This window comes from Cetorhinus maximus, chromosome 4 (genome assembly GCF_964194155.1).
Source record: "Cetorhinus maximus chromosome 4, sCetMax3.hap1.1, whole genome shotgun sequence".
NCBI classification, from domain to species: Eukaryota; Metazoa; Chordata; class Chondrichthyes; order Lamniformes; family Cetorhinidae; genus Cetorhinus; species Cetorhinus maximus.
In genome coordinates, this window is record NC_135882.1 from 12,691,819 (window position 1) to 12,763,907 (window position 72,089).

Here is a 72,089-nt window from a genome sequence, read left to right on the forward strand (position 1 = left end):
TCCATGACGTTTTTGCTGGCAGGTTAGTGAAGGACAATGTCAGCCACTCTCCCTGTACATGACCATTATTCAATCATCTAGAGAGCGCAGGGCAAGAATCAACAGCTCAGAACATTGGTTGGGCATGGGGGGAGGGGGGGAGTTGATGGCTCAGTGGCAATGTCACAGACAAATAATGTAGATGCCCCGTTTTAATGCTCTGGGGACATGGGTTCAAATCCCACTACAGCAGCTGGTGGAATTTAAATTCAATGAATAAAAATCTGAAATTAAAAGCTAGTCTCAGTAATGATGAGCATGAAACTATTATCAATTGTTGTAAAAACCCATCTGGTTCACGAATGTCCTTTAGGGAAGGAAATCTGCCGCCCTTACCTGGTCAGGCATACACGTGACTCCAGACCCATGATAATGTGATTGACTCTTAACTGCCCTCTGAAATAGCCCAGCGAGCCACTCAATTTAAGAGTAATTAGGGATGAGCAACAAATGCTGCCCTTGCTGTGACACTCACATACTATGAAAGAACAAAAGAAAATTGGAGATATGTAAACCAGTACATGGATTCACTTTTCTTTCAGCTCACACAGGAGATCGCTTGTCCACTCTGGCTATCCAGGATGATTGGTATCCCTGGGACACAGGATTGGTGGATGATTAGACATGGGGGGAGGAAAGCGAGGTCTGGAATATAGAAACTTAGAAGCTACAGGAAGAATTTTGAGCAGTCTGGTGCAACAAGCCAAGCAGAGTGGGTGAGGCAGGGTTGGAGAAGGGTTGGGGGAGGAAGATAGAATGGGGTTAAGGGGCAGAGGTTCGTGGTGTTAGAAAAATTAAAATCATCAGTTATGTAGATTTAGTCTATTTTAATTATTTGTTGTTAATTTCATATATCACATATATTCTGTGCATTTATATTGATTAGAGTTAGCTAGGGGGCGGGTCACCACACTAAGAGTTGGGGTTGGCAGGGCAACAGGGCAGGATGTGGTATTGGCGAAGGTGGCCATATTGGGAGCTGGGGTCACAATCATGGACGAAGCAAGGAGCAGGTTTGAGGGGATAGAGAAAAAAGAGAAAATGGCAGAGACGATGTTATGAATATTTCACCTCAGTGTATATATTATCCATATTTCATCGGGTTGATTACACAAGACCGTGTGGGAAAATCACTCTCAGGGCGATGTTTTGGCAGGAGTCGACCACTCGTGGATTATTTCATTTTCTACGCCTGTTAGTTATGCCTCTTCTTCCCCTCTGCAAGAAGGAACATATATCTTCAGCGTCTCACTGTCTCCAGCACCCATCTCAGATATTCCAGGATTGTCCCATAATTCGGCTTTACATCCTGCGTCCCGGGTCAGCACTTCCCGGGAATGGGTTCTGGCGCGGATTTCTTACGTCCCTGCAGGCATTATTTCTGCCCATGCATTGGCTGTGCCAGGTTGATGCATTGTGTTCGGGGCTGTCCAGCGGCTGTCCGGGGGTGGGGATGGGATCAGAGCCAGCATAATCAGACACAGGGCAGGAGCGACAGCAGTCATCTCCTGCACAAGTCAAGGACTGATTCCTCCTCACTCGCCACTCCCAGGGTCTCGCCAGCATTCCCCCCCCTACCCCCGCCCACTGCTCCCAAAGCCTTGCTGCAGCCATTTTGACCCCTGCCAGGGTCCCTTTAAGTAGACATTGACAGGTGGGGGTTGTTATCACGCCCACGATCTGTGATTGGACAGGAAACCCGGAATCAGAATGGCAACGCCAGGACTCAGTTAAACTTTTAACACTTTAACGATCGGGGTTCCTGACCCTTTGCCTGGATTCCCTCCAACTGCAAGTGGTTCTGCTCAAATAAAATTCCATCCTGTCTGTCTAATGGCCCCTTCTCTCTCCCAGTGATCAAAAAAAGGCATCTCCTAGGATTCCTTCAAGCATCTTCCCTCTGATGGATTTCAGGCGGATAGGCCTGTTAGTCCCCTGGCATTTGTCCCCTTTTTATATAATCTGCCTCATGCAGAAATTACTGTTTGCAATATGAACTCCTAACATGTGTGCATGACCTCCTTTTTTTGCCTTATTTTAAAGGGTAGGGTAATCCCATGAACATGCTAAACATTGGTGTTATAATATTCGTGACACTTCTAAGTCTACGTGTAACCTCAGCGGTTGTTGAATTAATTGCTTACGATTTATCTGTATATTTTCTGAATAAATTAGACTGCATTCAGTAAGCAGTTTATTTTCCTTGTTGCTTAAAAGCCTAATAGTTTAATAGATTAGATTTTACTTGTTGATAGTACAAATGCTGCAAATTGAGTTTTTTTTTTTGCAGCCTTCAGCCATTTAATTGCCAAATAATCATATTGAGTTTCATCTAATGTATATTTGGATTTCTGTATTGCTGCGATAAGTGAACAGGAGAGCTGATTCATGCTGCTATGGAGCATAGAAACCAATTACCCCAAACCATGTTTTCATTTTTAAAGTAATTTTTGGTAGAATTGATTTTTTGAAAACGCCATAGATACTGTTCAACATACCTGTAATTGAAAAGACAAGCAAGAATTAAAACATTGCGCGCAATACAAGATACATTTTGCCATTGAAAGGTTTTGTTGGCCTTGCGGATCTAATATTTCCACGCAAAGGCACATTTAGATTCTTAATCACGAGATCAGTGACACAGAACCAAGCGATCTATCCGGTTATCTTCATTGCAATGTGAAAAGAAGGGGAATAGAGACTAATGTTTTTTTGCCCTGATAGCGCCACTGCAAATGGTACACAGCACAGTGGTTATGTTACTGGCTTAGTAAGCTAGAGGCCTGAGTTAATGTTCTGTGCTTATGCATTCAAATCCCATCAGGCCAGGTTTTAAATTTAATTATATAAACCTGGAATAAAAAGCTAACATAAGAACATAAGAAATTGGAGCAGGGCTTGGCCATACAGTCCCTTAAGCCTGTTCTCCCATTCAATACAATCATGGCTGATCTTCTGCCTCAACCCCATTTTCCCACCCTCTCCCCATATCACTTCATTCACTCAGTGACCATCAATCTGTCTGTCTCAGCCTTGAATATACCCAACGATGGAACATTCACAACCCTCTGGGGTAAAGAGTTCCAAAGATTCACAACCCTTTGAAAATTTTCTTCTCATCTCAGCCCTAAATCATCGGTCCTTCAAACTGTGCCCCGATGTTCTAGGTTTGCCAACCAGGGGAAACAGTGTCTCAGTATCTACCCAGTCAAGCCCCTTCAGAATCTATTGTGTTTCAATGAGGTCACCTCTCATTCTTAAAAACTCTGATGAGTATAGACCCAACTTACTCAGCCTTTCATCACAGGACAACCCTTTGCCCCTAAAGCAAGTATATCGTGACTTAAATATGGAGTCCAAAACAGTGCACAGTCCTCCACATGTGGTCTCATCAACACCCTGTACAAGTCTAGCAAGACTTCCTTCTTCCTGTACACCTACCCCTTGCAATAAAGGCCAACATGCTATTTGCCTTCCTAATTGCTTGCTGTGCTAGCATACTAACTTTCTATATACCTTGTACAAGTAAACCAAATTCCCTCTGAACATCAACATTTAAGTTTCAAGCCTTTTAAAAAATATTCTGCTTTTCTATTCTTAGTACCAAAGTGAATAATCTCATACTTCCCCACATTATCCACCATCTGCCACCTTGTTGCCCACTTAACTTAACAATATTTCTTTGCAACCTCTTTGTGTCCTCCTCACAACTTGCCTAGCTTTGTATCACCAGCAAACTTACCCTCTATTTCTATTATCAAGTCATTAATATAACTGAGGCCACGGCACTGATCCTCGCAGCACTCCACTAGGCACAGCCTGCCGATTTGAAAATGCTCTGTTTATCCCTACTATTTGTTTCGTGTCTGTTAACCAATCCTCTATCCATGTTAATATATTACCCACAACTCCATGAGCCCTTATCTTGCATATTATCCTTTTGTGTGGAACTTTATTGAATGCCTTTTGGAAATCCAAGTATACGACATACAGTCTCCCTCCTTTCTTGAGTAGTGGTGTTACATTTGCTAACTTCCAATCTGCTGTGACCATTCTAGAGCCTGGGGAATTTTGGAAAATCCTAATCAGCGCATCCACTATCTCTGCAGCTACTTATCTTAAACCCCTAGGGTGCAGGCAAACAAGACCTGGGGATTTGTTGGCTTTTAGTCCCTATGTTTCTCCAATATCCTTTCCTCACCTGAAATGTTTTGTTCTTACCTGCATGCACAATTCTTTTCCCCTTTGGCGAATAGCAGGGAAATGCTGGAAGGGTTAACAGGCTAATTATCAACCCGTTTGAACCACAGCATGAACATTCTTTCCATGGTTAACAAGTCCTGGAGCGGGACTTGAACCTGAAGCTTCTGGCTCAGAGCCATGAGACCTCCTCAACTGAAATTAATTACCTCACTGTTAGCCCGTAAGTTGCCCTCCATTTGCACTATGTAATTTGTGTCTTCCTCTGTGAAGATAGAAACCAAATATTTGTTCAATGTCTCTGCCATTTTCTTATTCTCATGATAATTTCCCCTGTCCCTGTCTCTTTTCTTTCCAACATTGTAAGCCTCTTCTTTTAATCTAATATTATGCTTAATTTCCCTAGTAAACCAGGGATGGATCTTTCTTTGTTTTCTAATGGAATGCATTTTTGTTGAACATTTCGAATTGTTTCTTTAAATGTTTATTGCCATACCTTTTAATCTGTTTACCCAATCAACCTTAATCAACTGTCCCCTCATACCCATGTAATTGGCTTTGTTTAAATTTAGGATTCATATTTGGGATGGGGGTACATCACTTTCAAACTTAATATGGAATTCAATTGTATTATGATCACTATTTCCAAGTGGATCTTCTACTATGACATTACTAATTAACCCTGTCTTATGACACAATACCAGATCTAAAGTAGTTTTATCTCCACAATGCATTGTTCCAGGAAACTGTCACAAAAGCATTTAACAAACTCAGCTTTCAGACCACCTTTGCCAATTTGATTGGTCCATTCTATATGAGTTAAAGTGCCACCCCGCACCCCCCAATTATTACATTGTCTTTGTTACAAGGTCCAATCATTTCTTGCTTAATGCTCTGTCCAATAGTATAACTACTATTAGGAAGTTTACAAATTTCTACCACCAGCATTTTCTGACCCTTGATATTCCTAATCTCCACCCATGCTGATTCTACTTCCTGATCTTCTGAGCCAAGATCCTTTACTCACTACTGTCCATATGTCCCCCTTTATTATGTTTGTCTTTTCGAAATGTTGCGTACCCTGGAATATTTATTCGCCAAACCTGGTCACTTTGTGACCCTGTCTCTGCAATGATTTAAATCATCCCATGGATGATTTTTTTAAAATATGATGGTAAAACTATTTTTGTCAATTATGCCCATTAAAATCAAATTTCTGTGAAGATCAATGTTTTGAATATTATGATTTAACGACTACCTTGGCAAAGAAAAATGTTTTGTTTTCGATGTCAAGGCTGTGTTTTAACTAGTTACGCCTTATCCTGTTAAACCTTTCTTCCCTGTTTGAAGACTATCACTTTTGTTTGATGTATTCATCTACATTCTCACCTAAGCTTTGTTGTTACAAAGGAACACTAACAACAACAGCAACAACTTGCATTTATGTAGGGCCTTTAAAGTGGTAAAATGCCCCAGGGCTCTATCAAAATTTTAGCTCACGTTTAGGGAGGGTGAGAAGTGGAAGGGCAGCGAGGAGAGCATTGGAATAGTCGGTTCTGGGGGCTACAGTGACACAAATGAGCTGATACAGGGGTGAAGACACACAGCGCTACAGAGATACATGTAGGTGGCTCTGGTGAGGGGGCGGATGTGAGGTCGAAAGCTCTTCTTGGGGTCAAGTGTAGCAGCAAGGTTATATCTTAACTAGCTACGCCTTAACCTGTTAAACCTTTCCTCCATGTTTGAGGACTATCACTTTTGTTTGATGTATTTATCTACGTTCTCACTAAGCTCTGTTGTTAGAGTCAGGTTCAGCCTCAGATAGTTGCCAAAGAGAGGGATTGATTCGGTAGCTACGGAACAAAGTTTGTCACAGGGGCCGGAAGCAATGGCTTCAATTTAGTTGGAGGAAATTTCTGCTCATCCAACACTGGATGACAGACAAGCAGTGTGACAACTGAGAGGTAGCAGAGGGGCTGAAGTGGAGGCAGTCAGGTAGAGCTGGATGGCGCCTGCTTACAGGTGGAACCTGACATGCACTTACAGATGATGATGTCACCAAGGGGCATCATGGAGATAAGTAATGTTACCCTTACTTTCCCTTCAGCTGCCCTGGCCTTTCTCCTATGGTTTATACATTAGGGAGCTCCTCCAGGGTTGGATGAACACTGTAACAACATCATTCATTCTTAGTACAGTTGATATTTCATGGGGCCCACAGAAATGGCAAGGCACTTGCACAGTAAGCACATTAATAGCCACTTCCAGCAGGATAGATGTTACTGAGTTATTTCATTAGAGAGTCACAGAAAGCTTCAGGTTCTTTATGATCCTAACACCAGGAGCTTGCCAAAGGGGAAACTTGCACAAAATAGAAGCATTACGATCACTTAAAGGTGAGCGGCCTGCAAAGGTTGAGGAAAAAGTTAGAGATAATTTTTAACAGACAGAAATTGCCTCCTGTGTATGTTTCAGCCTTTGCAAAGGTTGCTTAGGGTGTAAAAGCTGTCAGGAAAAAACCCAAACCTTTGTAATAAATATGGAAGCAGGGTCTGTGGTCTGTGGAAAAACAATGGAATGTTGCATTACCAAAACTCCCTTCTCCCATCCGCTGGGGAAGGGGGAGATGCTATTGCATGAGGTGAAGACAGGAACTATTGGCCTAATTGGCACTCCAAGCCACTCTGCCAAAATGATAACAGTGCCGTATGCTTGACAGGAGATGATGGCAAAGAATTTGAGGGAGGAGGTGACCTTGGCTGTCACTGGCATGCCGTAACAGTACAGGTTGTCAGGAAGTGTACCTGCAGCAGACGATAAAGAAGGGGAAAAAAAGACTTGCATTCTTATGGCGCCTCTCATGTCCCAAGTTGCTTTCTGGCAAAAAAGTACTTTTGAAGCGTAGTCACTGTTGGGATCTGTCGGCAACAGCAGCCAAATTTCACACAGCAAGCTCCCACAATGTGATAATGACCAGATAATCTGTTTCTTTATGCTAATTGAGGGATAAATATTAGCCAGAACTCCTCCGGTTCAAATAGTGTCATGAGATCTTTCACATCTATCTGAAAGGGCAGACTTAGATTAACATCTCATCTTGAAAGAGGACACCAGCAACAGGTCAGCACTTCCTCAATGTTGCAGTAGAACATTAGCCTAGATTTTCTGCTCAGGTCTGCAGAGTAGAGCTTGAACCCACAACCTTCTGACTCAGAAGCATGAACTCTACCATCTGAGCCACAGGTAACACTCTAAACAGGAGGTGGAGTCTGTTCCACATGGTTATTGGCAAATGTGTGTGCCTGATCTGCAAAAAAGAATGGTGGCACAATGGTAGATAAAGATGATCCGGCTCTGATGACTGCAGATCTCCTTGGCATGCCTCCTTCCATCTTGGATCACTTCAACTTTGTGTATTTACATACATGGATTGTAATCCTGTCTTTGCATTCTCCATAGTCCATCTTAGTCCACTCCTTTCTAATATTTCTCTATAACTGCTCCACACCCTCAGCTTTTGCACCTTAGTCCTCCTTTCTACTTCTAAATGCTGGTGGCTATCCCCCTGACAACTTAGTTTTAACGCTTCCCAAAGTACAGCAAAGAAAATACAAGGATAAAGAGTTTTGGGCACTCATGTATCTTAATGGCCCATTCCAAATGTGCAAAGTACATCCAATTATGACTGAAGTAGATAGAAATTTATGGGTGGTTTTGTTTCGAAACAAATTGATATTAAAACTAAATTGTAGCCAAACTAAAATATCTGCTGTAAAATCGTGTTTTGCAAGAAAATGACGTAGCAGGTCACATAGCAGATTTTCTTCCCCTCCAAGTGTCTATTCTACTCAGGTGCTGCTGGAGTTATGGCCAGAACATCTACCCTACTAAGCAAAAAGGTCTCAGCTATGATAGCTCAATTGATCCAAACCAGAGGAACATTAATATGCAATAATTGGCCTCAGTACCACTGAGCTCATTAATGGGGGAAGTATCCATGGTTCAAGAGCTTGGTCAAAGAGGTAGGCATTATGGAAAGAATTCAGCAAAGGAGAGAGATAGAGAGATGGGGACATTCGGAGAAGGAATGCCAGTGTTTAGGGCCTAGGCCAATACTTATCCCTCAATCAGCATCATAAAACAGATTATCTGGTCATTACCATTTTACTGTTTGTGGGAGTTTGCTGTGTGCAAATTGGTTGCTGCAGTTCCTACATTACAGCAGTGACTACACTGCAAAAATACTTCATTGGCTGCAAAGCACTTTGAGATATCCGGAGGGGTCGTGAAGCTTTTCTTAGTAGGTAGCATCATGAAGCTAAGACAGGATTCTCGAAATGATGGGGCATATGATCAGGCTGCAGGATGTCCTCTCCCTCTCTCCACTGTCTTTAAACCTCTTACATTTCTATCTTTCTTCAGTTCTGATGAAAGGTCATCGACCTGAAACGTCAGCTCTGCTTATCGCCAGGCATGCTGCCTGACCTGCTGATTTATCTTTCCAGTTTTTTCTTTTTGTTCTTGCTTCAGGTTTCCTGCACTTGTGATCACTATGGGAGGGGGAATGGTGTTTCCTTAAGTCAGTGAGTGGGTGCACTTCCAGCTCTGTCCGCTGGCGGCGGTGTCGGTGCACTGAGCCCCTCCCCCTCCCCCCCGGGACCTGGAGGAAGGGGGCGGAGCCTATCCCCAGGCCGCCGGGCCGGGCGGGCCAATCGCGGGCGCCGTTTGATGCCGGTGCGGCGGAAAGCTGCGAGCCAATGGGGAGTGGCGCTCTGTCAAAGCGGAAAGATGGCGGCGGCGCCGCTACTGGAGCTGGAGTCGCTGGAGAAGACGCTGGGGCTGCGGGGACGGAGCAAACTGGAGCACGGCCAGAGCGGCAGCACGGTGAGTGAGTGAGCCCCGGGCAGGCGCCGTGTGTGAGGGGGGAGAGCCGGGCCGTCGGGAAAGCGGCTTAAACCTGGAGGAGGGTGGGGGGGGGGCTCGAGTTCGCCTGGTGGCCGCGGCGAGTGACGGCGGTTAAATCGGGCGGGGTTCACGCCCGCCCGGCGTGAGCCGCAATCTCGCTGCGCACCCGCCTTCAGTTCAAGTACACGTGTCCATGCGGGAAGGGGAGGCCTGAAGGAAACTATTATTGTCATTTGTGAGCTATTTTTTAGGGTAGCCGTTGCCTCCAGTGATTATTTGTGAACCTCACATTGGCTTAAAATGTGAGAGAGAATTGGCATTGAAATTGGGACGTGATAAATCCCCTTAAAATACTTCCTGCCCCCCCCCCCCCAATGGGACAGGCGGCCTAGGATCGAAATCGGTGGAGAAAGATTGTTCACAGTGCGGCCAAAGTCAGATGGAAGACAGACAACGCTCACCCTCACATGCTTTAGTGGTCCAGAAACATGTATTCACCCACCGTGTTCATTCTTTGGCTGTGGGCCTGACTGCCAAGGTCATCATCATCATCATCATTCATTGCTCTTGAAATACCTTGTTAGGGCATTTCAGCCCCCACCCACCCAATTAAAACTCAACTATGTTGTTGCGGGTCTAGGAGACACATATGGGTCAGACCAGGTAAGGATGGCAGATTTCCTTCTCTGAAGGGCATTAGTGAGCCAGATGGGATTTTACATCAATCTGGGAACTTTCATGGTCCCTCATATTAATACTACATTTTTTTTATTTCTGATTTATTTCATTAGCTGAAGTTAAATTCATCTGCTGAGGTGGGATTTGAACTCATCCAGGCCTCTGGATTACTGGTCAAGTAATATAATAACTAGGCTACTTATCACTTGGATGATGTTTGACTAATTAAAATAAATTAATTTTATGCAGCCAAATCATAAATTCTATCAACTGTTCCCTTATCTTTCTGCAGTTCTCACTCATTGGAAACTTTGAAGTTTGTAGCACAGGAGGTCATTCACCCACTGTTTTTGTGCGATGCAATGATCTGTGCCTCAACCAACAAAAAAAGTGAAGCTTGAATTCTGAATTTTTTTTACCCCAAGTCAGCTAGTGTGGAGACCCATCACTGAGTCTCCAACCCAAGCAACTGATCAGTCACAGAAATAAAATTTCTGATAAAAGATTATTGACCTGAAATGTTAACTTGGCTCTCTCTCCACTGATGCTGCCAGACTTGCTGAGTATTTCCAGCATTTTCTGTCTTTTTCAGATTTCCAACATCCACAATGTTTTGCTTTTGTAACATTTGTTTGCCTGCTGCAGAGTGATATTCTTTCTCTGCTTACCCAAGTGCTTAAGTTTCCATTGGCCAAACACAACTTAGGGGTGCCCTGCCCCCCGCTGAAAGTGTATTGCTGGTGTTTAATAAAAATTGAGAAGTGTCAGTGTCTTGAAACAAAAAGGAGCTCTTCTGGACCAATCTTTTGTTTCATTACCTGTCCTGTTAATCATCTCCCGTTGCCTTGTAGCATCATCCTTTTTGTCATTTAATCACTCCTGCCTTCCACTGTGTCACATTCCTTCCCTCATTTTCTGTTTATATTTCAGATTTCCAGCATCTGCAATATTTTGCCTTTTTTTTATTGATGTCTATAGGGATAATTATAGACGTCATACGTCACAGGACACAATGATTCTGTGCTGCTGGGAGTGAGGATGTTTCTTTGAGCAGATCAAATGGGTTAAGTAGGCCACGTAAAAGGAAAAATGCTGCATGGCCGGTGAAGCACTGAGGCTGATGGGCATTGTTCGGTGTTTTTTGTGTGTGGTTAACTCACCACCTCGATGCTACATGTTCATTGTGAATAGAAGCAAGGATACATGTTGTAGACAGAGAGAAGTGGCGTCACTAGACATCATTTGCTAGCAGAAAATCAGTTCCAGGTCACATTACAAATTGCACCCCACCCCCATATATTGTACAGCTGCAAGCGACAGTGTGTTATTTCTTTGTATGGAAAGAGTTGTCAACACTTAAGACTTAAAGAAAAAAAGAACCACTTTTTGAAGATGATTTTAAGGCTGTATTTAATTTGGATATTCTTCAAACGGGAGCAAAGTTTGAGCAGCTCATCATCTGAACTGGCAGACAGTTGTCTTGTAATTTCTAGAAGGGGTTCATTATCCCCTCCGTACTGTTTAAGATGGACTGTGATTGTCCAATAATCTGTAAATGATTCCCACGTGCAGACTATCCACCTTAATAAGAAGTGGGCTGAGAAGTGGTTGGAACCAATCCTGAATGAATGAATCCCCCCCCCCCCCCCCCCCCCACCACCACCCCGGCCAATGGCATTGAAAAAGTTTTTCATCAGAGAAGATTTTTTTATTGTTGTTGAAAGTAACAATCGCATTTGTACCCAGCCGGAGCATGCTTTTCACACCTGGAGTAGTGTGCGTCATTTTGGTCTCCTTACCTAAGGAAAGATGTACTTGCCATAGAGAGAATGCAACAAAGGTTCACTAAATTAATTTCTGGGATGGGAGGGATTGTCCTATGAGGGGCGATTAAATAGACTGGGCCTTTATTCTCTGGATTTGAGAAGAATGAGAGGTGATCTCATTCAAACATACAAAATTCTTACAGGGCTCGACAGGGTAGGCGCAGGAAGGATTTTTCCCCTGGCTGTGGGGGCAGGGGGCTTCAAGAGCCGGGGGACAGTCTCAGAATAAGGGCCAAGTCATTTTGGACTGAGATGAGGAGGAATTTTTTTCACTCGGAGAATGGTGAATCTGAAATTATCTGCCCCAGGGGACTCTGGAGGTTCAGTCATTGAATATGTTCAAGACTGAGATCAATAGATTTCTACATATTAAAAACATCAAGGGATATGGGGATAAGTGCTGGAAAATTGTGATGAAGTAGAAGATCAGCCATGGGTTCATTGAATGGCGGAGCAGGCTCGGAGGGCTGAATGGCCTACTCCTCCTAATTCTTATGTTCAAACCCCCTTCATTAGCCTTCCAGGAGGTGGGCATCACTGCCCACATTACAATCGGTGATCTCATTCTGGAGAGTAACAAAGTATCTTCGTGGCTGTGAAATCACCAAAGTAGCAGCAACGATGGTTTGATGTCGGGTGGGGGGGAGGAGCGGGTAAAGATTTGACAAACTGAACCAAGTATGTCCATATACATAACAGGGCACATTTTGAGTAATGAATTCGCTTCCCCTCCCCCACCCCACATGACTTCCCTTCCCCTTTAGTGCTGCCTCGAAACAGTTAAAATAATGTAAAAGTTCCTGTGTGTGCTCCTTTAATCGACACTTAATTCGAAGTTCCCCGTCTAATGTTTCATCCTTGCAGTGTAATGGTCAGTGAGGTTTTCCAGTGTAATTGAGTTTGGTGTAAATAAATCACGCAGCTTAAGTTTTAGGTGCATAACTTCTGAAAGAATTGTTATTGAAATAAATATAACATCTATAATTAATGAAATATAAAATGCAGGTACAGCAATTCCTCACTGAACATCCTAGTTGTGTTCCTGACAAGTGCAACTTTAAGTGAAACAATGTTAAGCAAATCAGATTTTCCCATAAGAACTAATCTATAAACTAGAGTTAGGTTCTTTTGGACAATTTTAAATGCTTTAATGGTATGTGGGCATTGCTGGCTAGGCCAGCATTTGTTGCTCATCTCTAATTGCCTTTGAGAAGGTGAGCCACCTTCTTAAATGCTGCAGTCCACATGGTGTAGGTACACCCACAGTACTATTAGGGAGGGAGTTCCAGGATTTTGATCCCATGACAGTGAAGGAATGACGACATAGTTCCAAGTCACGATGGTGTGTGACTTGGGGAGGAATTTCAGCTGCTGGTGTTCCCAAGCGTCTGCTAACCTCGTCTTTCCAGGTAGTGGGTTTGGAAGGTGCTGTCGAAGGAACTTTGAGTTGCTGCAGTGCATCTTGTAGATGGTACACACTGCTGCCACTGTGTATTGGTGATGAAGGGAGTGAATGTTTAAGGTGGATAAGAACATAAGAACTAGGAATAGGAGTAGACCATTCAGCCCCCTCGAGCCTGCTCCACCATTCAATAAGATCATGGCTGATCATCTTGTATTTCGATTTCCACATTCCCAACTAACCCCAATGAGCTTTGATTCCCTTAACAAGAATCTATCTAACTCTGCCTTAAACATATTCAATGACCCCGCTTCCAACTACTTCTGAGGCAGAGAGTTCCAAAGCCGCACAACCATCTGAGTGAAAAAAAGTTCTCACCTCTGTCCCAAAAGGGCGACCCCTAATTTTAAAACAGTAGATGGAGTGCTAATCAAGTGAGCTGCATTGTTCAGGATGGCGTTGAGCTTTGTGAGTGTTGTTGGAGCTGCACTCCAGGCAAGTGGAGAGTTTGGGGGAGATGGTGGCATAGTGGTAATGTCACTACATAAACAATCAGACATGCAGGCTGAAACTCTGGGGCCATGGGTTCAAATCCCACCACAGCAGCTGGTGGAATTTCAATTCAATTTCAATCAATTGAATCTGGAATTGAGAGCTAATATCAGTAATGGTGACCATGTAACTATTGTTGATTGTTGTACAAACCCATCTGGATCACTAATGTCCTTTAGGGAAGGAAATCTGCCATCCTTGCCTGGCCTACATGTGACTCCGGATCCACAACAGTGTGGTTGACTTTCTAGAGCAATTGGATATGGGCAACAAATGCTGGCCTTGCCAGTGACACCCACGATCCAGGAAAGAATATCAAAGGATATTCCATCACACTCCTCACTTGTCCCTTGTAGATGGTGGGCAGGGGTCACCAACACATCGATTGTGAGTGACTGGTAGCTTGTCGCCTGCCAATGAGTAGCTCGCATTAAGATTTGCCCATTACAGGATTCAAGTTACATAATTATTTTTCCGCCGCAAACTAACTAGTTTTCCAACTTCTGTAAATGACACTGGTGTAAGTGCGGGTCCGACCGCCGTAAGTAATAAAATGGGTGTAGTTGTGACCTGTGTGGTGGAGGATCGACATAAGTCGAGGACCATCTGTACTAGCACAACTCTGCTAGCTAGCATGCGGCAGGAAAAATAATCAGCTCTTGTTGACATCATGGATGCAGAGGCAACTCCACCCCAAAAAAAAGGCAAAAGACATACTATTTCCATCAAGAGTGGGAGAATGATTATTTTGTTTCAGCATTAAGGACAAGTGTGTCTGTTTAATCTGCAGTGTCAGAGTTGCAGTGGGGAAAAAAGTGTAATGTCGAGGGGCATTTTGGAACAGTGCGCAAACATTTTGAGAGGAATTTTCCCACAAGAAGCAGTCTGCGGTCACAAAAAGTAAGTGAACTAAAAGCTGCAGTGTAGAGACAGCAATTTTTTTTTACAAAATCAATCAAGAAAGCTAATGCGGCAACAGAGATATCTTTCAAAGTTGCTCATTATTTGACCAAAAACAAGGCAACATTTACAGACACAAGGGCGCAATGACTCTGGCCGAGTCCCAATTCAGAGATTTCAAAAACAGCCCTGAAATTGTCTGCCATTTCAGGCGTGTAGTTAGGAGCAAACGCCATGGCAAGAATGGTCTCTGCATTATCAGCCGATGTGCTGGAGCAGCTAGGGATTTAAATACATGTAAGTGGTTTTCTATTCAATGTGATGAATCGGCTGACACAAGCAGTAGTGGCAGTGTTCATTCGAATGGTGTTTGAAGACTTCACCATTAAAGAGGAATTGCCACTGAAATCCACAACCAGGGGAGTTGATATCTACAACGAGGTCAAGAACTATTTCGCAAAGAAGAACGTGCCACTGGAGAAACTAGTGGCAAGAACGACCGATGGCGCGCCAGCAGTGACTGGGCGTCATACCGGGTTCGTTGCAAGTTGTAAAGCAGACCCCGATTTCCCTCGTTTCTTGATTGCATCATCCATCAACAGGCAGTTAGTGCCAAAGTAATGGGGTTTGATCACGTTATGTCTCCTGTTGTTAGCATTATTAATTCGATTTGTGCAAAAGCCAAACTTCAAGTCATTTCTCGATGAACTGTCAGCCGAGTATGACCACCTTTTGCTGCACACAAAACCGGTGGCTTAGCAGGAGGAAAATACTGCGTAGATTTCTTTCACTTTTTGCAAGAAACCAAAGCTTTCATGGACTCAAGAAATGAAGGTACTGCAAAATTATCAAACGTTGCGTGGCTGCTTGATCTGGCATTTCTAACAGATGTGACAGAGAAATTGAACACCCTGAACTGTGAATCGCAAGAGAAAGAAAAGACAATTGCCGACATGATTAGTGCAGTGAAAGCTTTCAAAGTTAAACCTTAACCTTTTGGTACAGCAAGTGCAGAAGAGAAAAATGCAACATTTTCCTTCTGTGCTCCAAACACTGGCAGAAAATGAAGCTGCTGCTGGGCTCCTGGACATGACGAGTACAGTGACCTCCTGACCAGGCTTGGCCCAAGAGTTCAACGACAGATTTAGTGATTTTGAGCAGCTGGAGGCCTGTGTCGTATTTACGTCAAGCCCCTTCACGGAAGTAGATGTTGGTGACATTTCTGAACAAATTAGTGTGCTGTTAACCTTGATTGTGTCACTATGGAAATGGAGATTGGCAGCCTTCAAAATGACATTCAGTTAAAATTAAGGCAACCTACCACTAATCTCTGGAGTCTCGGGGGTACCGAGAAGCACAGTAACATCCGCACTGCAGCAATGAAAGTGGCTTCCCTGTTTGGTCCCACCTATCTTTGTGAATCCACCTTTTCTGGCATGAGCTTCATCAAATCCAAATTTCAAACGCACCTGACCGATGAACATCTGAATGACCCCATCAGATTTGCCCCCTCAGGATACATACCAGATTACACAGCACTGGCGGATGCCATGCAGTGTGAAGTTTCACATTGAAATGAGCGTTAAGAATCAGTTTTCTTCAGTTTAAATATTTTTGTAATTCGACTGTAATAACTTAATACGTACCCTTATCAATCCATATATTTTCAGTATATGTCTTAGTAGCTCGTATTATGACGCAGCGGACGGTAAAGGCTGAATTGTTCAAATCCCAGAGGGAAACTTGAAACAATGTCATAACCCATTTTTGCAATTTGTGTGTTTCGAGATGCAGGCTTTGAATTCAGTAGTAATATGACACCAAGTCTTTTTTATAAAACTAAATTAAACATTTATTAATAAAAGATTGAAAACACATGTCTACAAAATTACTACTATAATAACTACAAATGCCCCCTAATTAATCTCTCTCTCGGTTACACCCCCGTTATGACAATAGTAAAACACATATTTAAACAGACCCCTGGCAAAGCACACCCTGGACAGTCACATTCAAAATGAGTTTCTTTCAGCTCAGGTCCTTGCCTACGACTTGTGGCTTACAGGTTGGAGACTTTAGATCTTGGAATCCCTCCTCTTTTTACCCAATAGCCTTCTCTTGTTTATGTATATTTTCCTTTTTGAATGTAAACTCTCATTGTCACTAGGGTTTTTTTAAACTTTAAATATTCTTACAATAAAACCCTTTCACAATACCCACTGTACTAGTAAGCTTTGAAAACAAAGTAAACACATTGTTTCTGAGCTTCACCTGGTTAGGTGTAATATTTCACCCGCTCTTTTGAATGGTCTATTTAAAAATGCATATTGCCCCCTTTATACCTCACCTATTTCTCTGTTTACCTAATTACCATTTCAAACCTACTTCCCTTCTAAACATAAAAGCCTCTAGACCAGCTGGCTTTAATCCAATTAGACACAGACACCCCTAAATTCTATTAAAATAATATCCAATAATATTATTATATCTTCTTGACGCTCGGGATAGTTTCATTAATCAGAAGTAGTTCTCATTAAAGAAAAGGTTGGCGACCCCTGTTTTAGGGAGTAAGGAGGTGAGTTACTTGCTTCAATTGCCAGCCTCTGACCTTGTAGCATCCTTCTTATTATTTATATAGCTGGCCCAATTCAGTTTCTGGTCAGTGGTAACCGCTAGGATTTGATTCAGCGATTGTAATGCCATTGAATGTCATGGGGAGATGGTTAGATTCTCTCTTGTTGGAGTTGATCATTGCCTGGCACTAGTGTGTTGTGAAAGTTACTTGCTATTTATTAGTCCAAGCCTGAATGTTGTCCAGGTCTTGCTGCTTATGGACATGAGCTGCTTCACTATCTGAGGAGTCGTAAATGGTGCTGAACATTGTGCAATCATCAGCGAACATCCCCACTTCTAACCATATGATTGAGGGAAAGTCATTGATGAAGCGGTGGCAGGTTGGGCCTAGGACACTACCCTGAGGAACTTCTGCAGCCATGTTCTGAAATGGAGATGATTGACCTCTAACAATCACAACCATCTTCTTTTGTGCTAGGTATGACTCCAACCAGTGGAGAGTTTTCCCCCCGGTTCCCATTGGCTTCAATTTTGCTAGGGCTTCTTGGTGCCACACTCGGTCAAATGCTACCTTGATGTCAAGGGCAGTCACTCACCTCACCTCTGGAGTTGAGCTCTTTTGTCCATGTTTGAACCAAGGCTGTGACGAGGTCAGGAACTGAGTGGCCCTGGTGAAACCCAAACTGAGCATCAATGAGTAGGCTTTTGCTGTGTAAATGCCATTTGATAGCACTGTCGACGACCTCTTCCATCACTCTGCTGATGATGATTGAGAGTGGACTGATGGGGCAGGTTGGATTTGCCCTGCCTTTTGTGTACAGGACATACCTGGTCAATTTTCCACATTGCCAGATAGATGCCAGTGTTGCAGCTGTTCTGGAGCAGCTTGGCTAGGGGCGGAGCTAGTTCTGGAGCACAAGTCTTCAGTACTATTGCCGGAATGTTGTCATGGCCCATAAGTCCTTGCAATATTCAGTGCCTTCAACTGTTTCTTGATATCGTGGAGTGAATCAAATTGGCTGAAGACTGGCATCCTTGATGCTGGAGACATCAGGAGGAGACAGAGTTGGATCATTTATTCGGCACTTCTGGCTGAAGATGGTTGCAAATCCTTCGGCCTTGCATTTTGCACTGTGTGCTGGGCTCCCCCATCTTTTGAGGATAGGGATATTTGTGGTGTCTGCTCCTCCAGTGAGTTGTTTAATTGCTCAACACCAATCATGACCAGATGTGGCAGGATTGCAGAGTTTTGATCTGACCCTTTTTGGTTATGCGATAGCTTAGCTCTGTCTATCACAGGCTGCTTCCACTGTTTAGCATGCAAATAGTCCTGTGTTGTAGCTTCACCTGGTTGACACCTCTTTCAGGTATGCCTGTGCAACTTGAGGGATGGAAGGAGCAGGGAGACGGACAGACAGAGATGGAGAGTGCACGAAACAGCGGCATGAAAAATTCACCATGATAAACTGCCAAAGTGTTCAGAACAATATGATAAACTGGGAGAATTGAAGTTATTAGGTTGTGGTCTGTTTGGGTGGGTTTTATTGTTGGACTCCGTCTATGTTTATCCCTGTCAGCTCCTTAGTCTGTTTTGCAGCAAGTCCCTTTTCACTTACAGACTGAATAAATAAAAGTACTAGAATCGATTATTCACTGGTGATTCATGATTTAAATACAATGTTTTAAAATCTCGGTGATGACTGAATTCAATAAAGTGAGGCTGGTTTTGTCAATACGTTTAAATTCTCATTGTGGCCTGCTAGCAAGTGGTGTAATAGTGAACTTCGCGAAGTTTAAGGGATATACGTTGCCTATTGTAGACATTATAATGAAACAACGTTAAGTGAGGAATCCCTGTAATGTGCCTATAGTTATAAGTCCAAATCTTGGCAATTAGTTGATGTTTATGAACAGCTTCAACTCTTTGCTGATGGCTCCTGAGCTGTTCTAAACCCCTCCGATTAGATTACAGCAGTTATCTCTGAAGTACATGCACTTTCAAAAGGCAGTTGATAAAACACCAAACACAAGACTTATTTGGAAAATAGAAGTCTACGGTATTAAAGATTCTGAAGGATTCTGGATGATGTGAATAGTTAGTCTGGAATTGAATCAGAAAGGGGAAGACATGCTAAATGGAACAGTGGGAGAGTACTCATCGGGATTGAAATCCAGCGATTGTAGTGAATAAATTAATTAAACCACCAGAGTACTTGGCCTCATAAGTACTGTGTTGCTTTTGTAAAGGGATAAAATGCAAAGGAAATGAGATGTTGTTAAGGCTTTGGTCAGACCATACACAGGGAGCTGTGTGCAGCCCTGGTTACAAATCATGGCAGCAGTATTACTGCCCTTGGAAAAAGACACAGAGGAGCATCAAACGTTAAGAATGTTGGGCTGCTTTCTTTAGAAAGGAGTAGGTTTAAGTGATCTAATTGTTTTTAAAGCTAATTTATTTTTCCTAATTGTGAAGGGATTAGGTAAAGTTGATCCAAGATGGTATAATTGGGTGAATCAAAGAAATTGCCTCTTATACTAAGAGACAGTTGGATGCATTTCAAAGCAGCTTGAACTTCGGGAGAAGAACAAAAAGAAAGAGGAGATTTATGTCGTCCTGTGCCCGAAAAAAAAATTGTGTACCTGTGCAATCATTGTAATCATTTAGAGTTTAGTTCTAAGTTCCTATTCTAGAACTGGCTGCAGACATTTGAGATATGTGGGTGGAGTTTACTCGAGGCAGCTGTGGTAGAGACAGTGACTTTTTTCCCCACAGAACCTTGTTTTCATGGCTACACAATCTCATTGGTAGAACTGAAAATACAGGTGTATGCCAAATCATAGAAATCTGTACTGTGTCACAATGCACAAGCAGCATCTTGTCTCTTGCTGGTAAATGTTCTTCTTACAAGTTATTTAACTAGGTTTGGAAACAGCAGAGTGCTTTGACTCATGTACTGACTTCATTCATTCCGTGAAGACGAATAAGAGAAGTACATTCCAATAGTTATATTAGCAGTTGCAGAAGACACCTGTTGTACCACAGACGCCTGTGGCTAACCTGGAAATTGAGTTTCTGTGGTGCCTTTTTTCCCCTTTCCCTCCCTTCACCAGAAACTAAACCTGTCTGAACCCCACCCAAGAAAAAATGTGACAACATCCATTCTGTATTAATTATTTCCTACGTTCTGGCACTACTCGAGCAAGAAGAAAAATAAATTGCCTGCTTTACAGTAACCGTCTATGTTTGTCTCTCCCCTCCGTCACATAGGCACACTTACACTAACATTCAAATTTATAATTCTGTCCAATTATATGTGAAGGGCAGATTGTAGCCTTGAAGTGGTTGGTATTTTTAAAGAAATAATGCGTGTATACTGTTCCTATTTTGTGTTTCTCATCCATGAACTGCTATCTTTTAAATGATAATCTGAAACTCATGCAGTACTAAATGCTGTTTAAATATGATTATAATGACTTAATAGTTCTCGAGTAAGCGCTGAAACAATGATTAAGCACTGAAGAATCTCAAGTCATTCATGATATATAGCTTGTTCACTGAATTGGTGCTATCTCTAGGGTTTCAAAAAAACCAATCTTAGCCATGTAAAGTTTCCACTTGAACTATTTTTTTTAAAGCCCAATATTGCAATTACAGTTTTTGTCTTTCTTAGGGTGAAATATTGATGGCATGAGAAATTTGAGGTGATGCATTATTAAACCATTTCATTTCTTCCTTTTTCCACCACACCCCCAGCAAAATATTGCAAATGGTTCCAGAATGTAATAGAAAGAAGTTGTTATCCATTGTTTTAAGTCTAATTTTGTTTTCCCAGTAGTATTTTGATATGAAGGTGATCAATAAACCCTAGTGGCACCAATGAATATATTAAATGCAGCGTCCAATGTGGTTCATCGGGCACCTATTCCTAGAAGATTGGTTTGATCTTTTCACTATGAATTATCCACCTGATTTCTATGTCAGCTGTCATTGTCTTGAGACATTTTGTGGTGATTTACTTGACTCGAAACCTTCCTTTTTACTTTCATTTCTAAATGTTTGTTCTATTATTGCACGGTAGGAAGATCCTTCATTACCTGTTCTTTCTAACTTCACAGGTTCCTGTGTTACAGACAAATAATGGACCTAGTTTAGTGGGGTTGACTACCATAGCATCCCATCTCGTAAAAGTGGCCAAAAAGGAGGCCCTCTTGGGAAGTACGGCAGAGAAGAGCGCTATAGTTCATCAATGGCTCGAATATAGAATCACTCAAATAGATAGGTGTAATAGTCAAGAGGATGCAAGGATGGTTTTAAAGGTAAGGTTAACTTCATTTCTGAAGAGCTGGCTGTAAATGAGATATTTCTAAGGGTTCTGTTTAATTTGTAAGATATTTTGACTGCCTCATTGGACTCGCTGAGCCACAAGTCATTTGTACCCATGAGGTCAAATGATCTAACCAAGATCTGACTGAGTCTGTAGCCACTTGGGAATAATGGCTTGAGTTTGACTATCCCCTCTTCCTCACACTACCTTCCATACTAGCAACCTTTACTCAGTGCTGTCTATGGACCATAATTCGGTAACTGGTACCTGACTCCTAAACTTGGGAGTAAATCAAACAAAATACTGTACTGCTGCTGTGCACTGTACTGTGTTAAACTTAGTATAATATGATTTCCTTTTTCTCTTGGAACCAGCAGACTGTGCACCACAATGCTATATGACTAGTTTTGCAACAAACTTGTTAGAGTAGAGTAAATGTTGGTGAAAAGATAATGTAGCCACTTTTAATAAATACCCAAATAATGGGATGGCTCATCCCGTTGTCTGCATGTTGCGGCTAATTTAATCCATTCCTTTGCAGGAGAAAAGCAGTGTTTTATTTTGCTAATTGTTATGGGTCGAACATTGCACTGATGACTCAGTTTCTAAACCACTCTTTGCTCTGTAGTTTCTTTGAGAAAGCGACAGATAACTCGTGCCTTTGCTGTGAGACTAGCTAAATCCTAACTAAGGATCTTGCATTTAGCTGCCGTCCGACCAAAATGTTTACTGCTTTTTGCGGATGAGCTTTCACTTGTTTTAAGGCACTTTGTTCTTGACTATACAGAGTTCATTGTGGGGGTGCGGGAGAGGTTGGGGACGTAATTCTGATGCTGGAATTTGACAAGAGTTGTTCTAGATAATAAATCTGTGCCTGTGTGTGTTACTGAGGTGACCTCAACCTACCAGCTATAACTGGTAATATAACCAGGATTACTGTTATCATTAAATGATTTAGCAGAACTGTTCTAATTTTTTATTTTATTTAATGTATCTTTTTCAAAAAGGGGGTGGGGGAGGAGTTCAACTTTTCCTAATTTGTTATAAATAAAGCATACCACTTTAGGCTAAGACCAAAAAGGGAGAACTTGCACTTACAATAGGGCTTTTCACAACATTGCGACATCCAAAAACTCTAAGTACCATGTCCATACTGAGCGTTGTTCTCAAATTATCAAGAATGGGCTGTATTTGAATGATAGACAATGCAATCAATGTGCACAAAAGTCTAGCACATGTAGCCTGCTGTGCGGCGTTTCCTAAATTATCCAGCAGCAACACGAACAGACCCGAAACTGAATAAAAACAAACATTTTTGTCATCTGATTCATTTCATAACTGCTAATTAAAGTCGCCAATCCATATTCTGAGTAACTTCCCTGAAGGTATTGACCTGAATGATTTTTTAAAAAATAAAATAACTAAGAATGTGGATTATTCTCTCTTCATCCATAACAATTCTTCAGTATTTAAGTTGATCTAAGGCCTATGCAGCTATTATATTTTGCAATATTTGCACAGTCCAGCTGCTGCTGATGTGAATGCCATGGTTGTTATACTGTTAAGGCCCTGTTGGGGGAACTGCAGTGCTATATCGTGGTCATAATTCTAAGCAGCAGCAGCACCACCACCACCAGCACAAACTTGGTGGTATTGCAGACTGGGATTCCAAATTTTTAGATGCTTTTACATTGCAACCAGAGCAATTTTTAACCCTAGTTTTATTGGATCCGTCCCTTAGAACAGTTCTTAATTTTGTCAACATGGTGTTGCAAGGCCAGGCCACACCGGCGAGGAGCTACTGTAAGCTTTCTCTGGCTTGGGTGACTAAGTGAAGTTCAAAAGGGATAACTGCTAACTGTTGGTGATTGTCATGTACATAGAATCACGGAATTGTTACGGTATAAAAGGAAGCCATTCAGCCCATCGTGTCTGCACCAGCTCTGAGCATTTTAACTTAGTGCCAATCTCCTGCCTTTTCCCCATGACCCAGCACATTGTTTCTATTTAAATAATCACCCAATGCTCTGTTGAATGTCTCAATTGAACCTGCCTCCATCACATCAATCATACCTCACTACACTCCAATTTCTTTTTGTTTATCTAGGAACTCAATTGCTACCTTGAAGATAAAGTATACCTGGCTGGAAACAGCTTGACGTTAGCAGACATCATGGTGTACAATGGTCTTCATCATATTGTGGTGAGTGATTTGTAGAACCTTAGAAACTTGACTCTTAGAATCATAGAATGGTTACACACAAGAAGGCAATTCAGCCCATCGAGTCTGTGCTGGCTCTCTAGAAGAGTAATTCACTTAATGTCATTCCCCTGCCTTCTCCTTATAGCCCTGTATATTATTCCTTTTCAGAGAGCACCCAATTTCCTCATGAATGCCTCAATTGAACCTGCCTCCACCACACTCTCAGGCAATGCATTCAGCCCCTAACCACTCACTGGGTAAAAAAGTTTTTCCTCGTTTCGTTATTGCCTTTTTTTCTTTCTCTTGTACTAAACTCCCTGAGTAAAAGATTATAAGGATTCTGTTTAACTATTGTAGAATATTGAATTATTCTAACAAAATACAGCCATTTTTTAAAAATCCACATGGGATCATAAGAAATAGGAGCAGGAGGAGGCCATTGAGCCTGCTCAGCCATTCAATAAGATTAGGGTTGATCTGATTGTGACTATAACTCCACTTTTCTGCCTGCCCGCATAACCCTTGACTCCCTTATTGTGCACTCCTGTTTTTGCACTGTAAATGGTAAGTATTTACACAACTTCAAGCATTTTAATGCACTAAAAACATCCTGGAGCCCTTATCTCAGCCCAGTTAAAATGGTGGAATATGACTGGACGTGATCAGTGGCCTCCATTTCACATTTTGAATGCTTTCTGCTGTCACTTGATTTGGAATCAAGCATTGTTATCGAACTGTGGTTTTAAAAAATCTCCAGGCAAACTCGCTGTGAATATTAACATTCCTAGGGCCCAGTGTTCTAACTTCAAACGGCAGTGTCACTGCAGGAAAAGCCTCAGCATGTCACAACTAAAGTAGCGCACTATGAATTAAAGAAACCTGATGTTGCAATAATCTTTCTACAACCCCTCCAGTTAAACCATTTAGCTGACTACGCCCTTGTTTTAACCATTTGTAGACCCACCCTTGCAGGTACAGCTGATAATATATCCATAATATGGACTGCAGTGGATCAAGAAGGCAGCTCACCCCACCTCCTCCTCGAGGGCAATTAGGGATGGGTGATAAATGCTTACCTAGCCAGTGACACCTCCATCCCTTGAGAGAATAAATAAAAATATGCTCTACGGGTTAATTATACCATCGATTGTGTTCGCTAGAGGAATGTGGAACAGTTCATCCAAAGCATAGCTGAATGTGAAAGTGTCATTTAGCTGAAAGTTTTCAAATTATATTGAGGCTACCTTGTACAGCAAACTATATCAGGTTCAATATGCCGTATTAACAACAAGACAAAATTGGAAGATTTTTTTTTTATATACTCAAAGTTGGGTTCTCTCCCCCCCGCCCCCCCGGTAAATTTACCTCGAGACATTATTAGAGAATCTGTGCATAAAATGAATATCCATACATCATAAGTGGAGGTTACACCTTTAGATAGTATTGGTATAACATGGAGGCAGCTTGTAGCCTACAGTGCTGGAATGTCTCAAATTTTTAATACATTGCAGTATTTTATATGCTTTATCAAGTATTTTGAAGCTTGAAGTATGAGCAGCGCTTAATTTTATTAATGACACACCTCTTTGTTCTAAATATTATACAGTAGAATTAAAATACCTGTGCAGAACCATGAAATGCTTAATTTACAGGATTCCTGGCATTAAAAATATGTCATCCTGTTCAAATTTTGATTTTTCTCAGGTAGAATTAGGGCACTTCCCATTTTCCACACTGGGGCTATCCTAGAGATCCAATTGGGATTGACAATTTAGTGGCAGTTAGCTTTGAGTTATGGGGCAGCTGTGCTTCTGTGCACCTTTAACCACAAGGGATGAGGGACTTCAGTTACGTGGATAAATTGGAGAAGTGGGCTGGTTCTTTTAGGCAATTGGCAAAAAAACCAAAGACGTGGAGGGAAAATAACTTTTATGCAGCAAATGGTTAGGATCTGGATTGCACTGGCTCAGAGGGCGGTGGCGGTAGATTCAATTGTGGTTTGCAAAAGAGAATTGGATAATTATCTGAAGAGAGAGAACTTGCAGGGCTATAGGGAAAGGGCCAGTGTGTGGGACTAGCAAAATTGCTCTCGCAGTTTAGATTGGCGGGATGATGACCGTCTGTGCTGTAGCCACACTCAAATTCTAAGAGCCTGATAGTTACACTCAGCTGGTAGAAACAGGAGTTGTTCAAACGCCTGCTTGATAGTACACTCTAGAGCCTGGGAGCAGTGGTTAGTCAAGTAGCAGCAGCCACACCCATAAATGTTGGTGGCATGAGAAAATAGCTATGACACAAGTGGTTTTTATTTAACAATCGTTAAATTTAGTTTTCATCGCCAATTTTAAAATTCTTTTTGGGGGGTTTCTTCTGTTTAAAAATGATGAAGAAATGGGGTGGGTAAATTCAGAGAAAAGCACTGTTTAATTTGGAGCTTAACTCAAGGAAACAAAAAGGGACTAAAAAGACAAGCCAAGTGACAGCCCATCGTAGGTTGTGTAGTTAACATACCCTCTCTTTCTGGGCCACAAACACAGTTCAGAAAGTTCTAGAAGCATCAGTGAGGTTAACCATTTACCAAGATATGTTTGTCTAGAATGCTGAGCACAGCTGAGTCAGTTTTCTTGGCATCAGTTGGGACTTCGACAATGTGCGAAATTGTCTCTCGAGTCCCTTTTTCCAAAACTTAATAGATGTTTTATTGTCTGGAGCCGACATGGCCAGATGTGCGTGCAATTCACCTTCTAATTTTGCTGTGGCTTCATCTTAAAAGACAAAATCACACAAATACTCGGTGAATTCAGCAGATGGGGCCAGAATGTTTCCAATGGGAATCAAACACCTTCCACAATTGAGTATTTCAATGTTGAGCACAGTTTCATTCCACTTTTGATTTCTAAGAATCAGGCTGCAATTCTCATTTTTCTCTCTCACAGCAAATGACAATTCCAACTTGAAAAATGTTCATTCTGGGATTAGTGCAGTTCTGCAATGGTGTCTTGAGTTCAGCCGAGCCTTTGATAGAATGCAATAAATGTGTTTGTGAGCATTGTGCCTACAGAGGAAGGAGGGGATTCCAGTACCTAATGCATCACGAGCCCAGGCTTCCAGTCACCTGCCTTTTTAATTCTCTGCTCCACTCCCCCTCTAACCCCACCATCCTCACTCGAGGCACAGCACCTCATTTTTCTTTTGGGCGCTTTAGAACCTTCTGGATCAAACACTGAGTTCAACTTCAGATCACAGCCCCTGCCAATATATTTCAGATGGTAGCTGCTTGTGATGATTCTGCTGTTCCTACTAACGTCTCTAGAGTCATCTTTTGTTTCTTTTACTTGTCCTTTATTTACCATCTCCTTTTGCCATGCACCATCATCCCCTTTGTCGTTTATAGAGTGGTAGAGTTTTACAGCATGGGAAAAGGCCCTTCGGCCCATCGTGTCTGTACCAGTCATCAAGCCCCTATCTGCCCTAATCCCATTTTCCAGCACTTGGCCCGAGGCTCGTATGCAGTGGCGTTTCAAGTGTTCATCTGAATACTCCTTAACTGTTGAGGGTTCCCAGCCTCTAGGTGAAAAAAAATTTTCTCAAATCCTCTCTAAACCTCCTGCCCCTTTCCTTAAATCTATGCCGCCTAGTTATTGACCCCTCCACTAAGGGGAAAAGTTTCTTCCTACCTACCCTATCGATTCCCCTCAATTTTGTGTACCTCAATCAGGTCCCCCCTCAGCCTTCTCTGCTCTAAGGAAAACACCCCAGCCTATCCAGTCTCTCTTCATAGCTGAAACGCTCCAGCCCAGGCAACGTCCTGGTGAATCTCCTCTGGACCCTCTCCAGTGCAGTCACATCCTTCCTATAGTGTGGCGACCAGAACTGCACACAGTCCTCCAGCTGTGGCCTAACTAATGCTTTATACAGCTCTATCATAACCTTACTTTTGTGTTCAATGTCTCGACTAATAAAGGCAAGTATCCCATATGCCGCCTTAACCTATCTACTTGTCCTGCTGCCTTCAAGGATCTATGGACATGCACACCAAGGCCCCTCTGATCCTCTGTACTTCCTAGGGTCCTACCATTCATTATGTACTCCCTTGTCTTGTTAGTCCTCCCAAAATGCATCACCTCACATATTTCAGGATTAACTTCCATTTGCCACTGTTTTGCCCATCTGACCAGCCTGTCTATATCGTCCTGTAGTCTAAGGCTTTCCTCCCCTCTATTTACCACATCACCAATTTTCGTGTCAGCTGCAAACTTACTGATCGTACCTCCTACATTCATGTCTGGATCATTAATGTACATCTCAAACAGCAAGGGACCCAGCACCAAACCCTGCGGTACTTTACTGGACAGAGGCTTCCAGTCACAATAACAACCTTCAACCATCACCCTCTGCCTCCTGCCACTAAGCCAATTTTGGATCCAGTTTACCAAATTGCCCTGGATCCCATGGGCTCATACCTCCTTGACCAGTCTCCCATGCAAGCCCATGTAGACTACATCAACTGCATTACCCTCATCTACACACCTAGTTACCTCCTCGAAAAATTCAGTCAAATTTGTTAGACATGATCTCCCTCTGACAAAGCCATGCTGACTATCTTTGATTAATCCTTGCCTCTCCAAATGGAGATTAATTCTGTCCCTCAGAACTTTTTCCAAAAGTTTCCTACCACTGATGTTAAACGCACTGGCCTTTAATTACCCTTTTGTTCTTACCACCACTTTCCCTGCCTTTGTACTTAAAACCTGTTAAATCTGTAACATTTTCCAGTTCTGAAAGGTCAGTACGTGATTTTTTTGAAGGATGAAGGTCTACCAATGAGACAAGGTCAGCACTCCAAGAACATACTCAACGGTCTCCAACAGGGCAGTGTCCTGGCACCCACACTTTTTAACATCTATGTTAGCGACATGACCACCACATTATCACAAAAATTTATTTACAAGTCAGGCAAAATCTTTCCGGGATATGGAAGCCACACTAAATTCTGACCTGTCAAAAATGGCTGAATATTTCCAAACGTAGAGTCTGCAGCCAAGTCCATCGTATCTACATTCCACTTTGAAAACTGCAAGGCACACAACACCCTAAATGTCACCTTCCGTGGAGAAAAAATGCAGTATGACCTATCTCCCACCTATCTTCCAGTGACTTGCCTGCTCCTTAACCTACCATCACCACCTCCAAAAGACTGCCAAAAAGACCAAAACACAAGAGAATATCATCCACAAGCTCGCCAGCACAAGCTGGGTTGCAAAAACTTCCAATCATCACACTCCTCCTATAGCTGAGTACTGTGCATCAGTATGGGCCTCAAGTCATCACACCAAACTCATTGACACACTACCTCACTCAGTAATAGGATAATCTCTGGAACTCTGAGTGCAATTGCAACTCAGTGGTTGCCAGTCCTCAAAAGTATCACCCCTCCCTCCATTTGATGGAATGCAGGAACACGCAGAGAACATATTAGCAGGAATTTGGACCTCCCTGTGCACAGAGACCTTCAAGACCCTCCCAACTGGCCACTTGGCTCTGCAAAACCCCCTCTGGATGTGAATTGAACATCTCCAACTCCATAAGGATCTGAAGGCAATAGGTGCTGCAAAGGTTATGGGCCCTGACAACATTCCGGCAGTAGTACTGAAGACTTATGCTCCAGAACTAGCCGTGCTCCTAGCCAAGTTGCAGTTGCAACACTGGCATCTACCCAGCAATGTGGAAAGTTGCCCATGTATGTCCTGTCCACAAAAAAGCAAGACAAGTCCAAAACGGCCAATTACCACTTTCTACTTTTGATAATCAGTAAAGTGATGGAAAGTGTCATCGACAGTGTTTTCAAGCAGTATTTACTCAGCAATAACCTGCTCAGTTTGGATTCTGCCAGGGTCACTCAGTTCCTGACCTCATTACAGCCTTGGTTCAAACATGGACAAAAAGAGCTGCATGCAAGAATGACAGCCCTCAACATCAAGGCAGTATTTGAGTGAGTATGGCAAGAAGGAGCCCTAATAAAACTGGAGTCAATGGGAATAAGAGGAAAAGCTTTCCACTGGTTAGAGTCATAGCTAGCACAAAGGAAGATGGTTGTGGCTGTTGGAGGTCTCAGTCCTAGGACATCACTGCAGGAGTTCTCAGGGTAGTGCCCTAGGCCCAATCATCAGCTGCTTCATCAATGACCTTCCCTCCATCATAAGGTCAGAAGTGGGGATGTTTGCTGATTGTGCAGTGTTCAGCACCATTCTTGACTCCTCAGATACCGAAGCAGTCCATTACCATGTGCAGCAAAACCTGGACAACATTCAAGCTTGGGCTGATAAGTGGCAAGCAACATTCGTGCCACACAAGTGCCAGGCAATGACCATCTCTAACAAGAATCTGGTTGGACTTGTCCTGCTTTTTGTGGACAGGACACACCTGGGCAATTTTCCCATTGCTGGGTAGATGCCTGTGTGGTGACTGTATTGAAACAACTTGGCTAAGAGCACAGTTAGTTCTGGAGCACAAGTCAGCACTATTGTCGGGATGTTATCAGGGTCCATAACCTTGATATTCAATGGCATTACCATCACTGAATCCCTCAGTATCAACATTCTGGGGGTTACCATTGACCAGAAACTGAACTGGATCCAGCCATATAAATACTGTGGCTACAAGAGCAGGTCAGAGGCTAGGAATTTTGCGGAGAGTAACTCAAGTCCTGACTCCTCAAAGCCTGCCACTATCTACAAGGCACAAGTCAGGAGCATGATGGAATATTCTTCATTTGCAAAGATGAGTGCAGCTCCAACAACATTCAAGAAGCTCGATAGTATTTCAGGACAAAGCAGCCCGCTGGATTGGCACCACATCCATCACCTTCCACATCTAGACCCTCCACCACCGACACACAGTAGCAGTAGTGTGTACCATCTACAAGATAAATTGCAGAAACTCACCAAAGCTCTTCTGACAGCACCTTCCAAACCAAACTTGCAACCTCTACCACCTAGAAGGACAAGGGCAACTGATGCATGGAACACCACCACCTACAAGTTCTCCTCCAAGCCACACATCATCCCGACTTGGAAATATATCACCGTTCTTTCAATGTTGCTGGGTCAAAATGCTGGAACTCCCTTCCTAACAGCACTGTGGGTGTACCTGCACCATGTAAACTGCAGTGGTTCAAGGCAGCAGCTTACCACCACCACCTCAAGGGCAATTAGGGATGGGCATTAAATGTTGGCCTAGCTAGCAATGCCTAAATCTCATGAAAAGAATGTAAAGAAAAAACACAAATCTGGAGGAAGACTTGGGAAGAAAACACCCTTCCAAATACACACATTGACTTCGACCCAACATCTCAACAACCAGGCTTCGGTCCCCCCTGGAGCATTTGGACAATCCTCAATAGAATACAGACTGGACATGTCCAATGTGGCCACTGTGGCCTGACTGTGACTGTGGTAACCCTGACCAAACCATGGAGCACATAATAACACCTGGCCCCAACTCAAGTTTGAGGCTGACATACTGGGGTTACACTTGCACTCCAGTAGGGCATTGGACTGGTTAGGGAACTTGACATTAAAACTCTAACAACAGCTTCTGCTCCTAAAACCGTACAAAAGATCGACCTGAAATATTAACTCTCTTTCTCTCTTCACAGATGGTTGCTTGACCTGCTGAGTATGCCCTGCATTTTTTTTTTAAATTTCAAATTAAGACGCACTACGTCTTTCGAACAATCTCTGCAGCGAAATACAATCCGAACCATCTTGTGGATACCACCGCTTTTAGCTGGCCTCATGCTATGTGGGTCTCTTTGCAACCAACATAAAGCACTTTTCCCAATCTGTCCACATACTTGAGCTAGTAATGATGAACGGCTTCATAGTCAGCATTTCAGAACTGCCTTGCATGAGACTCTGGTCTGCAGAAGCTGAGCTGGACATAAAACAGATGTGGATCATCATTTAGCTGCACACTACAAGCAAACCAAGTCTCATTTCACAGTTGTTTGTTCATGCCAAGCAAGACTGCCATAACTACACATCTGGCAACCGTGTGCAGCAGTGATGAAACCCAGACCAGCCAACACAAGTGCAGGCTTCTTCACAACCAGATCATAAAAGACAAATGATATCACTGGACGGTCAAGAATATCAAGTAATTCATCAAAAATTAAGGAACTTGCAATATTTCTGACCAACCATAATTTGTCAGTGTCATCATTCATTGTCCCCTAAATATTTTCTGCTGAGGTTGGTGGATTTGAGCATGGATTTTGCTGTTGGGCAAAATGTCCTGAGAAAATTAGCCAACAGACTTTCTGCAAGGCTCACTAGTTGACCTGAATTCCCTGTTTTTCTGCTCATCTCGATTTTTGTTCTGATGAATATGTAGAAGTGCTGCATTCAGCATTTTTGCCCCTGCTGTTCTACTTATCTCTAATACTTCCACGCCCCTTGTTATCCCAGTGCTCCCTTATGTAGCTGTCCAAGCATCTTCTGTATTTGCACCTGATGATCCTCTGCCTTTAGCATTTTGCTCACCTCAGCTCATAATCTGTCGAATATCCTTTATCTGTAAATCCAAAAACCGCACTTTTTTTTAACCTCATTGACTTTTAGTGCAGGAAGTCTAGTTGTTTGCACTGTTGACCTTGTGATTTTTGTGGTGAACAGGTCAAAAGAAACTTATTACAGGTACACTGTATTTAGTATTCAGTACATCTTACTTTTCTGGCCATTTTATTTGCTTCAGATTATAGGTAGCCTAGGCTTCGGCTATTGTGATGTAAGTTTATAGGCAGTATCCGTAAACTGAAATCAGAAATCCAAATGCAATCGGTCCCAAGGGTTTTGGATAAAGGATACTTGACCTGTACTAATTCAATTTTTCTGTTTTGTTATTGAGCAGCACAATATAATCGTACTTAGCATTTCTCCCACCTCCCACGTGCAATTTACAGCTTGAACCACAATTCAGAAAGTTGCTTGGACAGAAAATACAGGTCCCCTTTTTTTTAAAATAATAAAATACAATAAATACCAGTTGCAAGCTTCCTTTTCTCCATTCAGAACATCAGACCCAGTGATGCATGCTGACATCATGGACACAATGCATGCACCTTGCTGGAAACGGCTTTTAGTAACTTGCCCAACTAATGAGAAGTTGAGGGTGGAGAGGTGCAGTTAACGGGTTAGGAAGAAAAAATATATAGTGAAGAAACTAATTTAAATCTTATTTATTGTTTTTAATGAATAGCACTGTAATGCCCACATATATTTAAAGCATTATGATCCTAGTAGAGACTGATGATCTTTTTTTTTAAAAACTCAAGCTTTCAAGTGAATGACTGAAAGAATCACATGATTTCAAGTGTTAAGACATTTATTGTAACAGACTAAAATCAATATTGACTGAACACTAGTAGGCAACCTGTACTCTAAACTACAAAAAAGTTTCCTATTCATTTTAATTACTGAAAACCCTCTGCCACCATTTTATACTTGACTCTGTCCTTTAAATGGACAAATCATTCTCTCAGAACCAAAATGATTCTTAGCTCCTGAAGGCTTGCTTCCTTTCTCTTCATTCTCAGCTTGGCAATTCCTAATCCTAAAACTGACTTTCACAGTGAGGGACAAATTGGAGATTCTCCCCTCTACTCAAAGCTAGGTGAATCTTCATTTAAACCCTCATGAACTTGGTCTCTTCAATCTGAGAGTGAGCTCCCACCAGCATCCTGCCTGGTGAGCAATAGAGACTTGCTGGCTATATCTCTCACTCTCATTCTTTCAGACTGATTGTGTCTGAGGTTCAGGGATCTTTTAGGAAAACCTGCAACCCAATCCTACAATAGATTCCTATGGACCTCTCTTCCCCTCCTAAAGCCATGTCCATGGCAACATGATTAACAAACAGGAAATGACCAGCTGGTCCTTCAAGCCTGCCCCACACTCATGGTGCCAGGTGCATCATGTGGACACTCCCTCCTCTGTAGTTCAGGGTGAAGAATTAATGCCTCCTACATTTTAGTGATGGCTGGAGGGGATAAACACACCAGTGCCAATGATCCCTTCAATTTTTCTTTGTTGAGTGTAGCTTGTTTATAGCTTTGTTGCATTAGGCAGTCCATTTAAGTTTGCTGCATGGCCCACTTGTACTGTGCATTACCTTCCAGATTACTGCGTGGCCCACATGCCTGTGCAGCTTAGCGGGAACATTAACCAGTGCTACCTGCTTTTTTAAGACATGCAGTTAATTTTAATGTGCCTTACAATTTGCGCTATGGACATGAAAATGATGGGAGTACGGATCACTTGTGCACAGTATGTCTGTATTCATAGGTTGCCTTCACATTTGGCCATCCTTAAGCATAAATCATAAACTCAGCTTTTTGTACTATACCTACTTCACTATACATACCTGAACCTTTTTATTGATAAAAGCTTTCCTTTGCATATAAACACACACTCCAGCTTTTGCTGATTTACTTCCATCTCATCTTCCCACTGGTTATTTTTGATCTTTCCTTCTGAATGTGCCCAGCCACCTTGCAACTCATCCAAAGACTTTTGTAAGCACTCAGACAGTAAATATTACCCTTACAGTTCAACTGTGAGTGCATCACAAGTGAACACAATTCCATGTTCTCTTGATGAGTTTTTAAAATCACGAGGTAATTAGGAGCCAAAACCCTAGCTGTTATCTTCCTTGCCACCCCCTTCTTCCTCACTCCCCAAGGATTGAAATAGTTTAAGCTGATTTGTGAGCGCATAACTAATTCTAGCATACACGGGAGCATCCTGTGTCACATCCTCAACTGGTCAGTTAATTCAGCACTGAGCATGTATCATCAAACTTGGACATTTTCTAGTCTGAGAGATTCTGTCTTGCACCACATTCATTTGACTATTGACCCAATTTGGTTAAAAGATGTCTCATTATGTAAAGCTGCTTCTCTTCTTCTTAACTACTTTTGACATGTTTATTTCTAGGCCGAACTAACCCATGAAGAGAGAGAGAAATACATGAATGTGTCTCGGTGGTTCAATCATATCCAACACTATCCAGGAGTCCGACAACACTCTGCTGCTGTCATCTTCATGAAGAATAGACTCTATCCTACCGTCCACTAGGAAAGCTGCATACAGTCTTCATGAGTCATGCTGAATCTGAACATCTGCTTGTCAGCATTGAAATAGTGAGGGTTGACATGGGCACGTTTGCTGATTCTAGCATACAGAGGAATGGGCCTCTTGTTCTTTTGTCTGCCTGTTGTGTTTGCTTTCGGTAAAAATGTAATGCACAGCAAATTCTTTTTTAAACTCCTTTTTTTTTCTTCTTTAACTCCAAAATCAGGTAGCGTGTCAATGTTACAGGCTTTGTCTGCTTTCTGTACTAACTCATGTTAAAATGGTTATGCAAAGTTAACATGAGTCTTATTTCTGAGCAGAACCTTCCACTTCGGATGGTGCAGTGAGCTAGAATTGTCAAGCTTATTCATTTTACAAAGGGCGTTTTTAGTGTAATTCAATCACTAAAGGAGTCTAGCGGTTCACATTGCGAAAGTGAAATGGCTGGAAGTAGATTGGACTCTTATTTTAATAAATAAATGCCACTTGCTGGTGGTTAACAACGTGGTCTCACACTGTGCATGTCATTGAGGAAAGATTAAAACATTCTTTAACTACTCTACCTAATGCTGGTGATGAATTGGGCCGTGATATTACACTAACCCTTTGCTCTGGAGCATTATATCTAACTGCTTTAAATGAAAGGGTGCTGTTGAACTTGCTTTCCTAAATATTTCAACCAGCTAACAGCTTGCTTTCTTGTTAATTGCGGCTCAGAAATTCCATAACCAACCTATCTTGTGTAGTTTTGCATTATTAAATTGTATATTGTTTACATCATTTTTAATTTGAGATTGGTGAAGAAATGCCAATTCGGAAGGACTTGTCAAAGGGAGCAACCTTAGCTCAACTGTGAAGATCCTTAACTTCTGATTGCACCATTTGACGCAGTTTTACAATGGTAATTTCAAAGTAAGTGTATGCAGTGATCATTTTACAGTAAATGATCAATATTTATTGGTGGGTGTCTGGAATGCATACTAATGTACATGAAAATAAATCATAAATTTGAACAAATTTGGTGCATTATGTATGAGAAAGATATGAATGTCTCAATACTCACCACAACCCTGAGACTATTTATTTTAATACTGAATACCATGTTTGATGCTTTGTCCTGTGAATGAACTGATGCTAAGTAAGCTTTGAATTTAAAAATCTAACTAGCCATTATCCACATACTTACAGTTCTTTCATGGATGGTGTTATCAGTTGAGAGCAACCATTCAAGTGTTGACAGTCTGAGACAAAGAGCAGAACAACTTTTAAACAGCCATTGCCGAAGCTTGTTACTTCATAGCTATGATGGAGAAGGGCTTTTTTGAGGCTTACTGTTTTGGGGAGGCCAGAACAAGCATTCATTTCTGTTCTCTCTTTTCTTTCCCCCACCCCCCAACAACCATTACTAGCCAGTAAAAGAAAGCCAAATAGGATTATATAGTGATAAAAGCAAAATACTGTGGATGCTGGAAATCTGCAACAAAAATAGTTGGAAAAACTCAGCAGGTCTGACAGCACCTGCGGAGATGAATACAGTTAACGTTTTGAGTCCGTATGACTCTTCATCAGTTCTGATTATATAGGATTATATAGTGTATACACGAAAACAGAAGCAGGCCATTTGTCCTAACTGTTCTATGCCAGTGTTTTATCTTACAAACATACGAAATAGGAGCAGAAGTAGGCCATTTGGCCCCTCCAGCCTGCTCAGCCATTTGATAAGACCATGGCTGATCTGTTTGTGTTTCGAATTCTGCATTCCCACCTACCCCTGATGACCTTTGATTCCCTTGCTTAACAAGAATCTAAAAGGGTGACCCTAATTTTAAAACAGTGCCCCCTTGTTCTGGACTCACCCACAAGAGGACACATCTTTTTCACATCCACCTTGTCAATACCATTCAGGATCTTGTAATACTTCAAAGCACCCCTCACACTTCTAAACTCCAGTGGAAATAAGCCCAGTCTGTCTAACCATTCCTCACAAGACAACCCATCCATTCCAGGTATCAGTCCAGTAAACCTCTTCTGAACTGCCTCCAATGCATTTACATCCTTAAATAAGAAGACAAAAACTGCACACAATATTCGTGATGTGGTCTCACCAATGCCCTGCATAATAGAAGCATAACATCCTGACTGTTATGTTCAATTCCTCCCATAATAAAGGATAGCATTCCATTAGCCTTCTTAATTACTTGCTGCACCTGCATACTAACTTTTTGTGACTCATGCACAAGAACACCTAGATCCTGCTGTACCTTGGAATTCTGCAGCCGTTCTCCATTTAATTAGCACACTGCTTTTTAACTCCTGCCAATGTGAACAACTTCACATTTTCCCACATTATACCATCTGCCAGATTTTTGCCCACTCACTCAACTTATGTCCACCTGCAACCTCCTTGTGTCCTCTTCACAAATACTTTCCTATATATCTTTGTGTCGTCTGCAAACTTAGCTACCATGCCTTCACTTCCTTCAACTAAGTCATTGATATAAATTGTAAAAGATTGAGGGCCCAGCACAGACCCCTGGGGAAATCCACTCTTCACATCCTGCCAATCAGAAAAATACCCATTTATGCATACTCTGTTTTCTGCTGTTATCCTGTACACAATGAGCTTTTATTTTCCACAATAACATTTGATGTGACACCTTATCAAATGCCTTCTGGAAGTCCAAGTACAGCACGTCTACATGCTCCCCTTTATCCACAGCGCATGTTACGCCTTCAAGGAACTCCAATAAATTGATTAAACATGATTTCCCTTTCACAAAACCATGCTGACCCTTCCCAATTACCTTCAGTTTCTCTAAGTGCCCAGCCATAACCTCCTTAATGATCAATTCTAACACCTTCCCCACTTTAGACATCAAGCTAACTGGCCTATATTTTCCTGTTTTCTGATTCCCCTTCTTGAATAAGAGGGGTTATATTTGCTACTTTCCAGTCTGATGGAATCTTTCAAGAATCTAACAAATTTCACCTACGCATCTACTAGCTCATTTGCCATCTTTTATAACCCTAGGTTGAAGTCCATCAGGACCTGGAAATCTGTCAGTCCACAGCTCCATCAGTTTGCTCAGTGCTGCTACCCTAGTGATTGTAATTTCACCAAGTTCCCCTCTCCCTTCCACCACCTGATTTACAGCTATTATTGGAATGTTTTTGTATCCTCTATAGTGAAGATGGAAGCAAAATATTTGTTCATTTCATCCACCATCTCCTTATTATCTACTATTAACTCCCCATTGTCACTCTCTAGAGGACTAACACTACTTTTCCTTTTTAAACACTGGTAGAAACACTTGCTATCCATTTTCACATTTCCAGCTAGATTCATCTCATTCTAATTACTTTCTCCTGATTAACCTTTTAGTCATTCTCTGCCATTCTTTATTTCCTGACCAATTATCTGACCTGCCACTCATCTTTGCAAAATTATATGCTTTTTCCTTAAGTTTGATGCTTTCCTTAACTTCTTAGTCAACCACTGGGTCCTCCCCTTAGAATTTTTCTTTACAGCAGGAATATACTTTTCCTGAGTATTCTGAAATATCCCCTTAAATGTCTGCCACAGCTCCTCTATTGACCTGTATTCTAGCCTAGTATCCCCGTTCACTTCAGCTGGCTCAGCTCTCATGCCCACATGATTGCCCTTATTTTTAAGTTTTAAAGTACTAGTCTTAGACCCACTCTTCTCCCTTTCAAACTGGGTGTAAAATTCAATCATATCGTGCTCACTGCTACCTAGGGGTGCCTTCCCTCTGAGGTCATTAATTAATCCTGTCACATTGCACAATACCAAGTCTAATATTACCTGCTCTCTGATTGGTTCCAGAATGTGCTGCTGTAAAAAAAAACTATCTTGAAAACATTCTATGAACTCATCCAGGCTACTACTGCCAATCTGATTTTTCCAGTTTACATGTAGATTAAAATCACCCATGATTATTACTGTCCCCTTATCACACACACCTAATATATTTTCTTGTATACTTTGTCCTCCATTGTGGTTACTGTTAGGGGTTCTGTGGACCACTCCCACTAGTGACTTCTCTCCCCTACTATTCCTCATTTCCACCTAAACTGATATTATATCCTTATCTCCTGAAACAAGGGGCAGAATTTTCTGCCTGTCGGGCGGGCAGAGCAGGAGTGGGCGTGGACCCAATAGGTGCCCGCGATTGGGGCTGTGCTGTCATTTTGCGCGGGCGAGCCAATTAAGGCCCGCCCAGCGCATTTCCGACTCCCATGAATAGCGGGAGTGTGTGGGCTGCGGTAGGCGTACACAGACTGCCGGGTCTAATAGCGACCCAGTAGTCTGTTTAAAGGAAAGCCTGGCAGCCTCCTGTAGGCTGCTCACATTGGCCAAGTCAAGGTCACACCACAAGGGGTCTACTGAGCAGGGCACGCTGGAGGGAAGGGCAGAGGAGCAGGGCAGGCCAGCTGGGGGCCCAATGTGCTCCTTGCTATTCTGATGACTGCCTTGCTGCCCTCCTCAAGGAGATGGTAGCACAGCGGGAGGTTTTGGTCCCCTAGGATGGAAGGAGGAGGCCCCCCCCCCCTCCCCCCGCAATGGCCAAACATACACTGGAGGAGGTGGTGAGCTCCCGCAATTGGTGCGGCACACCTGGATCCAGTGCCGTAAGCACTTCAACAATTTGTGGCGCTCTGGAAGGGTAAGTACCATGTTGGCATTGGGCATTTAACCCAGCAGGTAGCCTTAGCCTTTGAGGGCCCCCCTCCCCCCAAAGTCTTACTGTCGTGACTGCATTGAATCATGTTGGGCATTTCTCGTACACTGGGTGGACAAGCAGATAGTGCCCATGCTTGTATCAGCCTGAGTAGTTCATGAGGAGATGAGTTCTCCCCCATACCATGTGTTGCTCTTAGTCGCACATGATTAGTCTGGGAGCAACCTGCAGGAGATGCAGCTAGGCGCAAACTCAGAACTCCAACACATGTCCTATTCACAGTGATGAGATTGTGGAAGGGGAGCCTCGAGGTCTCGTTGCCAAGAGCCATCTGCTGCCCTCGACGCTGCACGTAGTTACGCCTCCTTGCTATGGGAGCTAAGACCGTGTTTCCTAAAGTGATGGATGCAGAATGTGTGGCCGTTGGGAGCAGGCGTACTATCTTTGTGTGACTGATCAGCAGTAGTGTGGAGAGGAGGTACTGGAGGCCTGAGATGGGCCACTGTGGTTGGGGTGTGGCGTGCACGTGCAGAGACCATGTGCGATTAGCCGGAACGAATGGTCTCTGTTTTTCAGAAGAATTCTCACAATGCGTCTGAGCATTCGAGGACTGGAGGCGGCCAGGCCCAGCTCGTGATTTTAAGCTGTTTCGAGCAGGAGGCCCTGGAGCTTGAGAGGCGCCATGTGCCCAGGTCCACTGGTGTCAGTGACGCTGGGGTGGAACAGCCAGGTATTTGAGGTCAACAGTGACATCTGCTCTGTCTTCCCACCAACCATAGCACTGATGATTGTTTGATTTGTTGTTGTTGCAACATTGCTCATTCACAGACAGATAGAGTCAGACGTGTGGGTCATAGACAAAGGTCCCTCGGCCCTTCGAAGATGCGCGTGACAAGCACCTCCCAAAGTCGCCTTATCCCATTTCAAACCACAATCCCCATGGCCTTGTATGCCATGGCATTGCAAGTGCACATCCAAATACTTATTACATCTTAGGAGGGTTTCTGTGTCCACTACCCTCTCGGGCAGTGCATTCCACATTCCCAACACACTGTGTGCAAAAGTTGCTCATCACATCACCTGTCAACCTCAAGCCCCTTACCTTAAATCAATGCCACCAGGTTACTCATCCCTCCGCCAAGGGGAAAAGTTCCTTTCTGTCAACTGTATCTATGCCCCTCATAATGTTATAAACCTCAATAATGTCACCCCTCAATCTCCTCTGCTCCAGCGGAAATAACCCCAATCTACGCTACGTCTCCTCATAAGTCAAACTCTCCAACCCAGCAGCATCCTGGTCAATGACCTCTGCGTTCTCTCCGCTCCAATCACATCCCTCCCGTGAAGCGCATTTCACAACTGCACGCAGAACTATAGTGGTGGCCTAGGCAGTGTTTTCTGCACTTGCAACATGATCTCCCTGTTCCTATATTCTATTCCTCGGCTAATAAAGGCAAGTATGGCTTTTACCTTCTTAAACACCTTATGTACCTGGCCCGCTACCTTAACGGGCCTGTCGACATGCCCAGCAAGGTCCCTCTGATCCTCCTTACATTCCAGGGTCCTACCATTCCTTGTGTATTCCCATGCCTTGTTTCTGCTGCCCAAGTGCATCGCCTCACACTTACCCACATAACATTCCATTTGGCATTCCTTAGGCCATCTGACCCATCTATTTCCACCTGTAATGTTAGGGTCTCCTCCTGACTATTTGCCACCCCACCAATATTAGTGTGCATAGGTTCTGGAAGGTTGAGCGCATAATGAGCCAGGAGGAAAGGGATGAAGTGTGTCACTGTGTGCACGCTAACTGACCCACTGTCCTTGTTGTTAATTTCAGCATCATCAGAGCCTGTCCACCAGGAGCAATTCCAGAAGCCCCCTCTCGCACCTGAGGGCCCTCAACTGTCACCTGTGTCACACCATTTCTGCGAGGCAGGCATCAGCGCAGATACTAGCACCTTGGTGGGCATTGCAACATCGGCTAATGTCCCGGGTCACAATGGAGAGGGCACTTCACAATCGCCGGAGGAGCTGGCAGAGACAGAGAATGCCCATGGTGCCAGCGGTTGGAGGACTGCAGGGGACCAGGCACATGCTCAGTCGGTGCCTGATGATGTGCCTCTGGAGTCGTCCGCAACACTGCAGCTGCAGGAAATGCGGCCGGGTGTGCAGAAGCATCAGGGAGTGTTGCTTCGCTTGGTGTCCGTGGTGGAGGAGTCCACTCGGAGCATCAGTGATGCAATGAGCCTCATGGCAGACCGTCATGCTTCCTCCATGGAGAGGGGCTTCCAGGAGAACAAGCAGCTTCTCCTGGTGTTACACTCAGACCTGCAAGCCCTCACAGCACCAGTGGCCACAGCTGGTCAGTGCCAATGTGGGAGATGGTGTGGGCTTCAAGCTTCCCAGCTCGTTGCCCATCCATCGACGGTGAGCAGGGTGGTCCGGGGCGACCTCACGTCAGTGGAGCAGCTGCCTGTCGTCTCTGCGGGCTCCTCTCACAGCGCTCCAGATGAGGGCAACAGCTGCTCCGCCCCTCTCCCAGTGACCGCTTCATCGGGTGAGGCTGTGACAAATGGGCTGTGGAACTGGCAGCTCTCTCCCAGGCGGGGCCAGCACAGGCTCCACGGGCCAGAGGACAGCCACCAAGGTCATCGAGGCCAACAGGACAGCAGAGTCAGCAGGCTGTCTCAGGTGCCACTCCGAGCGATGGGGCAGCACCAAGACGTAGCACCTGTAAACATAAGCATAAGGCACCTTAGGCACACCACGGGTTTTTCACTGGTGCTTTTGTGTTGGCCCGAGATTAGGGAATTATTATTTATGCTTGAAAAACATTTTGGTTTGACTTTCTGTGACCTAATGATGGTGAAAATTAAAACCAGATGTGTTACCATGGCTGAGGGTGGCTCCTTTGTTCTGCATTTGTACGTTTTACATACATGTCATGAGTGTTTGAGTGGACATTGAAGTTTATGTCCAAAGCCTTTAGTTGCAGCTGATGAAGTGGCAGATTTAGCATTTAAGTGCTGAGTATGGAAGCACCAGGCAAGGCTGGTCCTCCTGATCCATTTGTGTGGAGCTAGCTGAAGGTTCATTCGATTAAAGTCTCCCGGGTGTCCTTGGCGTAGTCCCGGGTCAGCGTTTAGTCCCTCATCATTCCCCTGTGCTTCCCCATCCTCAGAATCAGCATTGGACTCATCGTGTGCAGCCACATCCACTGCGTCAATGTCTTCATCGTCCACTGTGTCCCCCCTTTCCAGCACAAGATTGTGGAGAGTGCAGCATGCAACCACTATCACCGACACACGATCTGGGGGGTACTGGAGTACGCCCCCTGAGTGGTCCAAGCATTGGAAGCGCATCTTGAGAAGACCGATGGCTCTCTCCACCACAGCCCTTGTGGAGCCGTGGCTCCTATTGTACCGCTGCTCAGCTTCTGTTCTTGGATGGCGGAGAGCCACATCACATCATGAGCCACCTTCTGAGGGAATAGCCCTTGTCACCCAGCAGCCATCCATGCAGCCGGGCTGGAGCACTGAAGATCCCCGGCACCTGTAGGCGTCGTGGGAGCTGCCTGGGTACCTTGCACAGACTTGTAGAATCTGTATCTTGTGATCACACACTATCTGCATGTTCATGGAGTGGAAGCCCTTCCTGTTGACGAAGGCACAGGGCTCACCTGCTGGCACCTTGATGGCCACATGTGTACAGTCTATAGCACCCCGGACACGGGGGAAGCCAGCAATGGCCACAAAGCCTCTGGCTCACTGTGTCTGGCTGGCCTGGTCCCAGCGGAAGGGGATGAAGGTCAATGCATGTCTGAACAGAGCATCTGTGACCTGCTTGACACAAATGTGGACAGCTGATTGGGAAACACCGCAAAGATCACCCACCGAGCCCTAGAAGGAGCCAGAGGCATAGAAGTTGAGAGCAACTGTGACCTTCAGAGCCGCTGGCATGGGGTGTGCACCCATACAATTAGGAGAGATCTCAGGGCCAATCATCTGACAGATATAGGTGACTGTCTCCCTTGAGAGTCGGAGCCTCCTTCGGCACTGCACCTCAGTCATATTGAGGTAGCTGTTTTGCCGCCTGTATACCCTGGCAGCAGGATTGTGGCATCTTCTGCTGCCCCTTTCACCTTGGGCAACCTCTTGGCCCTGCACCCCTTGTGCCTGTGCCTGTCCTCCCAAAGGTGACTCCCCTGGAGGCTGAATGTGCACTCCTGGCGTCCTCCTTATTCTAGCCTTCCCTTCCACCTCAAAGGAGCTGCCTCCAGTGGACATGTCAGAACCCACACCCAGGCTAAAGGGAGGCCTCTGGAAAGCTGCAGGCCCGATAAAGATTACTGACTGCAGAGTGCTGACCTGGAGGTTCAAAGTGCACAGAAAGTTGCTGGAATTCGTTCTGAACTGCTGCAGATCACACGGGCAAGTTTAAAAAACCCCACTGAGCCCTCTTACCTGCCCGTGGATGAGTTTCATTAAAAAGTCTCTTATCCGCCTGCCCGTTGCGCCCGTGCTCCGATCTGAAGGTCGCATGGGGGCCTGAAAATCGGTGTCGATTGACGATTTAAGGGCCTTAACTAGCCCGTTAATTAATGGCAGGCGCGCTTCGAACTTCATCGTGCGAAATATCCCGATGGTGCACGGTGACGTCGGGACGCTCGCCCAACGTCACCACATGTCATTTTACGCACTGACATGGGCCCCCCACCCCCCGCACGTCAAGCAGAAAATTCTGCTCAAGGTCATCTCTAACTATTACACCAATGCCACCATTGATCAAGAGTGCTACTGCTCCACCTTTACCTAGCTTTCTATTCTTCTTGGATGTCATATACCTCTCAATATTCAGGACCCAATCCTTGTCATCCTGCAGCCACATTTCCATAATCGCTATCAGATCATGTTTATATACTTCAGTGGACGCTATCAATTCATTTACCTTGTTATGAATGCTACGTGCATTCAGATACAGGGGCTTTAGTTTTGTCTTTTTGTTATCTTTGTAACATGTCATCTTCACTATTGGTTGTACCTCTCTGTCACTTCCTGCTATTCTATGATCCCCATTTCCTATATTACTATTATGGTCTCCTGACTTGACTTGCTACATGTACCCGAGCTTGATCCCTCCCCCACCCCCTCCCGTTAGTTTAAAGCCCTCTCAACTTCCCTAGTTATACAATTCACAAGAACACTCATCCCAGCATGGTTCAGGTGTAGACCGTCCCAACAATACAGCCCTCACTTTCCTCAGTACTGGTGCCAGTGCCACACGAACTGGAACCCAACTCTCCCATACCAATGTCTGAGCTACGCATTTATCTCTCTAATCTTATTTGCCCTTTGCCGATTTGCATATGGCTCAGGTAATAATTCAGACATTATTACCTTTGAGGTTCTGCTTCTTAATTTGGTACCTAGCTTCTCATACTGACTATGCAGAACCTCTTTCCTTGTCCTGCCTACGTTGTTGGTGCCTACATGGACCATGACAACTGTATCCTCTCCCTTCCACTGCAAGTTCCTCTCCAGCCCTGAGCAGATGTCCCAACTCCTGGCACCGAGCAGGTAACACAGCCTTCTGGACTCTCGCTCATTGCTGCAGAGAACAGTGTCAATCCCTCTCACCATAGAGTCCCCCTAGTACCACTACTTTCCTGTTTGCAACCCCCACTTGAACGGCTTCCTGCTTCCCATGGTGCTATGGGGCCAGCCTGCTCATCCACCTTGCAAGCTTCACTTTCATCCATGCAAGTTGTGAGCACCTCAAACCTGTTTGACAATTGCAAAGTCTGAGGCTCCTTCACTACTGTTCCCTCAGTCCTTTTCTGTGCCTCACTCACGGTCACATCCTCTTGCCCCTCACTGCTGACCAAAACTGGTGACCCTATTCTAAGAGATGTGACTGTCTTCTGAAACAAAGTGTCCAGGTATTTCTCCCCTCCCTAATGTTGCGCAGTGCCTGCAGTTCAGCTTCCAGATCAATAATCCTGATCTGGAATTCCTCTAGCTGCTTTACACTTTCTGTAGACATGTTTGTCATGGATTGCCTTGGAGTCCAAAAGTTCCCACATTCCACAGCTGTGACATAACACCTGTCTTGCCATTGTTACTTATATTATTTAGTTAATTTAATTACTTAATTAACTTAGAATAATTTCTATGTATACTACGCCTTTTTCCTCTGAATTCCCACATGAACCTAATTCGCTACTGACTCAGTCTCCGCCTCACTCCAGTACAGTCACCTATCTCCTCTTGCGCCCTTTCCTGATCATGCAATCTGGAAAGCCAGTCTCTTTTATGGACCCTCTGATGAGTCACTAGCTAGTTTAGTTTCCTGCTACAATAATTAACACCACTTGAACCATCTGCTTTCAGGTGATTGACAGATAACTGCCACTCCATGCGGTTCTCTACTTAACAAGCAAGCCTGACTTACTTGAAGGTCGGTACTATGTCAGATCTTGATTCTTAATCTAAAGTTAAACCTGAAAAGGACTTACCAGAACTTAACCACGTGAACCTAATTCACTACTCACTCGGTCTCTGTCTCACTCGCATGCCCCTTACTGATCCCACTCCCATACCTCTTCATCCAACCCTACCATATCCTTCCATTCCTTTCCCTCACATACTTAACTTCCCTTTAAATATGCTGTTATGCTCTTCAATAATATTAGGAAGCAAAGCTATCATAACATTCATCAACAAAGAGAAGGCTAGAGGAGTAGATACTGCTTACCTCAGGGACAGTGTCACCTTCAATAAGCATATGCCAAATTTGAAATCGGGAGCTCTTGTGTATGGGGAACTTCAGGTGTGACATGTCGAAGCATTCCAAGAGCAAAATATTTCCTTGGGATAGTGGTCATTGGCAGACATTTAGTGAAGAATATTGATTTAAAACAATAGTATTTCCTTCAGTGCTAGAGTATAGGAATGTCTTTCCACGCATAAGTGATGAGGAGTAGTTACACCTTTAAGAAGCTGTTCTGTTTGCAGCACTTGATGGAATCTATACTGCCTACATTCCCTGCTAATTATTCATTATTTCTCATTAAATTTAACAATCACAGTTGCCAATCCCTGAGTCTGACTGTTGCATTGCATTAATGTCAGAGCCCCCTGGTCAGTGCAATGGGGAGGTGATGATGTAGTGGTATTGTTGCTAGATTAGTAATCCAGAGACCCAGGGTAATGCTCTGGGGACCTGGGTTCAAATCCTACCATGGCAGATGGTGAAATTTGAATTCAATAAAAAATCTGGAATTATGATAACTGTGAAACCATTGTCAATTGTTGTAAAAACCCATCTGGTTCACTAATGCCCTTTAGGGAAGGAAATCTGCTGTCCTTACCTGGTCTGCCTATATGTGACTCCAGACCACAGCAATGTGGTTGGCTCTTAAATGCTCTTGTTCCCTCTGAACAAGGGCAATGAGTGATGGGTAATAAATGCTGGCCTAGCCAGTGATGCCCACATTCCATGAATGAATTTTTTTAAAAATGATTATAAACTGAATGAAGCTTCAGTGGGCAACGATTTAAAAAATAAGCCCTGGAAGAATTTCAAGGCTGGAATGTACTGACTTTCAAATGACATTATATCACTTGAGCTTTACGCAAGAAGTTTGCGATGTCATTACTTGATTAGATTACTCTGTGTTTGTGCGTTAAATACAAACATATATACAAGCAATTCAAAATGCATCTATTTACTGCTTAAACTTTGCAGCTGCCTGTAACTGTTGGCTGAATAGAAGCTAACAATATGGCCGCCAGGTCAAGAGAACAAGTTTAGGGTCAGAAAGGTCGGAACCGTGCCTTCAAGGCAACACAGTTGTGTATCATGGAGCTTTGCGTAGAGTTTAACTCCATGTTACCACAAATTTGCATAAGTCTCAAGTTGTCACTAATAATGAGTCTTTGATGGATAAATCCTAAATCAGGACCCAACGGAGCAACAGTGCCTAAGAGAAAGCTATCGAAATCCAGCCCCCCCAAAATAAAAACTAGACAAATCACAACTCATAAAAATATCTAAACACAAATAGCATTGGCTTACCTGAGCTTTGACAGCTGGGATTGCCAAGACCCATGGCCCACAGCCTGGCTTACTTATTCTTTCCTGTGTATCAATAGGAGTTAATATGTAACACTCGAACCTTTATTATCAATGGGCTTACTGCAAAGTTATTTAGAAGGAAGAAACTTGAGATCTTAAGAAAGATGGGCTTCTTTTTAACCACTTTATCAGATTTTTCAGGAGATGTGAAACAGCTTCACAAAAGTAGCAATGTAGATGAATGTGGTAGTCACTTTACAAGAGCAAGAGCCACAAGCTACAATAACTGTGGATGACTAGTTGATCTTTGTTGTGCTGGTGCTGGTGAACTGAAAAATAGTGGCCAGAAACAAAAACCCAGCTCTTCTTTGAATAGTATTGCTTGATCCTCAGCAGCCACCTATCCTGAGTGATGGAGCTTTGATTAATGTCTCAGCTGACAGTGTGCTGCATTATCAGTGATGCTGTCATTACTATGCTGAAGTGTCTACATGAATTCTGCACCTAACTCTTAGAGTTGGACATGTTCCCACGGCTGATTAAGAGGCATAAGTTCTACCAACTGAGCTGATCTAGGCTTTGAAGTCACTCCATGATGTATGCCATCTAAAAGAGCACTGAGTTACAGTGGAAAGGGACAAATGATGCCTCATTTTCCACATAATGACATGCACAAGCAACATAATAATGCATTTTGCATTAACTTACATTATCCCATTGATAGATTCCTGTGTGCTTGCTAACTACTTTTGCAATGACAGCACTCTTCAAGTGGTGGATGATTGTGAGGATTTGGACTGTATGTTATTTAATTGAATCATAAAGGAAGTAATGCCATTAGCATAGACAATTCGGATCAGGTTATATCCATGATGATAATTGCACTAATTATTTTATTCATAGTAAAATCGCATCGTTATGTTATCATTAACCACGTGATCTACATCCTCTGCCAAAAGAAGTTTGCCTGTGTTTACGAGATGTCTTACAGTCAACTCTCCCAGCAGGGTGAAGGGATTAAATTACAACCCTGCAGTCACAGAAGTGTCTGTTAAGGTCCCTATCTCTTCAAGATTCATGCTGTAAACATTGAGGACACCAGGCAGAGATTGTACTGAAATGTCACTGAGTCAACTATTCTTTCAGGCAGCTTCAAGGCAGGATTTTCAGCAGTGTTTGCTACAAAAACTGCATGACTTGATCTGATGCAGTCCATTATTCCAATGCTAAACATGCTGCTATATCAGCAGCAATGATTTGCATCCATTGATCACCAATGGCTCCTTCTGGTTACTAAGCAAAAAAATGGACAACAATGTCACCCTTCCAGATGTTTTTGGTCAATGCAAAATGTCAATGCACCCATGCATATTATGATACTGAACAACAACTTGCATTTATATAGTGCCTTCGATGTCTTAAAACATCCCAAGGCTTTTCACAAGCTTTAATCAAACAAGAAAACCCAGCCGCATAAGGCAATAGATCACCAAACATGTGTTCGAAGAGGTGGGTTTTAAGGGACGTCTTAAAGGAGGAAAGAGAGTTGGAGCTGCTTAGGATGGGAATTTCAGAGCTTGGGGGCCCAGATAGCTGAACGCACAGCTGGCCAATGGTGGAGCAAAGAAAGTGAGAAAGTGTAGGAAGCCAGAATTGGAGGAGCGCAGAGATCTCAGGAGCTGTAGGACCGGAGGAGGTTTCAGAGATCAGGAGGGATGAGGCCATGGAGGGATTTGAACATAAGGTGAGAAAACATTCACCAGGACGCCACATATTCATTACAGGCCTGCACACAGAAGCCAAGGAAACGAAGCAAGTAATTTGTGACACGAGGGAGGCTGTTTGCTAAATTGGAAACTTTTTAACCTTTTATTCTAGTTAGTGGATGAGTTAACTAATAGTACCCAAGATGGGTAGGCTATTTTAGAAAAAACAAAACAGATAATGAAATCTGGGAGACAGTGGACATCAAGAGGCATAGATGCCAAATGTACAAAGGTGAGGCTCAGCTCCATGTTTCATTGTCAAAATCTCCTTTGTAAGTGCTAGAGAAAAGTAAACTCTCTAAGACAATCCACCTTTCATTCAGGAAGCACACATATCTCTTAATGCTGTGCAGAACGGCAAAGGAACCCAAATCCGTGCCATTTATTATTGGAGAGAAAGAGTTTGATTGGTTAGTTGGGAAATCAGTGTGCACAAAAAGCTCTGTAAAGTTTTCTTTTAATAAGTGTAGTTTTGCTTCATTTTGTTGCAAGAGATGGATGCCCTCAAGGTCCTTCTCGAGAGGTTTGGCCTCTGAGGCCACAAGCTATTTTCTAGCAGAGGACTAAATCACAGAATGTGATGGTAAATCCTGTCGCTTTCTATTTGTGCACATGGATTGCTTGATACCACATGGTCAGTATGTCTCTCAGAAATCTGATCAGATATTTTTGGAAAGAAAAACATTTGACTGGTTGAAATTAGTTAACTCAGGTGTTTTCACTACACTTATTCTGCAAAAGGTTGGCACAGTTCAATAAGGGTGCACCACAAACCAAGTGAAAACATAGTGACATTGTAGATACCTTCAGATTTCTCATCAAATCTGTTAAATCAGTGAAACTTTTATAACTGTCGCATTGGAACTCAAATAGTTTGGGAAGCAGAACTGCACTTATACGATAAATGAAATGCAAGCAACTGTTCTCAAAATAAATAACTGCATTGGAGAGGGTACTTGTAAAAAAAAATCCAAGTTCCTGACATTTATTGATGGAGAATTTATCAAAATTATTTACAGGGCACTTTCATAGAGCTATGGGAAAAGAACAGGGGAAAGGGGCAAATTGGATAGCACGTTCAAAGAGCTGGCACAAGCAGGATGGGCCAAATGGCCTTCTTCTGTGGTGTAAGATTCAACTATGACCCTCCTTGCACTTGAATATCAGATTCTCAATTTACATTGCCACTTCATAGATTAATATTATATCCTGGGACACTGAATCTGCTAGCGAGGCTTGAATGGCACTATTCGTTATGAGAACTGGGGCAAAAGTTGGTTGCAGTGTTACAATTTTTGTCCCATGCTTTTTCTGGCAACATTCATAACAGGAAAACGTTGTCAACATTTTGCTGTTACCCGGTAATTGTAGACTTCCCAGCATTATGTGGCTTTTATATAAAGATAAATAATATAAATTTGCCAAGTAATTTGTGGGGGTTTTTTTTAGTTGTTTTTAACCAGGATCTCTGCTTTTGCTGGGTATTTTCTGTCCATCACATGACTGTTTTTACTGTTTTTTGCACTTATAAGTGTGGCACTTTTTAAAGAAATGTATGAAAAAACAAAAGCATTTGTTTGAAATAGACAGAGAAACTCTCCAGAACAGACACCACCAGAGAGAGCAAAAGGACCTCAGTGTATATGTACATAAGTCATTGAAGGTGGCAGGACATGTTGAGAGAGCAGTTAATAAAGCATATGGTATCCTAGGTTTTATTCATAGGGACGTTGAGTATAAGAGTAAGAAGGTCATGTTAAACATGTATACAGCACTAGTTAGGCCTCACCTGGAGTACTGCGTCCACTTCTGGGTGCCATACTTGAGGAAAGATGTGAAGGCATTGGAGAGAGTACAGAGGAGATTTACAAGAATGATCCCAGGGATGAACAACTATAGCTGTGAGGATAGGTTGGAGAGGTTGGGCCTGTTTTCCTGAGAGAAGAGAAGGCTGAGAGGAGACTTGATAGAGGTATTCAAGATCCTGAGGGGTATGGACTGGATAAATAGTGAGAAACTGTTCCTACTCAAGAGAACTTCAAGAACTAGAAGGCACAGATTCAAAATAATTGGCAAAAGGAGTAGAAGTGATGTGAGGAAAAATTTCACCCAGAGGGTGGTTGGAGTCTGAAACGAACATCCTGAAAGGGTGATGGAGGCAGGTTCAGTTGAAGTATTCAGAAGGGAATTGGATTGCTATCTGAAAAAAAAGGATATGCAAAGTTATGGGTATAAGGCAGGGGAGTGGGATTAGGTAGAATGCTCTTATCGAGCCAGTGCAGACTCGATGGGCCAAATGGTCTCCTTCTGCACTGTAAAGATTCTGTGATTCTGTTAATGTAAACTCTTATGATGTCCCCATCTCTGTAACCTCCTCTATAATACTTTCCCGTTCTGTGCTTGACTGTATCTTGCCCTATCACAGCAAGCATGAGTCACATCACCTCACCTAGCGACAAATGATAACCAGGGTGTCATGATACCATTTAGGAATCTTGAAATTACAGTACTGCAAATTTACATTAATCCTTCCCTTCTCACTGAAGATTTCACATTCATTGCTAAGCCAACTAAGCCTTTCAAAATTCTATTCACTTTTTTTTGCTGATATAAGCTCATTATCCTGGTTTACTGAAGAAGAGCAGGGTGTCCTCGGCAACGTCCTGGCTAATATTTACCTCTCTACTGATGTTGTTAAAATAAGTTACCTGGTCATTATCACATTGCTGTTTGTGGGAGCTTGCTGTGCGCAAACTGGCTGATGCATTTCCTACGTTACAACAGTGGCTATACTTCAAAAGTACTTCATTGGCTGTGAAACACTTTGCGACATCCTGAGGTCATGAAAGGTATTAAATAAATGCAAACTCTTTCTTTTTATTGCTTTTACATAACGGAAGACATTTATCAACAAGATAACGGGTACCTAGGAGTATTTTACAAGACTAGTTTTCAGGAGGTTTGGATACTATCGCACATTGAGCAGTCAACTTCTAATAAACCTCTGCTGGAGCACAAGATGTGCTACAGCCTTTTAACTGTTGCTTTGTACTCTATGTATTCTATAGTTTATACAAGACCTTTAAAGCTGGTGGATCTAGCTCAGGGCTTTAAGGATTAATGGACATTAATCATTTTTCACTTCCTATCGTGTAAAACACGTTTTACTTCCCACTTAAAACAAATTCTAGGCTAACAGTTCTGATAGTTATAGTTATATAGTTATATTGTTATAGAGAATACTCTTCTCCCCCCTCCCCTTCAACAGTGTGTAACCTTTGACTTTTCCACCTTCAAAAATGATCAACCAGCATTTTCAAATGATATAAAACAAGCATCTGAAGATAAATCTTTCTATAAGATAAAAATGTTATGTATTGCCAGTCAGTGCTCAGTATATGAATCTGCATTGGTGGATTGAGTGGAATAGGAATGTATAATCTGCTGGTTGCCAACAACTTTTCTAATGCCTGAAATTTTGACGTCTGCAAACTAACAGAAAACCAATAGTGTTGTATTTCATGCCTCAGAGATATGCAGAGATGACACACCAGCTTATGTGTGTGTGTGACAGGAATTTATTCACAGTGCTTTAAAATGTTTGCTCGCTCATACTTTGAGCAGTTAGCTTTGCTTACTTTTGTCTGAATCCACACCCAGGCTTAAGTAATCAAGCACAGTGAGCATGGAACAATCAACAGACACACATAATTAAACACAGAACAATTGAGCATCATAAATGGCAGAGAAGGGACCATTTTTTCCGTTGTGCCTGTGCCAGCTGGTTGGTTGAGTTATCCAAGCAATGTCACTCCCTTGCTCTTTCCCCAAAGCTCAGTAAACTTCTTCCCTTCAAGTATTTATTCAATTCTGTTCCCAGTGTTACTATTTAATCTGCTTCCAACATCCTTTCAGGTAATGCATGCCAGATCACAACAACTCGCTGTAGAAAATTTTTTTCCTTGTGTCTCTTTTGATTCTTTTGCCAATCACCTTAAAACTGCGTTCTCTGGTTTCAGTTCCTTCTGCCACTGGAATCAGTTTCTCCTTACTTACCCTATCAAACCATGCATAATTTTAAACACCTCTATCAATTCTCCTCCTAGCCTCCTCTGCTCTTAGGAGAACAACTCCAGTTTCTCCATGTAACTGAAGTCCCTCATCCCTAGTGCCATTCTAGTAAATTTTTTCTGCACCTTCTCTATAGGCCTTAATTGACATCCTTTGTAAAGCTGCATTTGCAAGGCCATAGGATCCATCCTTCACTGTCACTGGGTCAAAATCCTGGGACTCCCTCCCTAACAGCACTGTGGGTGTACCCACACTGCATGGACTGCAGCGGTTCAAGAAGGCGGCTCACCACCACCTTCTCAAGGGCAATTAGGGATAAGCAATAAATATTGGCCTAGCCAGCAATACCCACATTCCGTGAAAGAATCAAAAAAGATGACAGGTGCATAAAGATTAAAGCAAGAGCTAGGATGATATAGGACTGGGGGCTAGATAGAACTATATGATCATAACTAAACCTACAGGCCGCAAACCCGAAAGCAGATTCAATAGTAACTTTTGAAAGTATGTACATTTTTCCAGTCTTGCCATGGTAACATTTTACTATACTGTACAGGAAAGCTGTTGGAGACTAGCGTTGCCAAACCCCTACGAGCCCCCAGGCATTAAGATTAATCACCAGGACATCGCTGCAAGTAAACCAGGAAAAAACGTCTTATGGGCATGAAGAAAAAGTGGTTTTCTTCCATTTCTTTTGAGCATTTTTACACCTTAGATATAAAAGTATTCTAAACCGGAGCACAAGGTGGTTTGACATGGTCTGAAACATCCAATAATGAAGTGTCTGTTTGCCTCCTAATTGGTGGGGGGAAGGTGTCGAACTGTGAGGATGGAACTTTTAGGTGCAGTGAGGAAGCACAGGGTGGGATGGCTGGAGGCACCAGATTGTTTGAGGGAAGCTTCAGGAATATGTCCGAACACAGACGGCAACCCTACTGCAGACTGGTGATTTGTGACTTTTGAGCTCTGAAGAAAAGTCATATTGGGCTCAAGGTTAACTCGAGTTCTCTCGCTCCACCTGCTGAGTTTTTCCAGCAGGTTTTGTTTTTATTGCAGACTGGTGAGGTTATGTTAAGCTGGTCATTGTGTTATTGCATTACAATGCACTCTTCCTGAAATACTGAATTATTTTTGCCATCTTAGCGGGTTGAAGTGGTCGCCCTGTTAGAGCTTCAATAACATTGAGAGTATCTGTAGTGACCCAATACCTTGAGTAGTGGTGTAGAATGAGGGTGTAGAAACAGGTCATCTTTGTGTGTGAAGTAACACAGGGAAATGGTACCGCCTGTGTGATAGCCAGATGGCTTAAGACAACACCAGTTAGATAAAGGTTGAAGAGGTTTAGCTACCGCCTGTTAAAGCTGAGCTAGGATTAGAGGAACTCCTGACAACACTTCAGCTCCCTGCTCAAGGTAATAATGGTTGGTCTGTAAGTACTGCAAATATATATTTTTAACTTTAACCTCTCTGTGAGCGCATTTACATCTGGTGTCCACAGTCACTGATTACATAAAAAAAGAATTATTCAAATGATGAATGGTTCTGAGAAAGTAAATGTGGTGAAACAGTTTCCACTGGCAGAAGGGTCAGTAACCAGAGGACATGCATTTAAGATAATTGACAAAAGAACCAGAGAGAAGATGAGGAAAATCATTTTTATGCAGTAAGTTGTTCTGTACTTGAATTCATTCCCTGAAAACGCATGCTGGAAGCAGATTCGATTGTAAGTGCAAAGATTTAATTGAAAAGAAAAAAAAATTGCAGGTCTGTAGGATAAGAGCAGGAAAGTGAGATTAATTTGACAGGTCTTTGAAAGAACCAGAAAAGCCAAAATGAGCCAGATGGCCTCCTTCAATGCTGTAAGATTCTATGATTCTATGAAGAACTAGCAGAGCCAATGATGGCGTATTGGACCATATCTGGAGGTACCAGCCCATCTTAACTCGGAGCATTAATCTTACTAGGATGTAGTAGAGAGTTACATGCGAAGAATGAATGACAGTCATTGGCTTAAAGGGATAATTGCCCATGATAATAACTGACAACCCAAACTGAAGTTGCAAAGCTCAAATGGGAAAGCCTGGGAACAGGAGGAAAAATGGAAGAATGAGTGTACAAGGGCTCCAGTGTGGGTCATGCCGGGGTGGTGGCGGGGGGGGGTGGTGGAGTGGTGGGGGCAAGGCAGCACAGACTGAAGGAAGTACACAAGCACATGCCGGTGGCTGGGGGGAAGTGGGGGTAAGGGAAGGGGCTGCGCACTTGGAAAAGCTTGTCAAAAGTGAGCATTCTTCCGCAGCTGAAACCGTTCAGAGCAATTGGCCAACTAGGCAGCCTGTAGAATCCCCTTGCTAAATCTGGCCATGGAGAAGTCACTGGTGGAGGTGCTCACAGCCCCTTGCAATGTCATCATTCAGGTTTGGACCAGTCTCCCGCATGGTTCAAGTGAACAATGCAGCCTTGCAGTGTGGGTTAGGGGAATGCCTGTGCCTGAGCTGAGAGCACAGCATGCAGTCCAGTGGCCGAAGCTGCCGCTAATCAGTCAAGTGGAGTGGGGCGGAGGTGGGTAGAGTTTCGGACAGCCAGGAAGTGCATTACACACTGGCCATCCAAGTGGTGGCCAGCACTCTTCTGCACGTGTGATGGGGCCTTCAGACTTAACCAAGAGAGGTTCGTAGGACACATATGCTAACCCACGCACCTCTCTCTTTGATCTTGCAGGAGGGGAACATCAGGATCACGGAGCCTGGTGATTTAGCGGTATGCCTCATGGCTTACCGGGAACAGAGAAGAAGGAGAGTACGGCGGAGGCGCCTAGCTCAGCAAAGGGAGGAGCAGCTCCCTCAAGCTGAAGGGGTGGCAGGGCCTGCTGCGCACGCAGCTGAAGATCCACAGAGAGGCATCGCTCGTAGGTGCTTCGCCAGCCACAGGATCTATAAATGGTGCCTTTCATTCCTGCAGATGATTGAGAGCCAGTGTTGCTGAAGACTGTGCATATCCAGGGAACTGGTTGGTCACATATGCCACCTGCTGTAGGATTTGGCACCATGGGGACATGGAGGACATTCACTGCCAGTGACTGTGAAAGCGACCACAGCATTTAATTTTTACGCCAGTGGCTCCTTCTAGAGCTCCACAGGTGATCTGTGCAGGACCTCACAAGCCGCCATGCACAAGAGTGTCCAAGAGGTCATGGAAGCCATCATCGCTAAGACACAGAACTTTGTGCATTTCGACTGGGATCAAGAAAGCCAGGAAGCAAGAGTGCTGGGATTTGCACAGATCTCAGGTTTCCCACAGGTGCAGGATGCTATCGACTGCATTCACATGGTGCTTAGATCTCCATGGCAACAAGCGGTCAACTACATCAACCACAGTGGCTTCCACTCACTGAATGTTCAGCTGGTCTGTGACCACCACAAACACATCCTACAGATCTTCACATGATTCCCAGGGAGCGTCCACAACTCCTACATCGCAGCAAGTCTCAGAACCCTGACATCTTCCAGCGTCCACAGGGGCTGTAGGGTTGGTTCCTTGGGGGTAAGGGCTACCCACAGAGGACGTAGCTGAAGATGCCTATATGGTGGCCTCAGACTGCAGTAAAGAGACGGTATAACGAGACTCATGCTGCGACCCGGACTTTGGTGGAGCAAACAATAGGCATCTTGAAAATGAGGTTCCAGTGCCTCGACAGGTCCAGTGGAGCACTGCAATAGAGTCCACCGAGGGTGTTGCACATCATCGTAGCTAGTTGCGTGCTACACAACCTGGCCCTGCAACAGGTGGAGGACCTGGCTGAGGAGGAGATGGAAGAGTTGCACGTCTCCTCTGATGAGGAGAGCGTTGAAAGAGATGATGGTGATGAGACCCTCAAAGGTGAGGGTGCAGGTGATGAGGCCATCGCACTGGCCAGGCAAGGCAGGTGCGCTTGGGAGGCCCTCATAGCCGCAAGATTTGTGGAGGATGATGATGAATTGAATTGAGGACAGTCCTGACTCCCTCACCTTGCATCTGTGAATGTTTGACTCCTGTGTGGCTGATGACAGCGCACATACCCCCAGTGCTCAGGCTCATGTCATGGAGACACAGCAGAGGCCCTAATGGTCACTAGATTCCAGGAGGATGATGACGACATGCAGTGAGGACACTCCATAGATTTTCACATAGCCTCTGTGAATGTTTGACTCCTGTATGGCTGAGGGCAGCTTGCCTGCCAGTGTTGACCTCGATACGCCAGCGCTATCACCGCAGACTGAAGGCGGACAGATTCCTCCATCATCCCTTGCAATTTGAAGAGAGCACCAGATATCCCTTCCTGATGTTCCCATGACTGTCTTTGCAGCTCCACCAACTGATTGAGGACCAAGTCCAGAGTCTTATCATCTCACTTGGACTCAGTAGACCCCTTGCCTCCAACAGTCCTCCGAGCGCCAGAAACCAAGGATGTACCTGCCTCCACCTGCTGTGGAACTGAGTATGTGGTGTGTTCACCAGGTTGTGATCCTGAGGCTGCTCTACATCTAGGTCCCACCGGGGCATGTGTCGCTGTGCTGGCAGAGGGTGTGGGTGAGCCCCATGTGATTGTGCTTGATCTTGTCCTGCATAAAGACAAATGGAGAGTATTAGCAAGGCACATACCAGGCCAAATGAGAAGGACGCCAGACATGCGTGTGTGCTGTGTGGAGCCATGGCAATCTCCAGAGGAGATAAGGCCGGATGGAGGTGTGAGGCTGTGTGTGAGAGAGTGAGTGGTGATGTCTCTTGAGCAGGCAGTGAGTGAGATGCCAGTGAATGTGTGATGGGCTTGTGAGTAGGTGAGTTGAGGGTGATGAGATGGTTGACTTACCCCGGCAGCATGAATGAGAGCATTCATCAGTTTTCTGCACTGGATAGCCGACCTCTTGTGTGCAGCATTGGCACTGACTACCTCTGCCACAGCCTCCCAAGCCAGAGTGGTGAGACTGATAGGCCTCCCGTGGCCAGAGCTGGGGAAGATGACATTACGACGGGCTTCCACAGCGTCCAGAGACATCCCAGGGATGTATCACTAAATCGGGCAGTCGCAATCCTCCTGGCTTTTGCGGCCATGTCTGACCAGAGCAGTCTTGGGCTGCAAGCATTGAGAAGTGTGAACGTGGCTGCATTTGAAATATGGCGTCTGGCGTGAGGAAACGGTGAGGTAACAGCATGGTGGACCAATCGGAGGCCACCCACTAGCGATCTGATGTGTTACTCATGACTGCATAATTTATGAGAATGGGACAATATGGCGTGAAAACCCAAATGTCTTTTTTCACACCCGCTACCGCACTTAGGGCAAATCTGGGATGATTTTCCCCTAAAACTCTAACAGCAACTAGTATTCAAAAGCATTTTAATTATTAAAATTCTGGGTCTAGCTACCAATTCATACAAAAAATGGAATTTTTTTTGCAATGGAACAAATGTGGTTCTGACACAATTAGGCCTATCCCAAGCAAAGCTAACTTTTCACACACTGCTAAAATTCCTTTGGGAAGTGGTATCATTCAGTACGCGGCCCAGTGTTAATAGTTTCTTTTCAGTTGTGTTATGATGTGGCAGGTGATGTGTGCCAGGCAGACCAAATCCACAAGGGAAAATTGGCCACGCTATCACAACGGTTTTTCAATTTATATTTATTACGAGAAGATTTGTGCACTGAATTCAGAAGTAGTGAGTCCACTAATACCTTTAGTGGTTTTAAAAGTTAAAACATTTATTAACAAAAGAACTCAAACACATACATAAGATTACAAGGTTATTTAGCCTTAACAGTTCCCAAAATTCTTAATTAAGCAGACTCTCAACTACACACCCCCTTTAAGGCAACAGTCCAAAATAGATTTTAAATTTAAATAGACAATCCAGCAAGGTTACCACAGCACTCACTTGACAGTGGAATCCCAAAGACTTTTAACACAACTTCAGTTACTGGACACAGCAGACTTTTGCAAAAGTGGCTAGAGGCTTTTCCCCAAGGCTGCTTTACATGGTGCACCTTTCAAGATGTTACATGGCCACCTCCCACATAACCTTCCATCCTTCTTATTATATGCTTCATTCTCTATAGTGTGTAAAATTCCATTGTTCTACATGTCTTCAGAAATTTACTTTTCCCATAATATAAAAGTATTTCATGTTGTCAATATGGCCTCTTTCACTTTGGGAAAAATAAATGTAATAATCTTGCCCTATTTATCTTGTTAGTTGTAAACATCCTACCATCCCTTTGAAAATCAAACAACCCCTTCATTTATCTAAAAATGCAAATTTCATTCGCACCTTATCTGTAGAACCCTCATCCTAGCTCCATCTCCATTTCAAAAGTCTACTTTACACTGAACTCTTCGGATAATTTCAACCTTGCAGTCTGTCTGACTCTAATTCAATTAAATCAGTCACACAGACAGAACCATCCACACTCACACCCATAAACCTACAATAATATTATGAAAAATGTTATACTTTCATGACAGCTGGTTGAGGCAGGGGTCTTAATACAGGAGGCATTGTGAAGAGCCTCTTGTCTCATTCCACACGTCAGGAAAGCTTCATCACATTGCTGTTTGTGGGAGCTTGCTGTGCAAAAATTGACTGCCAAGTTTCCTACAATAATGGCTGCATTTCTAAAATATTTCATTGGGTGTAAAGCGCTTTGGGGTGACCTGAGGTGGGGAAAGGTGCAATATAAATGCAAGTTCTTTTTATCATCAGCGAGTTTCACTTTGCTGAATATACAGGAACTAATGCATTGAATGAATGGCTATTTAATATTGTGTGTTTTAGGTAGCTTTATGATATATTGAATAATTTATCTAAATATAAATTAGCTTGCCTAGTGATTATTTGTGCAAGTTGAATGCAATGGAATAGTCAGGTATATATGTGAGAATAAGAACATAAGAAATAGGGGCAGGAGTAGGCCATTCAGTCCCTCAAGCCTGTCCCGCCATTCAATAAGATCATGGTTGATCTGCCCCAGGCCTCAACTCCTCTTTCATGCCAGCTCCTCATAGCCCTCAACTCCCCGATATTTCAAAAATCGATCTACCTGCTCTTTAAATACTTTCAGTGATCTAGCCTCCACAACTCTCTGGGGTAGAGAATTCCAGACATTCACTACCCTCTCAGAGAAGAAATTGCTTCGCATCTCAGTTTTAAATGAGTGTCCCTTTATTCTGTAACTATGTCCCCTAGTTTGAGATTTCCCCACTAGTGGAAACATCTTCTCAACATCTACCCTGTCAAGCCCCCTCAGAATCTTGTATGTTTCAATAAGATCATCTCTCATTCTTCTAAACTCTAATAAATAAAGGCCTAAGCTGTTTAGCCTTTTGACAATCTCTTCAGGTTGTCCATTTTTATCCTGCTCTGCCAATTCTCCACAGCCTTCATTGCTTGTCTTTCTCTTCCAAATGTTACAATTTCCCAGTTCAATTTAGATTAAGTGCACCAAGCTACTCAGCAAATGCATCTGATATCTTTCAAGTTTACGGCACAGACTGTAAGTGGCAGCCTCCCTTTGTGAGTGCCTTTGATTCCTCAAGTTCATCTTCATCGTTCCCTGAGGGAGTCAAGAGTTTGGGGGGGACAGGCAGGAAAATAGGAGTTGGGGGCCACATCAGATCAGCCATGATCTTATTGACCAGCAGAGCAGGCTCAAGGGGCTGAATGGCCTACTCCTATTTTCTTATGTTCTTCACATTGTGCTTGAGGTCAGATACATCTCTCTGGTTAACCCACCTCTCCCACCCGTTTCTCCAGGTATATAAAGAGATCACTCACGGCTGAGGTCATGCCCACCCTCACCCCCCCAACACCTGCCATGCCCTCTAGTTATTGGTGGGGTTGGCCTTCTGCATCATACCTCTGGATGCTTGTGCACTGTGCTGAGGGAATATCGATAAGAATCGACAATATAATCAGTTTTTTTTTCAAAAAAAAAACCTATCTCATCATTGCAAAAATGAATTGACGCTCAGAGGATAAACTGTGCGGTTGGATCCCCTCTTGCTTTTTAATGTACGTCTGAATCAGTGGTTGAACCCATAACCAGCCATCAAGAGCATTCACCCTGTTCAAATTATCCTAGGGATCACCTTTACTTTAGATCATCATATCCAGAAATTGCAATGACCTGCCCCCTTCAGACTGAATAGGGAGAATGAGTATGTTCCATTTTTTTGAGCTTTTCATTCTGGTGACATAAATTGTCAACATGCGGTCTTCGGCACCGTGTGTAATCTATCTAATATTGTCAGGAATGAGACATTCAGCTTCCACATCGGCAAGTGCGGAAAAGCACAACCCTGATTTTTTTTTTCCACACTCTTCACTTAACATCACTGTCTCGTTTTATTTCGGAAGATTTCTCCCTGTTAAACTTTTGAGAACCCTCCCTCCTTTGAGCATGCAAGTCTCTTCAAGCTCCCCAGTCTGGTGAGCTAATTTGACACTGAATTGACAGTGTCTGGTCCAGTTGAAGTAGGCGGATGCCCCAAGGGCCAGCCAGCTGTGGGGCAGTATCTGCAGATTCCCTTGGCCGCTCCTGCTGGGTTAGTCATCTGTCTCCTCGGCCTCACGGCGGATAATTCATGTGTCCCCCCCCCACCCACCCCCCCCTGACATCATTTGCTCGAACAGCTTCGGCCCCGAGGCTTTGTCTGTCCAGGTTCGACATCAAACTTTGCAGCCCTGGACCTAATCGGACCCGGCACCCCTTCCAAAAACACTGGTGCCTCGGGTCGTTGCCAGGATCAGCATCAGGATCGGAGCCCACCACTGCATGACCTTGTGGCCTTGCTTTCCCATGGCAAACACCGCCCATGGACTTGTCCTGCTCACGGAGAGTGTGCCCACGTTGTAAAGCTGTCACTCGCATTACCCTCATCGCCGGTGAGTTGTCTGCCCGAAACGGTTTGGATTTCCCCCCCCCGCCCCCGGCCTGTTGCAAGCAGCTGACCTGGACACGGCCACTTGGGTGACAAAACCCTGCCGAGGATGATCACTGGTTTTTCACCGCCCGCGGGCAGAGCCTGACAAGACTGGGCAAACAAGCGCGGCCAGATTTCTATATAAAACGTCCTGTGCAATAATCCCAAGTGACACAGTGACTTCTGGAGGACAAGACGGTATAGGTTGGAGTGGGGAGAAAAAGTGACAAGGTTTTTGCTGGGGATATCTTTTTGTTCTTTAAAAAAAAATGACCACATATGCTGATATATCTGCTCTAAGCAACGGAGATTACCATAATTCTTTATGCTTAGGTGACTGGTTAATACCAGCTGACCAGTAAGGCTACATGAACACATTGCTTCGGACTTATTTGGTCTGTTTTTATTGCATTTGTTAAAATCATCACCTGAAATACTGTAAGACTTACACAACCATTTTCTCAAAAACACTTGACCATTGCAATAGCATTTCATTTACCACAATGGATCTGCGATTCAATTTAGAACCATAATCCTCTCCTTAATGGTGTCAAAATTTGTGTTTGCCTGTGGACCAATCACATAATTAGTGCAACAAAAGTGCAAGGATGCAGACCGGTCCAGTGTTATCAGAAGTGTTTGTGCACATTCAGTGCCCCAGTCTGTTTACATTCACTTAAGAAAGGATAAGCTTTTCACTCTGTAAATAGCAGACAAGCAAGTGAAGGACAACCATTCCAGATATTGTCACTGCAGCACTCAAACTGGACCACAAGCCCACAGTAAACATTATATTAGGAAATTAGGGAAATCCACTGCCATTTCTCCCCAGGACAGGATCTATAATTTTAATGCCTCTGAAGCAACAATAGATTCACCGGTTTCTATATTCGCTCATGTTTCACTCCCCTTCAGTTAATGGCCAATGCTTTGCAGTTAAAAACTTGAGTGCCCTTAATCTGTTCAAACACTGCAAAACACTTCACAAGAGTGTAACCAGATACATTTGACTCTGTACCACACAAGCAGATATTAGGACAAAAGTTTGACCACAAGTTCAGCCAATGAACTAGGTTTTTAAGGACCGATTTAAAGGAGGAGAGAGATGTTGAGAGAGCAGAGGGGTTTAGGGAGGAAATTCCTGAGATTAGGGCCTAGACAGCTGAAGACATGGTCACCAATGGTGGAACAATGAGAATGGGAGTTGTTCAAGAGGTCAGAATTGGAGGAGTAGAGGTACCTCAGAGGATAAGGGATCAATAATTAAGGATTGAGATGAGGAGGAATTTCTTCAAAGGGTTGTGAATCTTTGGAATTCTTTACCCCCCAGAAGGTTGTGGATGCTTCAGTATTGAATGTATTTAAGGCTGGGATAGGCAGATTTTTGGCCTCTCAGAGAATCAAGGGAAATGGGGAGCGGGCAAGAAAGTGGAGTTTAAGCCAAAGATCAGCCGTGGTTGTTTTGAATGGCGGAGTGGGCTAATCCTGCTTCTATTCCTTATGTTCGTCCGTCAGCATTCTTCCATTTACAGAAGGTAATGGACATGCAGCAAGTTGTTGGGAATGGAGTAGCTTCACATGGTGCACTCTCGCTGATGGCTAAAGAGACCAATCTGTGAGAGGTAGGCTTGTCACAAGTGCCGCATATGGGGTGGGTATCAGGTGTCATTGTGGGTTCTTGTTTTTGCTGTTGCCACCTGTTGCCAAGCCTCTATCACCACTGATTGTCATGGTGGCACACGCCAGCCCACAGGTGATGCCACCATTTTCCTCTGTCGCTGGCTAATGTCTCCCAGGTGTAGGAATCGATGTTTAGGATCTTCATGTCATGCTTGCACGCCTCTTTGAAGCGGACCTTGAGGCATCCTACTGGTTGTCTGGCTCTGGTTACATGTTCTTATAAAATGTCCCAAGGTGCTTCACAGGGACATGATAAAACTAAGTATGACACTGAGCCACGTAAGGAGATATTAGGTCAGATGACCAAAAGCTTGGTCAAAGGGGTAAGTTTTAAAGAGTGTTTTAGAGGAGGAAAGTGAGGTAGAGAGGCAGAGAGGTGTAGGGAAGGAATTTCAGTGCTTAGGGCCTAGGCAGCTCAAGGCACGGTCACCAATGGTGGAGCTATTAAAATCTACAATGCACGAGAGGCCAGAATTACAAAAGTGCAGATATCTCAGAGAGTTGTCAGGCGGAGGAGATTGCAGAGATAGGGAGGAGCAAGGCCCACACCCCACCAATAAAATCACTGCCAAGATCCAAGAAAGCCAGGAGGCCTGCGTACCAGAAAAATTTGTTTGACTGCCAACACTAAGTGGCTGGTGACTCTGAACATTGGGTGACCAAAAACGGTTGGACACATTCCTGGAGATTTCATCACCCGATGTCCCACCCAGTCAAACAGCCTTTATTTCCCCCATCGCCAACACTTTTGCAAATAACAAATGCAAATTTTGACAAACACGATTTGTTTTTTTTTTAATTTCCCCTGTGGTTTTTCTCCCCTTGTTCCTCACAGCCATGTCCAATTTGACAGCTTCATGGTCACTGACTGATTCCAGCTATTTATTTCCAAATTCAAATCCTCAAACATGGTCAGGATCATCAGTTCTAGACCTCTGCATCAGAAAGGAGAGAAGTGTAGTCACTGTTGAAGTTTTGAAAATTCAGCACGGCAAGGATTCACAAACAGCAAGATGATAATGACCATACGACCTGCTTTGAGTGATGTTGGTTGAAGGATACATATTGGCCAGAATACTGATGCTTTAAAATGGCATTCTAATAAAAATCAGCCTGTACAAATCGACCAGTAGAAAACAGGTACAAGTTTGCAGTTTTAGCTCCACTCCTCTCTTTCCCTTCTCCCACACACCTAACACTGTGAAGGAATGCAGCTATAAATATAAGATTAAAAAGAGTGATTCTCGTATGGAGTAGAGATTAAAACTGAAAAGCAGAGTTCATCTGCTGGACAAAGGTTTAAAAGTTTATAAACATGCCTGGGCACAATTGTTTGCTTGAGGACACCAACATGCTGCAGCATAGGATATGGTATATCCTCTAACACAAGGCAAGCCTGAAGAAACACAAACCTCCACATCACCTCAGCAAGGCATAGATAAATTGTGTGATACCACAATCTAACAATGGATAACCTTAAGTAACCCGAAATAACTTGTTAACTGAATCCTGGAAACTGAGTGTAACGACCGCTATCTGTATCCTGTTTGTTTGAAGGATGTTGACTAAAATAAAACATGTTATCCAGCATGTGTGCTCAACAAGTTTTCTGCTAGTTCAGCTCTTTTATGGTATAATAATTGGAACCACACAGTAGGATTTTTAGATTCATTGGATTCACTGCAGCATCTCTCAAGGTAACTGCAAAGTACTGCCGTAGTGTAGTGATGATAGTTCTCCCCTTAATTGGGATGAAGGTATCTCATTAAACTCCGTAGCTTTCTACTCGGGGATTCAATGTAAATACTACTCTAAATATTGATGGACATTCTAAATACCTCTCTGTAGCAATAACTGGACTTGGATTCTCTAGCAGAAACAAGATTATACTTTCTTTTCCGGAAACTATCAATGTTATGATTACCTTTTGAAGTGAATTGCATGTTCAGTTCATTAATAAACTTCTATATAATTTAAAAGTATATTGTCTCATATCGTCTCCTTTATCCAAACATGAAAACCCACCTTCGTACACTCTTCAGTGGAGAGGTACATTGTTCAGAAGGGATGCCTGGACCCTTATACTATCCAGAGGACAGTACTATTCTCTGGTGGTTCCTTTCCTTCAGGAAGAGTTAGATCAGTAAGGAGTATGTCTGATCCAGAATAGTTCCAAAAAGGGGCTGGGATGACAATCCACATCAACACACTACCCACCCCCCATTTCCCTGCACTCATTCCCTCCACTCCTCTCCCCACCACTGCCCCAATTCCCATCAGCCACTCCCCCTATACCTCCGCTATCCCTTTCCCCTACCTACACCCTTTCCCTTCCTCTATCCCATACCCTGTTCCACTCCCCCATCCCCTTTGCCCTCTCCTATCCCCTGCCCCCTGTCCTTTCCCCATCCTCTCCCCCTTTCTCCCATCTCCTTTCCCATCCCCTCTTTCCCCCATTCACATCGTTCCAAACCCCTACCCCCTCCCCTCCCCTACCTCCTGTCCTCTCCACTCTTTCCCCATTCCCTTCCTCCATCCCCGCCACCCCTCCCCCTTGACTCCCCCTTTACTCTCCCCACACATCCCTCCAATCCCCTCCCCCACCACAAACGGCCTCCCCATAACCCCTCGCCCAACACACCCCCTCCTCCCGCCACCACGCACCCCTCCTCCTCCTCTTCCTATCACCACACAGCCCCTCCTCCTCCCGCACCACACACCATCCCCGCCCCCTTCCTCCCTCTCCCCTTCCCCCACCCCCCTACTTCCCCACCCCCAACTCCCCCCTTTCCCCTCCCCCAATTCCTCCCCTTCCCCCTCCCCCCTCCCCTTCTGTGAATTCCCCCCTTCCCAATTCCCGCCTACCCCCTCCCCCAATTCCCCCATTCCCCCTCACCCAGTTCCCCCTCCCCCAATTAACCCCATCCCCACCCCCAATTCCCCCTTCCCCCAATTCCACCCCTTCCCCCAATTCCACCCCTTCCCCCTCCCCCAATTCCACCCCTTCCCCCAATTCCACCCCTTCCCCCAATTCCACCCCTTCCCCCAATTCCATCCCTTCCCCCAATTCCATCCCTTCCCCCAATTGCACCCCTTCCCCCTCCCCCAATTCCACCCCTTCCCCCTCCCCCACCCCCACCCCCAATTCCACCCCTCCCCCCAATTCCACCCCTTCCCCCTCCCCCCAATTCCACCCCTTCCCCCTCCCCCCTCCCCCCTCCCCCTCCCCCCAATTCCACCCCTTCCCCCTCCCCCCAATTCCACCCCTTCCCCCTCCCCCCAATTCCACCCCTTCCCCCTCCCCCCAATTCCACCCCTTCCCCCTCCCCCAATTCCACCCCTTCCCCCTCCCCCCAATTCCACCCCTTCCCCCTCCCCCCAATTCCACCCCTTCCCCCTCCCCCCAATTCCACCCCTTCCCCCTCCCCCCAATTCCACCCCTTCCCCCTCCCCCCAATTCCACCCCTTCCCCCTCCCCCCAATTCCACCCCTTCCCCCTCCCCCCAATTCCACCCCTTCCCCTCCCCCCAATTCCACCCCTTCCCCCTCCCCCCAATTCCACCCCTTCCCCCTCCCCCCAATTCCACCCCTTCCCCCAATTACCCCTTTCCCCCTCCCCCAATTTCCCCCTCCCCCATTCCCCCCTTTCCCATCCCCCAATTCTCCCCTTTCCCTTCCCCCAATTGCTCCCCTCCCCCAATTCCCCCTTCCCCCTCCCCCCAACTTCCCTCCCTCTAACCCTTGTCCCCTCCCCAATACCTACCCCCAACTCCTCCTCTCTTTCTCACCGGCCCCTGTTTATTGTAAGTTGTGCAGTCCTTCCGCCTTCAGCCAATAACAGTCCTTGTTCTTGCCTACTGGCGCGAGGAGCCAATCAGCGGGACTCCTATTCCAGGCTCTCAACCAATCAGCTTTGGAGGGAACCATTATTTTTTCAATGTGGGGGGGGGGTGGGGTGTTTAATCAGCTGCTTTTCATTCTGTAACTGGGGCGGGATGTTGTGATCCGTTCGGTACCTTTCCCGGTGCAGAAACCCCTCCCCCGCCCCCCTCCTCTTCTTACAGCGGCTGCGGCTGGAGAGCGGCGTCTCCTGGGATCCGGTTAGAGACAAGAGCAGCGGAATGGAGCGAGCGAGGAGAGGTCAGGGGGTCGTCCAGGTCCCGGTCCCGTTTCGGGGGGGGTGTCCGCCGGGGTTGGGCGTTGGGAGCCGGGAGCCGGGAGCCGGAGGGGATCGGGGTCCAGGGTCCAGGGGGAGTGTCCAGGGGGGTCCAGGGTCCAGGGGGAGTGTCCAGGGTGTCCAGGGTCCAGGGGGAGTGTCCAGGGGGGTCCAGGGTCCAGGGGGAGTGTCCAGGGGGGTCCAGGGTCCAGGGGGAGTGTCCAGGGGGTCCAGGGTCCAGGGGGAGTGTCCAGGGGGGTCCAGGGTCCAGGGGGAGTGTCCAGGGGGGTCCGGGGTCCAGGGGGAGTGTCCAGGGGGGTCCGGGGTCCAGGGGGAGTGTCCAGGGGGGTCCGGGGTCCAGGGGGAGTGTCCAGGGGGGTCCAGGGTCCAGGGGGGTCCAGGGTCCAGGGGGGTCCAGGGTCCAGGGGGGTCCAGGGTCCAGGGGGGTCCAGGGTCCAGGGGGAGTGTCCAGGGGGGTCCAGGGTCCAGGGGGAGTGTCCAGGGGGGTCCAGGGTCCAGGGGGAGTGTCCAGGGGGGTCCGGGGTCCAGGGGGAGTGTCCAGGGGGGTCCAGGGGGAGTGTCCAGGGGGGTCCAGGGTTCAGGGGAAGTGTCCAGGGGGGTCCGGGGTCCAGGGGGAGTGTCCAGGGGGGTCCGGGGTCCAGGGGGAGTGTCCAGGGGGGTCCGGGGTCCAGGGGGAGTGTCCAGGGGGAGTGTCCAGGGGGGTCCGGGGTCCAGGGGGAGTGTCCAGGGGGGTCCGGGGTCCAGGGGGAGTGTCCAAGGGGGTCCGGGGTCCAGGGGGAGTGTCCAGGGGGGTCCGGGGTCCAGGGGGAATGTCCGGGGGGGTTGGGGGTCGGGGTCCAGGGGGAGTGTCCGGGGGGGTTGGGGTCCAGGGGGAGCGTCCGCCGGGGGTTGGGGGCTGGGGGTGGTCCGGAGGTGTTGGGGTCCGGAGGTGTTGGGGTCCAGGGGCGTGGGTGTCCGCCGGGGGACGGGGTCCACTCGGTGATCAGAGGGTCTGGGGCAGTTCGTCTCCAGCCGCCTGACCCAAACACCCTCAATGTGCCTTGGGCCATTGCCCTGTCTCTTCACTCTCCCTCCCCCTGTTTCACTGTGTGAACTGTCTAAAGTTGCTGTGATTTGTTATTTGTGCAGATTTGAGTGAGATTCACTCCAGGCTGTTTGACCACAGGCCCATCATCCAGGCAGAGATTCGCTATTTCATTAAAGAGTTTGAGGTCAGTAATTTCTTTACACAGGAAAGCGGGTGAACAATATACATGGAAAGGAATGTACTTTCTCTGGCCCTGTCACCTGCCTCTCTCAGTAGTTTCTTGCTGTGTTTAAACACTTCTCTCTTCTACCGACAAAAGTGTTCACCTGTGGTTAACCTGCAGTGCTGAACCTGCTTGCTTCCCCTAATGTTGTTGATGCCTCGGCACCTTCCTTTGTGTCCTTCTCTGGGGAGGTTGTGTGTTCTATTTGGTCGCCCCCCCCCCCCCCCCCCGCCCCCCAAGCATATATCTCACCCCAAGCAGTGTCGAGAGGGAAAACATTTTTACTAGTGAATCGTAGAAATTTACAGCACCTAAGGAGGCCATTTGGTCCATCGTGGTCGTGCCAGCCGACGGGTCTAATCCCACCTTCCAGTTCTTGTAGGATACGGCACTTCAAGACCATATCCAAGTACTTTTTAAATGTTCTGAGGGGTTCCACCTCTACCACCCTTTCAGGCAGTGAGTTCCAGATACCCACCATCCTGAGTGAAAAGATTACCCCTCGAATCCCCCTCTAATCCTACTTTAAATCTAGACCCAGGTATGAGCCCCTTGACCCAGGGAAATAAGCCATAGGATTTGGAATGTACTCTCTGATGAGATGGTGGAGACTTATTCAGCAGTAGCTTTTAAAAGGGAATCGGAAGGAGCAATAAATAGGCAGCTTTATTTTGTCATGGAATGTGGGTGTCACTGGCAAGGCCAGCATTTGTTGCCCATCCTAATTGCCCTTCAACTGAGTGGCTTGCTAGGGCATTTCAGAGGATGAGTCAACCACGTTGTTCAGGGTCTGGAGTCACATGTAGGCCGCACCAGGTAACGACAGCGGATTTCCTTCCCTAAGGGACATAAGTGAACCAGATGAGTTCTTGCAACAATCAATGGTAGTATCATGGTCACCATTACTGAGACGAGCTTTCAGTTCCAGATTTATTAATCAAACTTAAATTGCAGTGGCTGCCATGGTTGGATTTGAACCTGTGTCCCCGAGCATTAGCCCGGGGCTTCTGGATTACTAGTCCAGTAACATTGCCCACTATGCCACCACCTGCTTGCTCTAAGAGCAGTCTGAACACAGTCATCAACACAGGACAGAGAGTGCTACCCACCTCCATCACTTGAACTAAAAGATACATTTGGGTTTGTACCTTAAAGACTTAAAAGCTTCCATCCACTAGGCCAATCTGTTACTTAATGCACTCAACCATATGGACCATTGTCTCCCAGTTTTGATTCCAGGTCTGAGTGATCTCAACTGGAGCTATTGTAAGGCTGCTACACTTGGTGTGGTAGGGAAAGGTAAAACAAGCCAAGGTCTGTGCTCCCCGACTGCTCTCCAGCACCTTCACTTAAATTATACCTGTGTCGATGTCTTGAGGACAGAGCCTGTTTTGTTTGCAATGCTGTCAATGGTGGAACAGTCTTCCAGCAGTTGCACATACACCTGTATAAAAACCATTTAGACGTGCTACCAGTAAGTGATTTGGTGAACACAGAAGCAATGGGTTTCCAAAGGAACAGCCATTGCGTTTTTAAGGAAAAGGAGACATACCGAAAATACTATTTTCTTTCAGTGAGCAATTATCTTAAAACAGCAATGATTTTTATTATATTAAAGGTGCTATGTAAATATAACATCCCAAGGAGTTTCAGTGGAGCATTATAAAACAATATGACACCGAGCCTTGTGAGGAGTTAGGCCAGATGACCAAAAGCTTGGTCAAAGAGGGACGTTTAAAGAAGGAAAGTGAGGCAGAGATTTAGGGGAGGGAATTCCAGAGTTTGGGTCTGAGACAATAGTGGATTAAAATCGGGGATGCAAAAGTATAAAGAGTATAGATGGAACATCAGGAGTAAGAACCTAGAACTGAAAACACTTCGCACTGAAGTAGGCTTCCCTCTGTAAATACAACTATGGAGGCCAGATATTAAGGAAGGAGGCCATTGCGTCCATCATGTCTGTGCTAGCTGTTTAAAAGAGCTATCCAATTAACCCCACTCTTTTCCCCATAGCCCTGTATTTTTTCTTCCCTTCAAGTATTTATTGAATTCCCTTTTGCGAATGCTACTATTGAATCTGCTTCTACTGCCCTTTCAGGAAGTGTATTCTAGATTCTTATAACTCAACTGCATTTTTTAAAAACAAAGGGTTCCCTCACATCACCTTTGGCTGTTCTGCTAAATTGCCTTACCTCTGTGTCCTCTACCCACCCTCTGTCACCGCAGTGACATTCGGTGTATTTTGTGAAGAATGAGCAGCAATTGTTTTTGGCCACGAACTACTCAATCATTTATGGATGTAGCTCTGCCTTTCAATTTATTTTCAGCAACTCCTTTTTAATCCTAATGGTTTGACTTGATGTTCCTTTTTGTGCAGTGATGGTGTTTCTCATGCCGCCTTGTCCCTGTGTCTTCCAATATTGATTTGAACCCCACCTTCATAAACCATCTTAACCTCTTCTGTAAGATCGCTTGCTTTACAGGACAGATAAAATTGCGAAGTTTTTACATTCTGTCGCCCTTTTTTAAAATTTTGAAAGGAGAAGCGTGGATTTCGTGAGCAGAGAGGACTGGAAGCTGTGAACAATCTGATCATGGAACTCAATGACCAGCTCCTTCCTAAGACCCAGGAGGCAATGTGCAGCGATATTCCGAGCGTTCTTGCCAGGTGTAAGT

At 44.5% G+C, this 72,089-nt stretch overlaps 2 protein-coding genes and 1 long non-coding RNA gene across 3 annotated transcripts in view; 2 read left to right on the top strand and 1 right to left on the bottom strand.

Moving 5' to 3' along the window:
* Positions 1-8,910: 8,910 nt before the first annotated feature.
* Positions 8,911-35,753, top strand: eef1e1 (eukaryotic translation elongation factor 1 epsilon 1). Its single transcript, XM_078539940.1, has 4 exons — positions 8,911-9,123; positions 21,193-21,393; positions 23,509-23,604; positions 34,599-35,753. Exons 1-4 carry the CDS (start codon positions 8,968-8,970, stop codon positions 34,737-34,739), a joined length of 594 nt encoding a protein of 197 aa, XP_078396066.1. The 5' UTR covers positions 8,911-8,967; the 3' UTR covers positions 34,740-35,753.
* A 26,934-nt stretch (positions 35,754-62,687) lies between these two features.
* On the bottom strand, positions 62,688-67,803 carry LOC144679500 (uncharacterized). Its single transcript, XR_013576353.1, has 3 exons — positions 67,750-67,803; positions 66,020-66,109; positions 62,688-64,919 (listed from the first exon to the last, which is right to left on the bottom strand). It is a non-coding gene; the product is annotated as an uncharacterized LOC144679500 (long non-coding RNA).
* Positions 67,804-67,947: 144 nt separating this feature from the next.
* The window catches only part of bloc1s5 (biogenesis of lysosomal organelles complex-1, subunit 5, muted), a 13,143-nt gene continuing 9,001 nt past the window's right edge, over positions 67,948-72,089 (top strand). Inside the window, exons 1-3 of the mRNA XM_078539941.1 lie at positions 67,948-68,126; positions 69,292-69,374; positions 71,954-72,083. Of these exons, the coding sequence (XP_078396067.1) occupies positions 68,108-68,126; positions 69,292-69,374; positions 71,954-72,083 (232 nt within the window). The 5' untranslated portion in view covers positions 67,948-68,107. The remainder of the gene's footprint in view (positions 68,127-69,291; positions 69,375-71,953; positions 72,084-72,089) is intronic.

Bases quoted from the DNA above. Each gene is read 5' to 3' on its own strand.
- eef1e1 (XM_078539940.1), top strand. From the start codon at position 8,968: ATGCCGGTGCGGCGGAAAGCTGCGAGCCAATGGGGAGTGGCGCTCTGT. The intron at 9,124-21,192 runs GTGAGTGAGTGA...CTAACTTCACAG, and splicing joins ACGGCCAGAGCGGCAGCACG to GTTCCTGTGTTACAGACAAA. The intron at 23,605-34,598 runs GTGAGTGATTTG...GTTTATTTCTAG, and splicing joins ATGGTCTTCATCATATTGTG to GCCGAACTAACCCATGAAGA.